Source organism: Amblyomma americanum, chromosome 4 (assembly GCF_052857255.1).
Source record: "Amblyomma americanum isolate KBUSLIRL-KWMA chromosome 4, ASM5285725v1, whole genome shotgun sequence".
Classification (NCBI taxonomy): Eukaryota; Metazoa; Arthropoda; class Arachnida; order Ixodida; family Ixodidae; genus Amblyomma; species Amblyomma americanum.
The window spans coordinates 42,422,327-42,494,415 of NC_135500.1; the positions used below are offsets into that span (position 1 = coordinate 42,422,327).

General features: G+C 46.6%; 1 protein-coding gene and 1 pseudogene across 1 annotated transcript; one reads left to right on the forward strand and one right to left on the reverse strand.

Moving 5' to 3' along the window:
- The first annotated feature begins 12,762 nt into the window (after positions 1-12,762).
- Positions 12,763-20,674, forward strand: LOC144129476 (uncharacterized; annotated as a pseudogene).
- Positions 20,675-52,613: 31,939 nt separating this feature from the next.
- Positions 52,614-59,275, reverse strand: LOC144127905 (very long chain fatty acid elongase 7-like). Its single transcript, XM_077660889.1, has one exon. It carries the CDS (start codon positions 59,208-59,210, stop codon positions 58,335-58,337), a length of 876 nt encoding a protein of 291 aa, XP_077517015.1. The 5' UTR covers positions 59,211-59,275; the 3' UTR covers positions 52,614-58,334.
- Between the last annotated feature and the right edge of the window lie 12,814 nt (positions 59,276-72,089).

The following is a 72,089-nucleotide window of genomic DNA, read 5'->3' on the forward strand; positions in this document are numbered from 1 at the left end:
TTTATTTTTGGATGTGTCCAAGGCTTTTGACACGGTTAATCATGTTGTGTTGTCAGATAAAATCCACGATTATGGGTTTAGGGGTCCTTTTCTGTCTCTTCTTGTTCACTATCTAATCGTTCACAACTCGTTGCAGTAGGTAAATTTAGATGTGGCCTGCTGCAAATTAAATCCGCCTTCCTCAAGGATCTATACTTGCACCTATTTTGTTTAATTTATATGTCAATGATTTGAGCTCTGTCTGTAAACTGTGCCGTGTTTTTCAATATGCTGATGATACACTCTTAGTTGCTAGACATAATGATATTAATACAGCTATCTCTCATCCAACACGACAGCGAGCTGGTTATGGAATGGTTCAGCAATAACTTAGTTAATGTTAACAATAAAAAACTCAATTATTATTTTTTCACAATTATTTAAAGAGAATTCCTAATGATGTGTCTATTCGTTTGCACAGACCAAATTGTGCCCCATGGAAACGCTCTTTAATTATACCTCTGTCAATGGTCAAATACTTAGGTGTATTCTTTGATTCCGACATGTCTTGGAATACCCATTTGTCTTTTGTCTGTTCTCGGCTTCGGAGAATTGCTTGTTTGATGCACTCTATTAAGACCCTTTGACCTATGTTTGTACGCAAGCAAATTGTATACGCCTTAGCCTACAGTGTGTTACGTTATGATATTCGCTGCTTTTATTTCTGTTCCGCTTTTTGGCGAAAGAAGATCAACAGCATTCTGAAATCTATCCTTATATCAGTTTTATATGGTAAGGCGCGAAATAAAGATAGTAGCGTTTTTGAACTATTACACATGCCTGACTTCTCTCACCTTTTTTCTGAGTCAGTAGTTTTTAAGCATATTTGGACAAGCGATTTTTGTACACCATATATTCCGGTCAAAGATCTGCGAACTCGTGATCGTTTTCTCGTGCCTAGATTGCGAACCCGGTACGGCCAGCGTCTGCGAAAACATTATGTTCCTTCTGTTCTCAACCGATTACCTAAAGAAATGTTTCCTGTTAACTTTAAAAAAGTAGTGAAAGCTTGCCTTGACAAATTACGTTCTTAGCTCCAGCATTCTGATTTGATACTATGATTTTACATTTTTCTTCGTTTTCTTTGTTTTCTCTCCGCTTTTGTGCATTTTTGCGTCCGCGCTTTTCGAATTCATTTTAGTTTTCTGAGCTCCCGTTTTTTTTTGTTTTTGTGCTCGGTGCATGAGTTTTGTGCCGTCTGCTGCCGGGCGCTGCCACTCAAGCCTTGTAAGGCTTTGGCAGACCCGCATTTGTATTGGAATGAGGAAAAAAATTATTATTATTATATTTTGGCGCCAAATCACGCCCAAATTGTCTTCCACGAACGAATTCATATTAGACGGCAAATATGTGTGCGATGAGGCTGCTGTTCTGCGTTCAACAATTTCTTTCAGTCAGTATTCACAGAGGACAACGGTTGTCTGGCCAACTTTTCTGCAGAACTCCCTGTCATATATCATGTTGTAATTTCAGAGACTGATGTTTTTAATTGGCTTTTGAACCTTGATGATAAAAAGTCGCCAGGTCCCGATACATACCAAACACATTTTTGAAGCGCTATGTGGAGTGGTGCGACAAATACTTGCCAGTAATATTAAATAGACCTTTACATGATGGTTCTTTACTGGATGTCAGGAGGACAGCCGCAATTAAGCCTCTACGCAAAACCGAAAAAAATGCACACATCGAGGATTAAAGACCTGTATCTCTAACGTCGGCATCATGTCAAAATTTCAGAGCATATAATTCATAAAGATATATTACGTTTTTTGGAACAGCACAAAGCACTTACCGATTTTCAGCATGGTTCCAGGCATGGATTTTCTACAAGCACGTAGTTGAGACTGTGCATGACTTTGCTCAGTCGATTAACCAGGGAAAGCAAACAGACGCAATATTCATGGATTTTCTCAAAGCGTTTGATTAGGTGTCGCATAACAAACTAATTCATAAATTAAGTTATTATATTAAAAACGACCGGATACTTACATGGATTACAGCTTACTTCTCGAACAGGAGTCAGTTCATCACTCTAAACAGTATTTCTTCTAGCAGTGTCCGGGTTATGTCTGGCGTCCGCCAGGGATCCGTTTTGGGAGCATTCTTATTTCTATTGTTCATTAATGACATTGTGGCAGATCTTTCAGTCCGCGTGAAGCTGTACGCGGATGACTGTATTTGGTAACGAGTGGTGTCTTCATTTGACGACCAGGTGCGTCTAAATAATGACCTCGCGAAGGTGGTTGCGTGGTGCAACAAATGACAGATGTGCATTAATTAAAAAAAAACCGTCTTCATGAATGTTACACACAGGAAAATACCTCTTCATTTTGTGTACGGTACTAACAACATATCAATTTAGAGGTGACAGAGTATAAATATTTGGACCTATGGATTACTAACAACCTTCCGTGGTGGAAACACATACACGCTGTCGTAGCGAATTCAATGCGGAAACTCTTCATTGAGGCGCTCACTGAAGTCATCCCCACCTAGTGTTCGTCTATTGGCGTGCAATTCCTTCATCCGTCTCTTACTAGAATATGCTGCAATCATCTGGGACCCTCTCACGTTAACAAACATTCAGAAATTAGATTAGATAGATTTGTTTTAACTCTAATGGCCGTGCATATGTGAGTTAGCTCGTGAGGCGAAGTGAAGCTCAATCGTGTTTGTCGATTAAAATTTTGGTACCACCTTATAAAAGGTCATTATAAAGTTAATACTTCTAATTATTTTGCTTACTCTTCAGGTTATAACACGAGACAAAGGCATGCACTAACAATAACACCTTTGAATGCGCGAAATAACTGCTTTAAATATGCTCTTTTTCCGACGAAAATTACTGAATGGAATAAACTTATAGCGACACAGTTAATCATATTTCTTTACTGATGTTTGAAAAGTACCTGCAAATGTTATGAATTTGAGTGCGTTTAAATGCTTGTATTTTTTTCTACCCTGAAAAGATCTGTCGTACATCGCAATATCTATAAAAAATAAAAATATATAAGTTTGCTGCTTTCACAAAGTCTTCTCCATCGGTTCAAGTAAAAAAAAAGGCGAGTGTCGTCTGCGTACATTATGTATTTGGCTGAGTCATCATTTTTTACAATGTTGTTACTGTAGATAATAAATAACAGAGGCCTTAAAATACTGACTTGAGGCACACCACATTTAGTCATCTCCGAGCTCGACAGTTCTTAGATTTATACAGGCAGACTAGAACAGATCCCTCAAATAGCTATTTATTAATTCGGCTCCAAAGCCACGAACACAGTAAAAGCACAGCTTTTCTCGGAGTGTACTATGGTTTAGCCTGTCAAAGGCCTTCGAAAAAAAGAAAAAAAGCTGTGGCGTATTCCAGGTAATATTGAATCGTATTGTTGATTAGTCACTCAATCAACTGCTTACGGTGGAAGTGAGAGCAATTGGTCTGAGGTTGAAAATGATAGAACGATCTTTTCCAGGCTTTGTTAAAGGGTTAACGAGTCTTAGCTTGAGCTGTTCCTGTTTTCGCACCGATGATGACGAATTTCTTGCATTGACTAGAGCCGGAGCGAACGGCATCTGGGAAGATATTGGCAAATATGCTAAGTGGCCTCTACAAAGCAGTGTAAAGCGTGGCTAGATCACCCATGCCGTCCCTTCATGTATAAATAGACCCCTAGTTTACCCTTTCCTTAACAACCCAATTCCCCAACAAACGACCTTGAGCATCCCTTTCTAAATAAACAGCTCATTCCTTCATTAAAAAAAAGGGCCTTCCCCGTTCGGCCCCAAATATTACATAGAAAAACCATCAAGGCTCTATTGTAGAAGTCTAAGTGCCAGAAAACTATCTTGAAAAACTGTAAAAAAATTTCTCTTTCATGGCCCAGAAGGAAAAGAAAAACGCCCAAAATTTCTAAGCGGGGTTTTCAGGACAGTGCCATCTCAATACGCACTCTGAAATTTTGTCTAAACGAACAGTTTGGGAGTCTGCTAGCATCTTGAGCCGTCTGCATTGTGACAAGTTCTTTGTAGCAACCAACCTTTTGCGTAAGTCGCTTGTCAGCTGCTCCGAATTTTTCCACCATCAGCGTTATGTGAATGAAATTGGTGGCAGTTCGTAACATGAATACGAAGCTGCGCAACAAGCTAGCGGAAGAGTGCGCGCAAAAAACTAGTGTGCCTAAACCCGAATTTCAATGTGGAAAAAGACGCACAAATATTTCTCTACTCAGCAGTTACAAGTCAAACTGGCGTGAATGATTAAGTAGATTAAATTGTACACAATATGTCACCATCTTATCCTCAAAAGCCCTTGAAGCATGTTTGTTCTGATGCAAAAAAAATTCTTTGCTTATTTATGAATTATAAAATTAATGTGCTTGATGAAGCAATCTGTTCTGGTGTTATTCGAAATTTTCGTATTTAAAAAAAAATACAAAGGAAATGCTTTTCTTCTTAGATTTCAAAATTTCTTGAAGTTTTACATTGCTACTGCCTTGTTATGAATTCCGGAATATATTTTTACCGCGATCAGATCCATTACATTATCGCCCAATAATAAAATGCCTGCAAACTAATTATGAAGCACATCATTTATTCTCAAGTTGCCGTATACCTCGATTGCAACGCATTCTTTGGCGCTTATCGACGTTGTTTCCGCTCTGGCCTTTCTTGTGAAAAGCAGCTTTTTGTAATTCAGAACTGATCTTCATTTGAACCTTGATGCATTGTTTCAAGCTGATGTGGTATTCTTAAACACTAATAAGGCATTTCATCGTGTTTCACATTTACGATTCACCTGTAAACTTTCTTCTCTCAGCCTAGGCCCATTAATTTTACTTTGGAATAAATGCTTCCTCACTGACCACTTTCAGTACAGCATTTGGGAGGTCGTCTTTCAGCCTCAACCAATGTACCTTCTTGCATTCCACGAGACTCATTTCTTTGCCCACTTCTTTTTCTCATCTATATTAACGACGTCCTCGGTAGTATGTAATGGACCAATCGGCTCTTCGCGGATGACTGTGTCATTTACCGCCGAATTGCATCTCAAACCGGCCTGAACAGGCTTCAGGACTTAATTTTAATAGATAACTGGTGTAATAAGTGGCTGATGCAGCTTAGTATAAATAAATGCAAGTTTATGCAAGTTTCCCACAAGCGCTCTAACATCACCCAGGCATACTTATTGAAATCTGTCAAAATTTCAAAAGTACAAACCTATCAGTACCCCGATGCCTTAATCGCAAGCAAATTAATAGGTCAGAACAGATCGTTACACTGGTCGCTGAAAGCTCTAAAACACCAGGTTTTAATGGAAGAAGATTATCGTTGTCCCGCCCTTCCGTCCATAAACTGGCATAATAAACTTTGGTACGATCTAAACTAGAATACGCATGCTTAATTTGGTGTCCGAATCTGACTTACCGCATCAATTTTTTAGAATCTGTACAGAACCACGGCGCTGGCTTCATACAACCTTTGTCCGTAAAGTTTCGAGACTGCTTTTTTTCCTCTCTAGATAAGCTTCCCCAAAACAAATGTTGGTGCGTACGTGTAGGGCAATCTTTTCGGGCTAAAATGAGCTTTTTATGGTAATTGCTGTGGCAGCCGCTAGATGGCACTACATGTAGAAAAACAAGTTCTCACTAGTAGTCTGCGCATTCTACTGTGAGCGAATGTGGAGAGATGGACGTCCACCTCGAACAGCGTGTGAACATTAAATTCTATGTGAGGCTTGGCAAGACAGCCACACAGACGTATGAGCTCCTTCGTGACGCCTACGGCAACGAGACCTTATCGCGGGAGCGAGTTTTCGAGTGGCACAAGAGGTTCGTTTCGGGGAGAACGTCGGTGGGAGGCGACAAAAAGCACGGGCACCCTTAAACCTCACGGAATGAAAACAACGTGGCTCGGATCAGGGAAATCCTACAGAAAGGCCACCTACAGAAAGGCCGCACCATTACAGTCCGCATGATATCAAATGCTCTCGACATTAAGAAGACAACATGCCACCAAAATTTGCGTGACAACCTGGGAAAACGAAAGCTGAACGCTAGACTAGTGCCGTACTCCCTCGCAGATGACCAGAAGGACACGCGGACATCAGTGAGCGCTGATTTTCTCTCCGGGGCAGAGAAGGGTGCTGCATTCGTGAACAGCATCATTGCTCAAGACGAAACATGGTGTTTTCAATACTATCCTCCAACAAAGAGGCATAGCAGCGAATAGCGGTCCACAAGCTCTCCGGCGTTGAGTAAGGTGCTGCGACAGAACGCCGAAACAACGATGATGCCGATAGATTTTTTCGATGCCAGAGGTGTCATACACCACGAGTTCATCCCACAAGGGCAGGCGGTGAATCAGCATGCTCTAACACATGCGTGATGCACTGCGACGCCGTCGCCCTGACTTATGGGCATCTAGACAATGGAGCCTTCTCCACGATAACGCAAGGCCGCATACTGCTCTCAGCGTGACAAAATTTCTCGGCAAGCACAGCATCACTGTACTTCCACGTCCGCCATACTCGCCTGACCTCTCCCCATGAGATTTTGTCCTGTTTCCTGGTGTGAAGCGAGCTCTAAAAGGTCGCTGGATAAGGAGCGTGGGGGCCATTGAAGGCGCCACGACAAAGGAGCTGACAGCCCCGCCAAAAGAAGCGTTTTCCAACTATTTTCAAAATCTCTAGAAGCATTGGAAGCTGTGTATAGACTGAAAGGGAGTCTATTTCGAAGGGGTGCTGCACAAATGATTTCAATGTGGAAAGCATCTCTTTAAATAAACTCACTGTCGGAACTTTATGGACAGAGGTTGTATTTTCAAAGTATGACTGCAAAATCAGTATCAGCAATAAGAAATCATCACTTTTTCTTCTCATATTGGTCTTTCACCACAAAATATCACGACTATGCCTCTTACACAACTTATTCTATAACCTCCAAAGTCTTCGTCACTCGCTTCGCCCACCAGCACGCTTATCATGACGTTTGTTCAAAAGCATGAGTGTACAGCGCCTGCGTGGATCAATGTCTGCTTTTATTAACCATTTCTACAAATAGCAATACATGAATGGAATGTATTACCAGATCCTACTATCATCGAACGTGATCCTATTAAATTTAAAGCGCTGTTACAATCTTCCTTTGTGCGTTAAAATTATCTTCACTTCCTTTCGGAAGGCATTCTTTGAATCCGTGCTAAGTGGACTTGAATTTATTCTAAATATTTATTGATAATGTACTTATTGTACTGCTTTTGTATTTAAACAGTTTTAGTGGAAACAGCTTAGCACAAGAAACGGGACGAGACAGGAACACACCACGAGCGTTACTAACAACTAGACTTTATTGCAACGAGGCAATTAATAGCAAGGATGTACACAAAAAAAATAGAAAATAAGGAGTCGCAGCCGCAGCGGTCAAAAGTTACCAGCCATCTAAGAAGGCCATCTCTTTCTTCAGCAAACTAATAGAAGGAGTACTAACACAATCTGCGCTTTTTTTGCTGATTGCGAAGGCGTCTAATCTCCCGCGTGAGCTGTGTTCTGTGCTTCGTCGTCAAGATTTTGCAGGGACTCAGGTCTGGCTCACAGGCGCCTTCTTCGCGATCACGGATAGCCGCACGAGATTGCGCTTGTGATTCGAACTTCTTGACAACCCAGCATGCTGTCTCTGGCGATCACTTTGCGTTCGTCCACACGTGCTGTACTTGCGACGACTTTGTCTCTTGCCACTCCTTAGGCAATCTTGACATTCGTGCGCTGCACTGCGTTTGGGTGCCAACGACTTCATCGAGGCGGCGTGCTCTCGCATGCGGTCATTAACACACCGGCCGGTTTGGCTCATGTGCGACCGGCTTCTTTGACTTTGTATTCCATATATTGTTCGATGTGCGTAGCCCCGCCTCCTCTTATGTAATACCCTGTAAAGGGTCCATAATGGTCGTTATGGGTATAATAAATGATGACGATGATGATATATTTATACGTTCCTGCTGCCGTCATTTATCCTGGAGGTAATTGTTCATGCTTTCTCCTACATTGTTTTCTCGGAATAGCAGTTCCCTAACGTGTTGCTGCAAGACTAATCATATTTTAAAGGAAATCAACTTATTACTACATTAAAATATGAAAATCTCAGCAGTACCTCAGCTACCTGCGTTGGATGCCCTTTTTTTTTTCTCACGCGCTATTTCGTTTCTAGCAACCTGTATTTTAATTCCTCATATTCCGGTCCGTCCGTTTAATAATAATAATAATAATAATAATAATAATAATAATAATAATAATAATAATAATAATAATAATAATAATAATAATAATAATAATAATAATAATAATAATAATAATATTAGTAGTAGTAACTTTATTTGCATCACAATCTTATGGTGCAAGAGGCCTGCACAAAAAGCTGTCATTAAGGCAGCTTGACAAGGCCGCAGGCCCCCACACAGGCAATTACATGTCGCAGTCAGCAATCACGACCAAATATATGAAACAAAGTGTGAAACAGCAAAAAAAAGTTATTACACTGAAAAAAAAAATTTTTTGACAAAAACTTGACTGTAACAAGAGGGCACACAATTTCAACAAATCTCATCACCGGAGATCTATAAAGACAACATAGCAAATGAAAGTGATGTTTTGAGATAGAATGTTGTGAGACTTTTTTGTTGTTTTGGTGGTTTGTTTTCGTTCCTAAAGCAGTGACGAAGTTTTTTGAAAGTAATAGTCCCGGGTTGGGGCATTATTTTCTTATGCAACGTATATAAAAGTCTTGGTAACCGGTTTTTTTAATATTTGTAAACCATATGTGGTCCTACATCTTTCAGCTTAGCATCTCTCAAAATTTGTAGTGCTGTATGTGTTAAGAATCGCTATAAAGTATTCGTTATAAAGAGAGCTTACGACTTCTGGATGGGAGTTATGGTCGTTCTGCTAGAAAAGTACTTTCTGCTAGAACTGTATGATACCCTCAGTGCCAAAACACATATTCAAAAAATTTATAACTGCTAGTGAATCTCTCGCGTATTCAGTGAGATTTTTCTGCACTGCAATTGTTCCATTCGGCAACTAAAAACTGCTGCTGTCGGCCGCTTGGGCCGCTACAACGCGAGAGCACATTCTGAACGATTGCAGGCCCGCGTTTGGCTGATCGAATTCATTGCATAGCTTCTTTCCACGTAGCCCGGATAGCTGAAGCACGGAACTTGTCGCTTCGACGGAGCGCGGAAGCTAATGCCAATAAGCGCATGAAGGTGGCGTGGGACATTACTGCGAGCCCACAACTGCTTGCTCGTTTCGTTATGCTGTGTATTACGGCGCTGCAGTCGACACGGCTACCTTCAGGGCAGGTTCCCTACACCTCCTGGGAGGAGCGACTACTGACAGAACGGCCACACGCTGCAGCAATGATTGATGGAGCGTACGGTGGGGATGGCCACGATATGTGGGGTCCCACACCAGAGGCATCGTCTGGAGGGTATATCGCTTGCTTTTCCGTCAGTAAAGATGTTCTTACCAACACCGCCGCGTGACTGCAGTGGCATCACTGAAGCACCCCGGGTACATATGCGAGAGCTGCCACTTCCCGACACAAGTGAGGGCTCACAGCTCAAGGCCTTGACGGGACACACCCAGCTGGATCAAAGGACCACGGAGATTGTGGACAGCGTCCGCTTTCGGCTCAACTCACTGGGCAACGTTTCAGCCAAAGAGTTTTCAGATAGAACATCTACCACGCTGACCACGGCACCGTTCATCCTGGTGTAGGCCCCACACCTGCGCACTCACCCCTGTAAAAAGGCAAAAAAAAAATCAAAAGGCGATGAATAACATCAAGAGAACCATGGATGATGGATGTCTACAGTTTCGTGAGCAGCGATACGTTGGGGAGTTTTTGTAGCGCTCCGAGGGCTAAACGGCATTTTGAAGAGGATCAGCAGCTTAAGTTTCCATGGTAAGGAAAACAAGAGGTGACGGAGTTGCAAACGAAGTCATAGGATGTTCATATCGCTTAAAGCTGAGGCGCTTTTCAACGGTTGTCTTCGCTATGCAGCGACGCTAACGACCAGCACGCAGTGAGACAAGTACGTTAGCGGTACCGGGCGTCAGTAGCTGCGACACCTAGAGCCTTGCGACTTGCGCCGCTTTGAGTTTAAATTACTGACGCGTTGTTTTCTTGGAACAGATGTTTGCGCATCAAGAGAAATCCTTGGCACTGTGTTTCGCTGGTGACCACATGATTTTACGTTGGCACTTCTGCAATATTTCCGTGCTGTACATTTGAGAGCTTTTCTACTGACCCGGAATGAACTGTAGCTTTTCTGCCGCATTATAAGTATTGCGCAGAATTCCAGGTTTATCGCTATTGCTGATAAACCGCTCGTTGCCGTCTGCCACGCACGAGCGACACGTCTGCCCAATGGATAAAGGAATGGATGTAGAATAAAGTGAATTCCTTTTGCAATAGCCTTCTTCGCAAAGTTCTAGCTATAGTCGAGTTAGTTGTTGAGCTCGCTGGTACTGTAGATTTAAGTTCATAGTTTTCCAGCGCATCGGCACAGGCCAGAGAAGGGCGGAACAAGGACAAGAACACTGCGTAACAACGAACACTTTTCTACGAACTCGTGTTTTTTGCACAATCGCATGTTTTGCGAAAGTTAGCTAACGTTATATCAGCAGGAACAATCTTCATTGTGACTAAAACATGCGCGTTTTTTGTTTGCTGTTCTTCTATACCCATTCTCCACTGCAAGGCGCAGTGTACGCCGCTGGTGGTAAAATAAATTAAAAATTAATGTAAATTGTTAATTTCTAACAAATAAGGATGTCTTCAAAGCAAAAAAAAAAAATGCCCTCCTTGCTGTTCCTGTCCTACCATACAACTTTCCTTCATTACGCGGCTGCGCCACTGAGAGGCTTTTCCGTGCTTTTGATACACATGCCACTTGTTTCACCTAAGCCATTCTGCGATTTTTAAAAATATACTTTTTGATTTAGAAGAGCACTTTTTTAGCCATAGGAGTGTCAGTGATGTAGCGCAACAGAGGACAGCTGAGAAGTTTTAAATAGTAGGCTGGTCAACTATTATTGGATAGTGAATTTTTAACTATTAATGTTAGTTTCCTTATTAATTGAGAGGAGTGTAGACCATCGCAATGACAGACATGGAAGTTTTTAGAGTTTCGAGAACTCAGGTAACCTCGGCGCTGAGACCCAACAAATTTCGGCTATATCGACGAGTTACGTGCACTGGAGGAGTAGCTTTCCCCGCAAGCTTTTCGAAAGCGCATGCATTTTGGCGGGATGTAGGCAAAACAATATGGGCCATAACGCCGAGGGTAACTGCGTTTTCGACATTCTAAAAACAGATATGAATATTACGTAGGTTGGTCTTGGATTGGGCATGTAATGCGACGACGGTCGTTTAGGGCAACGCAGAATATTCCAATAGAAGGCAAGCGTAGCGGGGGAGGCGAGGGGGGTGGAAGAAAGTTAGGTGGGCGAATGAGATTAAAAATTTTGCGGGGTAGGGTAGCCGGAGCTGGGACACCGCTAAGTTAGGTGGAGAGATATGAGAGGGTCCTTTGCCCTGCAGGAGAAGGCCGTTAGGCTGATGGTGATGATGGTATGCCTCTGAATAAATAAGCAGACAAACAGAATTAGTAAAACAGTTACGTAGACAATATTAGCTAACTGTCTTACTGTTCAGACCATATTTGCTGTGTTTTGAACCCCTACGCTGCTGAAAATGCTATGCTTCTCTGAGAAAAGCCGTCTTCTAACTGAAAAATGCTATTTTTAAAAACTGTAGAACATCTCAGGGGAAACAGCCTGTTTACTATTTCTACGTCAGCCTATGTTTCAGAAGACAAAGTTCTCTCATGTTTCTTTCGACAGCCTTTGGGCTTTGGGTTTAACTTGCATCGACCTTCATAATGTGCCCAGAGCCTTGCGGAAGTGACACCAGTCCTCCTTGAAGGAATTGCACAAAACTTTTGACTTACTTTTGAGCCGAGAATTGGGCCTATTTATACCATAGCCCAAGGTTTGAAACTCCCATTGACGCAGTAGTGGGCCCCGCAAGTTGGGTATCGTTTTGTCTACTGTTGATTTAAGTTTGAAGAGCGCAACGACAATGCTTTTCTAAACTGCCGCCTCATGCAGGCACACACAGGCACAGATATCTAATTGCATGTAAAGAAAATTCGTAGGGACCTATAAAACATTAACAATGGCTTAATCGGTGCAATTACGGGACACTAATGCCGCGGCCCTCGCTTGAACGAGCGCAGTTGACCGTAATACACAGGGGCCTTGCTGGTCTCGACTGTAGCTGCGGCTGAGCAGGAGGCTGGAGACTTCGCCGAGAAGCTAAATAAGCCACAGCCGCCTCGAGCTTGTCCTTATAGCTCTTTGTTTGCGGTTCTCTGTAGCCTGACTCAAAACAGGTCAACAACATTGCTGTGATGAGAATGTAGCAGCAGCAGCGGCCTTACGCAGCACGAGCGGAACCAGCCGCCGAAGATGATGACGCCGAAGTGCAGCCGAATTGAGCTCCCTCCTCGTGCCGGTGCCATGCGTCGTCCGGTTTTCTCAGGGCCACGGCATCATATGCTTTAACACTTGAGCCAATAAATCAACCATTGCCTTCACTGTACTAGCCTCATTCTGATTGGTTCGACAAACTGGTGAGCCGGGCGTCCGCTGGAACACCCGCTCCTACCATGGCCAACGCCGACGACAACGCCTCCACTATGACCGGTGACGGGCCCTCCAGCGCCGTCTCTGCGGTGTCTCTACGGCTAGCCCAGTTCTCGGTGGCCGATCCTCAAGCTCTGGCTCGCCCAAGTAAACAGCCAGTTCAATATTGGCCGCATAAATTCAAGACGCCGAAGTTTCATCACGTCGCTGCGTCGCTACCACCTGAGATTGCCGCGAATGTCCGAGATCTCATAACTCCGCCCGCCTCGACCCCGTTTGAGACGTTGCCTGCGGAGCTTATCAAGCGAACAGCCGCCTCAGAACATCGCCACCTGAAGAAGCTCATCACTTCCGAAGAAATGGGGGACCGCAAACCCGCACAGTTGCTGCGGCGGCTCCAGGAGCTTCTGGGCGACGAAGCTTTCCTACGTGACTTTTTCTTTCCGCGCTTGCCGTCATCGGTTCACTCGCAGAGGACTTGTCTCTGGAAAAGCTTGCTGACCTGGAGAACTCCGTCATTGACGTTTCCTAATCCGCAATTTCTCTCGGCGCAGTCTCGCAGCCTCCCACCTCGCCATCATCTCTTCACTCCCGCGTGGACCTTCAGAGCCTCAGTTACGAATTCCACGCCCAGATCCCATGCCTCTCGGGCCAGATCACCGCAATGTTGACTTCCCGCGCTCGCTCGCCTTCCCGTCCCCAAATGTCAACACACCGACGTAGCGCTACAGCACCTCTTCAAGCCAGCGAGTGTTGATATCACTGGACCTTCGATGTAGCAGCATGTCGCTGTACCACACCCTGTCGCTTCCAGGTAATTTCCCACGACACCACAAGAAGCGACAAGTGTTGTTACCCCGCAGACCAGCCGATTATGCTTCATTCGCGACCACATCTCGGAACTCCGTTTTCTTCTCGACACCGGAGCAGAGGTGAGCGTCGTCCCCTGCAGCATTACATCATGACTTTCTTGCCGCGCTGGCTCATTGCTACAAGCCGCACACCTCATTCCCATCACTATATACGTATGGAGAACATGCTCTTACACTAAATTTGGGTATCCGACGGGTGTTCCGAAGGATTTTACTGGTCGCGGACGTACGCTACCCAATCCTTGGAGCTGATGTTTCGCCACAACAATCTGCTGGTCAACATGCACAGCAAGTGTCTCGTGGACGCCACGACGAACTTCACTGCTCAGGGACTCCGTCTTCGAGAACTGCGGACCGATAAACCCAGCTCACACCAGTCGGCCCACGAGATTCTCCTGGCTGAGTACCGTTCTCTGCTCCGTCCCAACAACTTCTTACTATTCGTCAAGCACCAGGTCATGCATCAAATTTTGACCACTGGCCAGCCCACACACGCTGGAGCCCACCGCCTTGCTACAATTTGTTTACACATCGCCCGCAACGAGTTCGAACACATGCCGAAGCTCGGCATTATCCGACGTTCATCTAAACCATAGGCGTCCGCTCTACACACGGTACCGAAGAAATCCCCGGGGGACTGGCGGCCCTGTGGTGATTACCGCACCCTCAACAACGCCACCTTTCCGGATCTTTATCCCCTACCTGACATCGCGGATTTTACCGCAGCGCTGCATGGCGCCACAATTTTCTCTAAAATTATCTCGTCAAGACCTATCACCAAATCCCCGTAGAACCATCCAATGTACCCAAAATTGAAATCATTACACCATTCGGCCTCTTCGAATACATCTGCATGCCATTTGGCCTCCGTAACTCTGGACAAACATTTCAACGCTTCGTGGTCACAGTGACACGGGGTTTACCCTTCTGCATGGCCTACTTCGATGGCCTCCTCGTATTCAGCTGCGACACGCAGTACTTGCAAGGCCTCCGGCAGCTTTTCCAACGTTCCTCTGGTTATGGCCTAATCATCAAGAGAGCGAAATGTGAATTCAGCAAGTCGGAGCTCAACTTCCTTGGTCACCGTGTCAACCGCTCTGGCATCCGCCCCCCCCCCCCTCCCCCCTACGCCCCATCGAACGTCAAAGCCATTCAAGACTTTCCGCAGCGTGCCTCAGTCCACAAGCGCCGTGAATTTCTCGCCATGTAAATTTTTTCGCCGTTTCATCCTCCACTTTGCGGCACCCCTTAAACCATTGACAGACATGCTTGAATGGAAGAAAACAAACTCCGCAAAACTGACGTCGGTTTCAGCAGCTCTGGATTTATTCCAGGCCGTTAAAGCGAAACTATCCGACCTCACTCTCCTTGCCCATCCGCATCCAGATTCACCCTTACGACTCGTGACCGACGCCTCCAACTCCGGTGTTGTAGCCGTGCTACACCAGCTCTATATCTTTTTCTCCCGCAAGTGTTCCGCTGCCGAAAGCTGCTACAGTACTTTCGGCCGTGACTTTCTTGCCATGTACATGTCCATGAGGTATATCACGCACCTCCTAGAAGGTCTGCAGTTCTACATTCTCGCGGACCAGAAACAACCCACTTTTGCCATCAAATCGGGGGTCGGTAAATTGTCGTCCGTGAAATTCATCACTTTACGTACGTGGCGGAATTCACGACCGACATCAGACATGTGCAAGCCCTGGACAGCGCCCCGGCGGATGCAACGTAACCTGTTACAGCTTCCCTCGCCTCTGTTGCTCCGTCACCGAACCTCGACTTTGCCGCCCTCGCACAAGCGCAGCACCATGACGCGCAGGTTATGGACCTTCGCAAGGACCGTGACTGACTGGTTCTCCGCGAAATTTTCCCCTCTTCGTGCCCCGTCCCCATCATCTACGATACTTCGGCAGTCACCCCACGCCCTTTGGTCCCCTCTGCCTTTCGTGTTCTTGTCTTCGACGCCCTCCACGGCCTGTCCCATCTCGGAATTCGCGCCACGCACCATCTCCTCACAGAACATTGTCTGGAACAGCATCAACAAAGACGTGCGCGCCGGGGCCCGTGCCTGCCTGGCTTGACAGCAGTCTAAAACTCAGCGACGCCCGACATATCCCTTCGGCTCGTTCCGTCCGCCATTCGCACTTTTCGACAACATCCACATCTATATCTTGGGTCCCTGGCCACCTCCCGCTGGAAATTCCTATCTTCTTGCATCGATCGGTTTACTCGCTGGCTCGAAGCGTTCCCTCTGCCTGACGCTACCAGTGACACTATTGCCAGAACCTTCGTCACCGGCTTTGTCTCCCGGTACGGGGTTCCCTAGACCATCCCCACGGACCGTGGGGCCCTGTTAGAAGTACTGCTTACTATCTCATCGCACGGCACGATCGAACGGTTCCATCGTTTGCTCAAGACATCCCTTTAAGCCCAAGTCGACACGATCCACTGGACTGCCTCCGTTCCACTAGTTCGGCTCAGCCTCTCTGCCACACTGAAACAAGATCTTCGCTGCACTCCGGCAGAACGTGTATTCGACTCGCCCCTGCGTCCCCCTGGTCCATTTTTCGAATAGACCAGTTCGTCTACAAGTCCCGACCCTACCGATTACGTGACGCAGCTCAACCATTTTCGCCGTGATCTCAGAGAACCACATCTCCGACGCCAGTCTCGGCTATCTTCAGACGTTCAACTAGCGACTTGCACACACGTCTTTGATCACCTAGACTCTGTCCGCATGCCTCTACAGAGCCTTTACGACGGACCGTTCTGTGTACTCGAAAGAACATCTAAGTTCTTCATCGTCGACATTCATGGGCGCACGGAAACCATTTCGATCGAGCGCTTGAAGCCAGCCTTCACAGATGACGCTCCGGCCACTGAACCTACATGTGTGGTTTCTCTGCACCAACAGGCCGGCTGCCCTCCTCCGCCATCTTTCCCTGCCAATCCTCAGAAGCGCCAAGTATCGTTCCCGGCTCCCAGCTTTACCGGACTACTTCACTAGTGGAGGATGGCTACTGTAGCAGCAGCAGCGGCCTTACACAGCACGGTCGGCACCAGCCGCCGAAGATGATGGCGTCGAAGTGCAGCCGAATTGAGCTCCCTCGTCATGCCGGTGCCACGCGGTGTTCGGTTCTCTCTATGTAAATGCATGATATGCTCCAACACTTGAGCCAATAAATCAACCATTGCCTTCATCTCACCGGCCTCATACTGATTGGTGCGACAAGAGTTCGAGGTTACTTTAGCGGCGAAAGGAAGTTGCCGCTTGTATCAACGGAGTTTGTTTTAGGATGTTTTTGCAAGGATGCCTCATAAGACATATCTCTTTGATCTGCGGCCGATAAGATTGGCCAGAAATAATTCTTTCACGCGTGTGTGTTCATCGCATTCTTCGTCCCTCGTCTTCAATGCATTACAGCCTGTAAATATGAACCATCAAGCTCAAGTTGGGACGCTATAGAAATATGTCCTGAGACGTAAGGCACAAAACGATGCGACAGACTTGTGCACAAAGATCTGGATAAAAACATCTTTTCTCGCGTGACAACCATCGGCGTCATTTTAGAGTCCTCTTACATTTATTATTTATCTTTGATGGCGTGTAGTGCTACATATGCAAGCCTAGTAATCGGTATCAATAATAATTAGCAATAATAGCAATATATCAACAATAATAATAGAAGTAATAGTTATTTATTAAACTATTTTTAGGCCGACGATGCATTGTATGACTATTGAAACCGCGGTGTCGAAAATTGTGGTTATTACATTTCTTACAACTTTCTACTGACAGCTATACAACACAGGGTGCTATAATTTGATCCTGTTAAATGGCGATTCAAATGCTAGTATACTATGTGTAGCTATAACATGTAATAGGAAGTTTGATATAGAAGTATAAACTAAAGATGTTAAGATGTTTGGAGAAGAAGACGAGTATGACGATAAGCATGACATGTATTAACCCAGGCATAAAGAAGATGAAGTATTCGGTGAGGTGGGAAGAGATTATTGGTGGAGAAGAGAAGACTAAGACGACCAGGATGACGTGTACCAACGCCAAGGATACAAAAGCGCGAAGGATAGCGTGGCATGGGGGAGGGCGGGGAGCAGAGAAACGGACGTTCCGGTGGGTGACGAACACATCGAATGGAAGAGAGCAATGCCGGCTACTGATCAGGTGGTCTCGAATTCTACGGCGTCGCACCGTGGACTTCCAACCGTTCCTTCGCCCATTCCGGGGAGTCAATGGCTGACGCAACCACCTGTTACGGCCAGGGATGCCTCCAGCGCTGTTGCCACCCATCCGGGTGGTGCCCACGACGCCAACATTACCAGCAACACCTCCACGGGCACTTTCACCGGGACCTCGTACGACGCCGCCAACGACGCCGCCAGAGACGCCAGCCTGAGTACTTCGAACTCCACCTCGACGCCGGCTACCTGGATTCCACTGACTGGACCCATGCAACGCTTCATCAGCACCGAACCGTGAGCGCGAACGCCGAACGCTAGCAGGCTGAGCGTTCCCGGGTCGTGTGTATTGGTAGTACTTGTTTTCGGTGTTAGTTTTGTTAGTTTTAATGTTTGTGAGGGTATATTAAAATGTGCGTCTGTGTGGGTTCACTTGTCGCCTAGTCCATTCTCTGGGCCCGAGTCTTCTCCGGGGATTCCTGACAAAGTGGCGAAGCTCCCAAGATTCATTTCCTAGTTTCTTTCAGTCTTGTCTTCGATCTTTCCGATCTCTCGACGCCAGAAAGTATGGATTTGGCAAAAACTCTATAGAACTGGCTCTCAACCTAGTGTTAAGCATGGAAGAGGCGATGCGTCTCTATGACGAGGAGGCAAATAGGCAGAGGCGACAAATAGGCTAGGTGACAGGTGTGGGTACACCTGTCGCCTAGTCCATTCGCTCGGCCCGAGTGCTCTCCGGGGATCCGTGACAGTAGCACATACGGCTCTAACGCGACTGACGCTTGTCTTAGCTCGGCAAGGTTGCATGCATGCGCGGTACGCGTGATTATGCTCTTCGCAAGAATTACGACCTATGATGCGGGTGCGGGCTCAAGAAGACAATGGGAATTGTGCCAAAGGACTGTCATGCCGTAAGCAAGGAGTAGCGTACAGAGGACGAGAGTGCCCGAGCGCTTCAGTGCCGCCAGAGGGCATGCGGCAGCGAGGCGGTCGCTGTCGGCCTTCTGTCCTCGCTGATCGCTGCATAGCGTGTTCGAAGAGAGCGGGCAAGCTTCCGTGTGCCACGCCGTTTCCTTGTGCATGCAGGAAGGCGTCCCTCTTTGTCAAGCATGGACAATATCGGGATCCCCTGCGGCTACGCTGAAAGGGCTCCATCCGCTCGGTCTTGAGAATCTTCGTGATCCGATCTTGTTTTCGTGCTCTGGCTTCGAGACACGAGAAAGACCCACCTCCAGCGCACAACTGTAAACATGCGCACGAACTAAGCAAAGGTTGGGCCATAACCGGTGCGCCTCAAATCCTTACGTCGTGATCAAAATGTCGCACCGGCGTTGTAACAACTGGCCCAGAAATCTGATTGCATAGGTTTCTATGCGACCATCTGCATCCGAGGCAATCGGAACCTTAACGTCAGTTGCTGCTTTTACCGGTGTCCCTGACTAAAGATGTTAGGCGTTTGTAACCTCGGCGTGCGCGAGTATTTGCACACACGCACACACGGACTTCTTTCAGGCTCACTCTATTCATTTACCGCTGGTCGCTCTCGTGGGTGGTAATTTCATCTTTCTGCCTCTGAAGCGCCACAGCCGGTTTGAAAACTACCAAACACGGGAGTGGACACGGCGGCACTGCCGTGACAATGTCGCCTGACGTTCCGCTGTTCATGCAGGTTTTCTGCGCGTGCCTAAGCTTCCTTGCTGGAGACGCAACCGAATCATTCGACACCGGACGCACCAAGCTTCGCTACGATGCGTGCCTACCGCGACACTTCTGTGTGGGCGGTGTTTCCAGTCAGTCTGCAGAGGGCACCTGTGCCCAGGATCAACGACACGTGGACAGCATCTTCAGCTCACCATCCGGGGGCACGATGACGCCAGAACGCATGCCCAGAATGCATCGGCAGCTGCATGCTATAAAAGCGGGACTATCGCCTACCATCTCCAGTGGACACGGCGGCACTGCCGTTACAATGTCGCCTGACGTTCCGCTGTTCATGCAGGTTAGTGACAAAAAAAAAACATGGCTTCCATAGCGATTTTGTTGGTCTTGTAGTGCTGCCGTGTCCACGAGTTGTCGTTGACTGTATATGCGACTGTTTTTCCGTTGCGGGCCTGTTGCTGGGTCTCTCAGGCGATGTGGAGGAGAATCCAGTACGCATAACGGACAATATGTGCAAGGAATTGCTCCAGAATCAGAGGGAAATTTTGTCTAAGCTTACTGCGGTTCAAGTAAAGCAAGACTCGTTTGAAACAAGAATCCTAGACATGCAGAACAGGCTTCTTCTTATTGAAACTAAGATACAAAGCTTAGACGAGACCCGGAACAGGCTCGCTACTCTTGAAACAATTGTAGCTGAACGCACTGTTGATACTTCTAGTCTGGTCAAACATCTCGACGATTTGGATAATCGTTCGCGATGAAATAACCTTATTATTAGAGGTATAGCAGAAGATGAAAATGAAAACGAAGAAACCCTCGTAAACAAAGTAACCGATGAAATTTTAGCGCTATTCTAAACGCGAATGTAACTTCTATTGAAAGAATTCACAGATTAGGCAAGAAGCTTTCTGGTAAAACTCGACCAGTCATCCTGAGGGTGGCTCATCATAGGGATAAAATGAAAGTTATGCAGAATTGCACTAAACTAAAAGATACGGCTTAGAGTATCAGTGAGGATTTTTCTAAAAGAGTGCAGGGTATAAGGAAAAAACTATTGGAATCGCCAAGTCAGGAAAAGAAGGCAGGAAAGAAGGTAAAGCTTATTTTTGATAAATTGAAGGTCAATAACACGCTGTACAGCTGGAATGAAGAGCGCGAGGAAAGGTTCAAGCTGGGAAGTGATTCAGGTACAAGTGGTAAATGACAGGTGCAGGGTCAACATGTTTCCTTCAAAATTATCAACGTAAATGCGAGAAGCCTATTAAACAAAGCGCACTCGCTTGAAGCTTTAGTTATTGACCAGAAACCTGACATTGTCGTAATTACAGAAACTTGGTTGAACAAAACTATACCCGATAGTGAAATCGCACCACTTGGTTATGCGCTGGTTAGGAGGGATCGAGTTGGAAGAGGCGGAGGCGTGGCTCTTCTGGTCAAGAGTAACATCGTTTTTTTCTACTTTAGAAGTACCCGGTGATATTGAGGCTGTATGGATCAAAACAAAATTAAATATCCGCACTGCATTTATTGGTGGCGTATACAGGGCTCCAAACTCTCATGTAGAACATATCTTGCAATTAAGAGTATTTATGGATACGTATATGAAAGAGCAAGACAGCGTACTGTTACTAGGTGACTTTAAACTCCCAGCTATTGACTGGGATTCGTAAGTGGTCGGAGACACAGATGTTTGTTCTTCTGAGGTCTTTTTAGATTTAGTATTTTCGTACAATTTAACTCAGCTTGTTAACGAATCTACTAAGGTATGTGCAACTAGGTGATCAGTACTTGATCTTATTTTAATCTCTAGTGCTTTGACAACGTACGTGAATGCATGCCTTGTTCATGAAGTGTTATCCGACCATAAAATGGTTATCTTGTCCATGAACATGTTCTTGTACTACATGTACCAGGAATCAAGCATCCAATATCTGGATTTTCAAGCTGCTGATGATGTTAGTGTTTTGGATTACCTGGAAAGGTCTTTTGATAGCTTCATGTCTATTTATGAATCAAATGGTGGCACTGATGACCGGTGGGAATTTTTTTCGCAGATTACGATGCATTGTATTAGGCAATTGATTCCTATGAGTGTCAAGAAGGGCAAAAGAAAGAACCCATGGATTACGAGGGAGGTACTTCATGTCAAATGGAGGATTAAAAGGAAACAGAAAGCTTGTTCTCGGGACCCGAGTGCCCAGAACAGGACTTTACTTCACAACATGAGGCTAAATCGTCTTTTGAAGGAATCCAAGGAGAGGTTCTTTAATGTAACGCTGAAAATGTTTCCTCGTGAATCACCTAGCAAATTTTGAAGATATGTAAACCCCACAAATAAGCAACATAAATCTGATGTTGAATGAAGTACCCAAGTTCGTGCTGAACATTTCAATTCCTTTTTTTTTTTCCTCCGTGTTCACCAACGATGACGGCATACTCCCGTACTTTTATGAATACTCTGATCGCCCTCCAGTCTCTGACCTTCGGATCAACGAAGGAGTTCTGAACCTTCTTCGGCGCTTTAACACAATGAAATCCACCGGTCCCGACAACATCCCGAATGAGTTTCTATATAGGTATGCTCAGTGGGTGGTTAAATATCTTGCTATTATCTTTCAATCTTCGCTTACCCACGGAACATTTCCTACAGCCTGGAAACAAGCCAAAATAATTCCGGTTCACAAAAGTGGGAGCACATCTCACGCAGGTAACTACAGGCCCATTTCTCTTACAAGCACATGCTCTAAACTGCTTGAGCACATAGTGTGTAATCATCTATCCAATTATCTGGAAGCTTACAACTTACTATCACAAGTGCAACATGGTTTTCGTAAGAGGTTGTCTACAATAACACAGCTTGTTCAGACAGTTCAGGATCTCTCACAAACAATAAATATCCGAGGACAGATTGACATAATTTTCTTAGACATCGCCAAAGCGTTTGATAAAGTATCACATCTGAACCTCTTGCTAAAAATGAATGCAATATTTAGAAATCCCAATTTTACTAAATGCTTTACATCCTACCTTCAGTCTCGTAGCAGTATGTTGAAATAAATAAAATCAAATCCAGGTCTAAACTTGTTTGGTCTGGAGTACCTCAAGGCAGTGTTTTGGGGCCTCTGTTATTTCTAATCTTTAATAATGATTTGCCTTCTGATATAAACGTTACAATAACACTGTTCGCAGACGACCGCGTCATATATAATAGGGCTGACTCTTTAAGTGACCAGCTAGACCTTAGCAACAACTTACAAAAAATTCTAAACTGGTGCAATGAATGGCAAATATCACTGAACCCAGTAAAATCAGTCTGTATGACTATCACAGGGAAGAATGTTCCCCTGAGCTATAATTACAGTATCGGTTCACGCGAACTAAAAAGGGTGACAGAACATAAATATTTGGGATTAATATTCACTCCGGATTTGAGGTGGAACACGCACATCAATGCAGTATGTAGTATGCAGTATGTAGTAAGTTCTGTAGGGACTCCAGCGCAGACTGTACAATGCAACTCCTGAAGTTAAAACCATAGCCTATAAGATGCTAATAAGGCCAATTATTGAATATTCTAAAATAATATGGGACCCACACACTTCAACTAACAGACATAAATTGGACAGGATTCAACGACTGGCTTCAAGATTTATATTTAATAAATACCAGCGCGGGCAATCACCTACTGAACTATGCAGGCGTGCAAACCTTCCACCCTTAGAACTAAGGACAGAGTTTGACCGATTAAAATTTTTATTTCTAATTATTCATAACCAGGTTAAGATTAACTTACCTGAATTTTGTGTAATTTCCCCAGACCAACGCTCCAGGCACAGGCACAGTTTATACATACAGCCACCGGTTACACGGAATGATACTTTCAAATACAGTTTTTTTACCAAGGGCGATTAGAGAATGGAATGAACTACCAGATTCAGTTGCCATATCATCATCTGTCAGTGCATTTACAGCTGGGTTAGAGGGTCTAGTCTTCCCTGACATGATTGCGTCTATGTAGATTCTGTTTCAGATGAGTATAATACGAGCGTTTTTTTTCCCTCACTTGTTCACTGTGTGCCACTTTTTCCATTTACTACCTCTGCTATGCATTGTCGTTGTCTTTTTGTTGTTGACTTGGAGCGGGACTTTCCTTCTCTTTGTTGTATACTTTTTCTCCACTCCTGTAAAAGCGCTTCTTGGGCTGACAGTATCAATAAACAAACAAACAAACAAACAAACAAACAAACAAACCCAAAATAAAAAAAGTGCGTGTTTTATTCCAGGGTCAGCCTCTTGAGTCATATATTTTACGGCCTCTTTAGAATCGCTGCTTTGAAGTACCTGTTCCTGAGCGAGTTGGTTCATGGCTTTTATTCAGGACAAAATGTGCAAGAATAAAGCACACAAAACGGAGACGAGGTTGACAAGACAGTGCTAACTTCGGCAGTTTTTTTATTTCCTTCAAACTAACAGCTGATATACTCAGTGATAAATATAAATTCGAGGATACTCAAAAGGGGCTCTGAAACACCATGCGAGGAGAGCACATCAATTAGCTCAATCACTGCACTTTGTTGTCATTAAAACCTAAGCCAAATAATACACTTCTCCACACAGCAGAGGACCTACAATCACGCGTTAAAATTGGCGAGCCTTCCCGGCGACCATTTCATGATTGCGCCTTCCACCGTCACTCGCACCTGCGTATGCAAGTTGAGAGACAGCTATTGGTCAGATTCTTTCAGACGTCAGGCAGCTACCATGGACGCGGCCAATAAGCCGCGTAGCTCCGGTGGGTCGGGAAGCTCCGCTCACGGAGTTGGGTACGGCGCCGAAGCGCCTACCATCCAGCGTGCAAAACAATGTTGAGAGGAGAGAGAAAAGCGCGAAGACTCTGAAATTCAAATTGTGACTACAGATAACTCAGTCTCTACAAAACACATTTAAAAAATTCTTGCTTGACAATATTCGTGAAGCACCGTGCTTTAACATCACAGGCATAGCGCAACCTTACAGAGCCCCTTTCAGAGCCCCTTTATGCTGCGCCTTAAGGGTATGACGCGTTAGCGTTAATGAGTCCCTTCAGCGGCTTGGGGTCCTCTTTGATATCACTTGGCAAGCACAGAGACCGTTCTTTATTTTATTTTTTTACTGTTACTTTGATTTATCAGCAGAAGCGCCGAGTTTTCAATCTGCCGGGGGGGGGGGGGGAGGATGCCTGTGGGCCAGTTAGATCCTACTATATTTTTGCTTCGCCCTGCTCCTCCTCCGGGCATGCTCCTAGGCAAGAGTTATTTAATTTATTTTACTGTCAGGATACAGAGCACATTACAGAGGGAAACGGCAATTCACAGCAATACAGAAGATGAAAAAGGTAAGGGTGGCGAAGTACCGATCCTTGAGGAGCCCCAGAACCAAGCGGTGCAATAGAGGATTCGGCGTCATTATTACTCACAAATTCAACACGAGAAGGAAATCCACGGATACAGTTAAGAACTGCAGAGTCAATGTTCAGCACACTAAGTTTATGTAACAGCAGTGAGTTATTCACTTTATCGAATGCTGTAATAATAATAATAATTGGTTTTTGGGGAAAGGAAATGGCGCAGTATCTGTCTCATATATCTTTGGACACCTGAACCGCACCGTAAGGGAAGGAACAAAGGAGGGAGTGAAAGAAGAGAGGAACAAATAGGTCCGTAGTGGAGGGCTCCTGAATAATTTCGACCACCTGTGGATCTTTAACGTGCGCTGACTTCGCACAGCACACGGGTGCCTTAGCGTTTTTCCTCCACAAAAGAGCAGCCGCCGCGGTCGGATTCGAACCCGGGAACTCCGGATCAGTAGCCGAGCGCCCTAACCACTGAGCCACCGCGGCGGGTCGAATGCTGTAGCAAAGACAAGAAATATGCCGTTAGATGAAAAAGTGGAGTCCTAATAGAAGTTCAAGTAGTAAGTGAAGGGAAGTAGTTGAATGTCAGGAGAGAAAGAAACTTTGGAAAGCCACGCTCTGAAAAATAGTTATCTTCCAGATAATGAACATGATGTGTAAATATATGTATCACTATTTTGCATGATATTGTTCTCAAATTCGGGGCCAATGGTTAGATGGATTCTGTTTATCTCCGGCTTTATGTACTGGTAGGGCCACAGCAGTCTTCCAGTCCTCAGTAGTATACCATGATGACATGATTGTGAGAATATGCATTTCATGATGATGAACTATAGTCTAGCATTTGGTATGAATTTGCCATATATGCCTTCAGTTCTGCTGGAAGATGTCAGGTTCAAATTGATAATCGGTATGAAGCCTTCCATGTACAGTAACATAGAGGCGGTGGGGAGCATGTTCGCCGGTGGGTGCAATAACGACACTTTATTGGTGTTTAAAGGTTTCATTATATGCCAGAATCTTTTTGGATTAGTCCTCAGAATGTTCAAAAGGGTTACATTAAAGAAAGTGGATTTAGTAGACTGCAGTGCTCGTTAATATGCTGAAGCAGCTGTCTTGCATGCTGTCCGATGGGCCGGTTTTAATTAAAACCTGCAGGTTTTAGCAGTTCGAAAAAATCTTCTTTTTGTTAGAAAATTGATTTAAATATCTGTTTTACCACGAAGCATGGCTATCGGAGTGCACACGCCGAAGAGGGATAAGGCGATAAATCAGTTAACACTTTCTTTTGGTACATGCAATAGTTCGTTTCTAGTGAGCGCTCGAGTTGACCTTGTCAGAAAATGTCTGAAAAGGAGCCCACGTATTAAATGGCTACAAAATGAGCTTTGTTATAGTCGCTAATGGTCTCGGACCGTTTTGACTATAGCACATGCGATAAATCGAACGTGACATGTTAGATATCGTGATCGCTCAGGACGGGCATATGTATTACGTGTGACATGGTATCTTCAGATGATGTTAGTACAAGATGTAGACAGGCGGAGCGTCTATATACTAAAGGCCCCGCCTTCTAAAGAACGTGTCCGCGAGCCATGGTTTTGCTGGAAGAGTGACAAATTCAGTCTTCTAAAAACGCCGGTTTATTCCGGATACACAATAAGTACTTTGAACAGACACAACATTGCACGACAACATTACATTTTCATTTCATTTTCATTTCATTTCATTTTGCATTTATTTCAGTCATGTACAATGGCTGAGGAGAACGGAAAAAAAGCCGCGCACGCGGCTTGACAAAGCTCCCATCTCCCGTAGCGGCTTGGCACGGCGATGACAGGCAGCAGTAAAACAATAACAAGAGAATGCATGAAATAACAAATATGTAAAATATCTTCATAACAGACCACCAGAATAGTCTCGGTACTGTTACACACACGCAAATGATAGTTTAATCACAGCACATGGATACTTAGTTTATTTTACATTTGGATATGATTCATTGTTTTGTAAGAACATATTTCTCACAGCGTTATATGAAACGGAAAGAATGGATTGATTAGTGAAAGCATTTCTATTAAGGAAAGATGGCAACACATACCTGAGTGTTTGAAAACCGTAATTTGTGCGTGGACAAGGTACATACCAATATTCGTAGTGTCTTGTGTTGTGAACAGCGGTATTTTCCCGTAGATGCGCAAGGTCAGAAAAAAATGTGCTGTCACTATGTACCTGAGATTTGTACTGCTGAATTACACGGTACTGATGAATAACCCTTGCATCCATAATGCGGTATTTTGCAAATAGAGCACTCGTATGTGCTAAGTATGTGGCACCCGCAATTGCTCTGACTGCATTTTTTTGTAATGTCAAAACCTTTTGAATATTAGTTTGCGTCGTTGTACCCCAAACCAAATGACAATATTTAACATGAGAGTCAAAGAGGGCATGGTAAATAACAAGTTTTGTCCTAGTAGGTATCATGCACTTTAACCTTCTGAGTATGCCGACAACGCGAGCTAGCTTACTCTCTACTTGCTCGATGTGGTAGTCCCATAACATAAATTCATTGAAGTGAACGCCAAGTGTTTTTACAACATTAGTTATTTCTATTATATTACCACCCAATACTAAAGCTGTATGTACAGCCCATTTGACATTTTTAGCTCTAAAAAATATCGCCTTCGTTTTCCGTGTGTTTATTAGTAGGGAATTTTTTTCAGACCATGAGTTAAGTTTTCCCAACACGCTATTAGCCTTTTCTACTATATCATTCGCGTTGGTGCCGGTCAGAAATAAAGTAGTGTCGTCAGCGTAAATTACGTATTCTGTTTCGGAGTCAATCTGTACTAAATCATTAATATATACATTAAATAATAAGGGACCAAGGATACTACCTTGAGGTACACCATGCTTTATTTTATTGTAAGTAGAGCGATGATTATTTATAGAAACGTACTGATATCGGTCAGTTAAATAGCTGGTGATAAGAGATAGTGCTTTGTTCCGGACACCGTATGCAGAAAGTTTAAGAAGAAGAGTTTCGTGATGAATCCTATCGAAGGCTTTGGAGAAATCTATGTATATTCCAAGGGTTATTTGTTTATATTCAATGTTATTTAAGATTATTTCTTTTTGCTTCAAGAGAGCCATTTCAGTAGAGGACTTAGGTCTAAATCCAAACTGTCTTGGAGTTATCACGTTGTATTTTTCAAGAAAATTGGAAAGTCGTAAATGTATTGTTTTTTCCAAGCCCTTAGAAAAAATAGGCAATATAGACACTGGTCTATAATTACCAAGATCGTTTTTCGAACCACCTTTATAAAGAACAACTACTTTTGCTATTTTCATGTCCGAAGGGAAAATGCCGGTAGTCAAAGACAAGTTATAAATATAAGTTAAAATTGGGCAGATAATGTCCAAGACGTACATAACAGGTTTCATTTTCAGTCCAAAAGCATGTTCACTGTTTGTATTGTTCATGCCTTTATATATATTAAGCACCTCATTTTCGTCACAACATGTTATAAAAATACTGTTACTTGTATGATTCGTAATGTAATCCAATGCCATATTGTTGTGTTCACTATCAACAAGTCCACTGAAATAGCTATTAAACTTATTTGCGAGTGCGAGTCCACTATAACTAATGCCTTCCATTGTAATACTGTCAATTGTATTTGTAGAGTTAGGGTTCAAGACTCGATTCAACCTATTCCAAACTTTCTTTTGATCGGTCAGACCAGCGAACATGTTAAGGTGATATGCATTCCTCGCTTTTCTTAAAGTTAAGTTCAGTTTGTTTCGGTACCTCTTGAACGTTGCCCACGATTCTGGACTGCGACTTTGTAAGAATTTCTGATAGAGGGAATTTTTCCTGGCAATCATTCGAAGAATATGCGAGGTAATCCAGGGTTTACGAGCTCGTTTTGGTTTCTTTACATCTTTGTACGGAAAACTGTTAAGATATATACAAGCGAATATCTTCAGAAAACAACTAAACGCTATGTCAGCAGTCAATGCAGCAAAAACTGGTTCCCAGTTGACGTTCATTATTTTGCGTCGAAATGTTTCTAACGTGGTTGGGGTGATCTGCTGTATTTTTACATTTGTTTGTTTACAGGTTGATTTTAATACAGGCACACTATTACATACGATGTAAACAGGCAGGTGGTCACTAATAGCATAATTAATAACCCCGGTTGAGAGCACATTTGTTGCGTTATTTGTAATCAGCAAATCAAGAAGTGTTGCCGTAGTGGGTGTTATGCGTGTAGGTAATGCCACAACGTTTACAAGACAATATGATTCCATTAGTAATAATAGTCGTGACTTTCTGGGTGTATTTTCATGCATATCGACATTGAGATCACCACCTATATATACAGTGTAATTATATTCAGTGGCAAATTGAAAAACATGCTCCATATAGTGAAAAAAGTTCTCAACACAACCATTCGGGGGGCGATACACAACAGTGAAGAGGTTCTTATTGCTACAAACTGAGAGCACCTCATAATCAGGTGTAACCGAAGTAATCTCATCAACCCTTTCACACTGAACACTATCAAGCACAAACAAAGAAACGCCTCCACCTGTTCTGCTTGTTCTGTTTAGGAAGTAAGACTGATAGTTGAGCAGCTCAGGACAATCAACTTTGTCTTTGACCCATGTCTCAGTAAGCATTACCACAGAGAACATGAATTTAAACTGTTCAAGGAATGCACGTAAAATGTCATGTTTATCGCGAACAGACTGAATATTCAAACATAGCACTGAAAAATGGTTAGACTGACCCTGAACCTCATTATTAATATCATTCGGAGAGAGGTAAGTATCACCCATCTAGAAGGAACTAATTACAATCAAGAGCAGTGACTCACTGCAACAGCCTCCTCAAATCGTCATCGCATCGAATCACGTGTGCCAGTTCCCCGTGCGCCTTTCGTACAAGCACTTTGTTGTTCCGGTGCCAGGCATACTTGTAGGCATTCGCATCAGCCCATTTCTTTGCAGAATCGAGAAGCGTTCTGTTCAACCGAGTCAGGTTTTCTACGATTGAGACCTCAGAGCCAGACGTTCTAAGTGATTTGCCTTTCAAAAACCATTGATCTCTGAGCTTCTGGGAAGTGAAACGAACTAGCACACCTGGAACTTTGCCTTGTTTCGCGGGAAGCCTGTGTACGGCATCCACATCACCCTCGCACAGCTCAGGAAGCTCAATTGAGTGGGCCACATCATTCACTTTTTCAAGGAAATTCTCACCATCTGACTCCGAAATGCCATGGAATACCAAATTTTGCCGTCTACTCCTCCACTCCAAATCGTTCACAGTGACCTTCAGATGATTCACTTCCTCATTGTTACTACAACTTTCAAGGACAACAACTCGCTTTCGAAGTTCCTTAATCTCTGCCTCTTGTCTAGCCATTGTTTTTAACACTTCATCATATTTCTCTGACATCATATTGATCGACTTGTCAATATTGTCAACTTTTTCTGGAAGATGTTCAAGTTTCTCAAGTCTCGCAAGGATAGCACTGAGAATGACAGGTATATTCACTTCGTCTCCCTCCTTGCCGCCTCCCGCCCCTCTCAGGCGTGACGAATAGCATGTGCCACATTTCCAGACCTCGAAAAAAGCCTCAGCCTTTCCCTTCGCAGCAGCCTCAGACACCCCAGAACAATTTCCTAGGTGGAACAAGTTGCTACATTCAGAGCATTCCATTACACGGCCTTTGGCTGGAATTGCTTTCGAACATGCTGCACATATTTTATCACGGCCAGCCATGTCTTATCTAACACGGGCCAACAAGTGAAAAAGGCACAGCACAAAGCAAGACACTTTCGGCAGCGGTGGCAGCAGGGTAAGACCTAGACTGAAAATGTAAAGGCGAAAGCACCAACCTGCAACCAGTTGTACGGAGCAATTAGGCTGCGAACCGCTGTCTGCCACCACCGCAGCCGAAGTGACGAGCAGTGGGCGTGACAGGAGCGGCACAAATCATTCCGGTGATAGCAGCCTGGTGACGCTAGCAGCGGTAGTTGCTTGAGGAAACGAAATGCCGTGCATCCACAGCCGATCATTTCAAAGAAGGTTACTGCAGGTCCCACAGTCTTGGGAATTCCAGGCGAAGGAGAAATCCGTCGCGCAGTCTGCAACCTGCAACCTGCAACCAGTTGTACGGAGCAATTAGGCTGCGAACCGCTGTCTGCCACCACCGCAGAAACATGTCTTAAACTCTTCCTGTCTAAGGAACAATGGACCATACAAACATACTGTGTGCTTCGCCGTTCATGTCGTGAAGCGTGCGGCTGGAAACAGCACATCGCTCTCGGCTCCCCGCAGCCCGCGTGAATGTGCCAGTCTGTAGCAGAAGAAATGCTGCCCCCTGACCTCATCACTGGATTCTTCCCCCCCCCAGCCCCCCCCCCCCCCGATTTTTTTTCGGCTCTCACTCCTGTATCGTATCAGACGCGCATGCGCTCTATGCATGCGCCCTGGCCAGCATGCTATCTGTAACACGTGGCTGTTATCATGCAGCCGCCGGTACTCTATATATGTTGGGAAGCACTCCCGAAGAAACGCTCTTCTTCTGGTTGCTTTCACGCTGCGTGTTCATTGTTGGACGCCGGAACATGGTGTCAGAATTGGGGTCGCCCTCGTATACGCAGTAACACGCGGGTGGAAGGGGCGTCGCTGTGCACTGGCAAGATGAATTTAGTGAAGCCACCGCAGCCGCTGGTGCTGTTCGGTAGCACTGCGAAGAACTGGAGCCTCTTCAAGCAGCGGTTCGAGCTGTTCCTGCAGGCCACGGAGCCGCCGAAAGAACCACGGACGCAGGGAGCTAAGATCGCACTGCTGCTCACCGTGGCCGGAGAGGACGCCCTAGAGGTATTCAACAATTTTGTGTTCTCGGAGAACGAAAGCAAGGAAGATTGTGAAACAGTTACGAAGAAGTTTGAGGAGTACTGCAAGCAGCAGCAGAACGAAGTGTACGAAAGGTATGTCTTCCGCTCAAGAACGCAAGTTGAGGGCGAACCTTTCGAACATTTTTCACGGGACTTGAAGAGACTTGCACGAAGTTGCAATTTTGGAAGCCTAACTGACTCCATGGTCAGGGTCCAGATTGTCTTTGGAACAAAGAATGCGAAGTGGCGCGAAAAGATGCTGAAAGTTAAGGACCTTACGTTACTGAAGGCAGAGGACATTTGCAAAGCTGAAGAGGTATGCGCCGAGCAAAACAATGTATGGGCTCAAGCGGAGAAACAAGTAGCACAAATCAAAACGCGCCAGCAGGGCAAATGTCCAGCTTGTGAACAAACTGTGGAATGTTCGGAGCAAGACGAGGCCCATAGAGAAGACGAAGTGGCTCAGATCAAAGCACGCAGGCAGTTCAAGTGTTCTAAGTGTAACCGCTTCCACGAACGTGGCAGATGCCCAGCATTCGGCAAAACATATTTTCGGTGCCGTGGCGTTAACTACTTCTCGGCCTGTTGCAGAAAAAGTTCTCAAGTGAGCGCAGTACGTGACGAGCAGGAAGGATTCGAAATCCTCGACGTCAGCTTAGGCAACAGAGCCGATTGGGTCGGCCACGCGAGAGTGTCCTCCCAACTAGTGTCTCTGAAAGTAGACACAGGCTCGCAAGCGAATTTATTGCCTTACTCCGTTTTTCAAAGGCTCAAAGCGAAGTCTGCTTTAAGAGCAAGCCCCTCCGTCCTCCGCTCATACACCGGCGACATTATAAAGCACATCGGGGTCGCTACGGTACAAGTGACTGTGAACGACCGAAGTGGGCATTTCGACTTTTTCATTTTAAAGAAGAGCAGCCAAGCCATACTTGGGCTGTTTGCAAGCGAAGCATTAGGACTAGTGGTTCGTTCTGTCAACGCAGTGCACACAAATAGCACTGACCAACTGGTCAAGGAATTTCCAGAGCTCTTTCAGGGCATCGGCTGTCTAGCACGCCAGTACCACATGGTTCTGCGGGAGGATGCAACACCGGTAGTCCAGCCGGCGCGACGAGTGCCCTTGGCGTTGCTCGAGCCCCTGCGAGAAGAGCTGGATCGGATGGAACGTGCTGGAATCGTGGCCAAAGTCAGCGAACCGACGAACTGGGTGAGCCCGTTTGTTGCAGCACGCAAAAAGGATGGAAAACTGCGCATATGCATTGACCCGAGGCGAATTAACGAGTGCCTAAAGCGAGATCATTATCAAATGCCGAAACGAGAAGACATTGAGGCTGAGCTTGCCGGTGCAGCTTTTTTCTCTCGCATCGACGCGTACTCGGGCTTCCATCAAATCCCCTTAGATGAGGCTACGTCAAAGGTGTGCACAATTGGAACGCCCTTTGGACGCTACCGTTTCTTGAGGCTACCCTTCGGCATTGCTTCGGCGCCTGAAGTTTTCCAGAGAACTATGAATGAAATATTCGACCATGCTCCAGGGGTGCGAATTTATATCGATGACATACTGATATGAGGGAGCACAAGGGAAGAGCACGATACTCGCCTCCGCACAGTCTTGCAAATGGCTAAAAAGGCCGGCCTAACTCTCAACGCGGCGAAATGCAAATTCGGCGTGACCGAAATTGACTTCTTGGGTGATGTTATAAACAAAGACGGAATAAGGCCTAACCCCGCAATGACCGCACCATTAAGTGAAATGCCTCAGCCAAAGGACAAAGCCGGCGTTCACAGAATGCTCGGGGTCGTGAACTATTTTGGAAAATACATACCGCATCTGGCGGAAAGGACGACGCTTCTACGAAGCCTCATTAAAAAAGACAACGTTTTTGAATGGTCCGAAAACCACTCCAAAGAATGGCAAGCTGTCTGCGACACATTGAGCGGTCCACCTTTGCTAGCCATTCTCGATCCTGCTAGGGAGACGAAGGTCGTTGCAGATGCTTCCAAAAATGGGATTGGTTCTGCCCTTCTTCAGAATTATGGTGGTAGTTGGCGGCCGGTCGCCTATGCATCACGCACAATGTCTGAGGCTGAACAAAGATACGCGCAAATAGAGAAAGAAACGATTGCCATTACTTTCGGTTGTGAGAAATTTTTCCATTTCGTTTACGGCCGCAAGTTTGTAATTGAGACCGACCACAGACCACTGTTAGCAATTGCTTTGAAAGCCATTGGCGACATGCCACCAATGCCACCAAGACTGCAACGGTTCTCTCTGCGCTTGCTAAAATATGATTACGTTCTTCACTTTGTCCCAGGCAAACAACTGTTCCTGGCCGATATGCTATCAAGATCATCGTCGGCCATTCCAAGCGACAAAGATGACTTCACTGATGACGTTGACGTCCATGCAGTGAGCGTGGCTTCGGAGCTGGTAAGCAACAAAATGCTTGACCGACTGGTAGAAGCGACAGCCACTGACCCAGACTTGCAGACAGCGTTGCGGCAACTGAGGAATGGAGAAGAAATTGAAGGGTGGATGAAACCATTCGCTCCCGAGTTATCAGAAGTCAAGGGCATTCTTATGAAGGGGACCAAAGTCGTCATCCCAAAGTCTATGAGAGCTGAAATACTCGGCGCATTCATGAAGGTCACTTAGGCATAAATAAGTGCAAAGCGAGAGCTCGTCACTTGGTTTTCTGGCCTCGACTGAATGCAGACTTTGAAAACATGGTAAAGACTTGTTCTGTTTGCCAAAAATACGCCTACAAACAACAAACCGAACCAGTGGTGCTTAGGCCGATCCCAGACCATGCCTGGTACAGAGTAGGTGTTGACATTTTTATGTACGGCGGAAACTCCTACCTGTGCGTGTTTGACGCGTTTTCAAACTTTCCTGAAGTCGAAAAACTAATCGACACAACGACGTGCCACACTTAGCTCAATTTTTTCAAGGTATGGAATTCCTATGGAAGTCTGCACCGACAGCGGTCCTCAGTTTTCCTCTCATCAATTTGCTTTGTTCGCGTCCAGATACGAGTTCAAGCATGTGACGTCGAGTCCGAGATTCCCAAAGTCCAATGGCCTCGCCGAGAAAGGAGTCCAAATTGTGAAAAGAATAATGAAGAAGACTGGCGAGCTCAACGAGGACTTCTGGTTAGGTCTACTCTGCTATCGTTCGACTCCACTAGCCGAAGGCCGGTCCCCTGGAGAACTCCTCCAAGGCAGAAAGTTACGCACTCGGTTACCAGACTTCGTGTCATGCTCCAGTCACCCGACGTCTCGGCGCCAGCCACGCAGCCAAAGGCCATCCAAAGGGAAAAATCTGCCAGCACTCAAGAAAGACGAAGTTGTACGTGTACGAGGGGATGCATGGGACTCCAAGGCTCGAATCATGGGCCTGGTGGCACCAAGGTCTTATCGCGTCCTTACAGAGGACAACAAGGTGCTTCGACGCAACCGACATCTTCTAGCCACACGTGAGCCATTCCGGCGTGACTTAACGGAAGATGACTTTGACAGTGAAGACATTTCCCAGGAAAGCGCAGGAGCACAACAGTCTATAACACAGCCCACGCAAGCCCAGGAAAACGCTGGAGTATCGCAGCCTACAACCCAGCCCACCCAATATGTGCCAAGGCGGTCCACCCGACAAAAGCGACAGCCCAGTCGTCTTCACTACGACCAGGATTTCCGCCAAGTGTCCCGTATTGTGCTTGACGACTTTTAAATATTGCACTGAGGGAGATGTATCGTATCAGACGCGCATGCGCTCTATGCATGCGCCCTGGCCAGCATGCTATCTGTAACACGTGGCTGTTATCATGCAGCCGCCGGTACACTATATATGTTGGGAAGCACTCCCGAATAAACGCTCTTCTTCTGGTTGCTTTCACGCTGCGTGTTCATTGTTGGACGCCGGAACAACTCCTTCCGGAGACTGAGTGTTGGGGAGGACAGGCCCTCCATGCCACCCCCGCCCTGCAGTCGGCGCCTATGTTTATCAGAACACACACAAGACCTTTCTTTAGGCAAATCGAACGAACGTTCCTCAGTGGTCGAGGGGCAGCGCACGTGGTCGTCTCGCGACCCAAGGGGCACCGGTTCGTGTTCCGGTTCGACAATTTTTATTTTCAGTGCAATTGGTTTTGATTCTTCAAAGGAACTACGTAATGGTGATGGGACGATGTCACGATTTTGTAGATAAAAGACTTGAGTAGTAACGTCAACACATTCGTACTCTGTGATCGTTGCGGGGTGTTTGAAATTTGGTTGTGATATCGCGACCCTCTCGACAAATGCCGAATTTTCTCGCACTCCAACGCAACAATTACGACGGTTTCGCCGCTGAACCGGGCCCTTAATGCTCAAAAAAAAACGAAGTGCAAGTCAAGCCGGCGTGCCGGTCAAGCAAAGCCATCCAGAAATTGCTGTACCCGGGCTACCCGTGTTCTACCCGTGGGCGCGTCGTGCCCGTGCACTAGGCTATAAATCTGCAGTACTCAAAGTCCGTACTTCATTCATAGCTTTCTTTTTCCTTTCCCTTTAGCATTTCCTCTGCTCTTTCCGTCCCCCCCCCCCGTCCCCCTAGTCCAGGGCAGCGGAGCGGTACCTTCTCCGCAGCCGCAATAATTGGCTGGGCAGTATGTCCTGACGGAAAGCAGTTGACGAAAAAGACAATGTCGCCCAAACCTTCCTGAGCAAAGAGGGGCACCACTGAGTGCATCCACTCGTCACGTGTGGTGGAGGCTGGTTGGCGAAAGATGATTACATTGCTATCACTTCCTTGCCGCAGGGGAGGGTGAGACGTTGGAGAGATTTTCTGTTATCTATATCTCCAGACAGACTTCCGTGCTGCTCATAGAGCCATCTTCTATAAAAATACTTATGGTTTCTCTTGTTGACAACCTTCGCGAGCAAACGTGAAACTCCAGGATTTAAACAAACTTGCTGAGACAGAGTATCTGCATCGCAGAAAAGCCTTAATGTTGCTCGCATTAGCCGATAACCTTTCCAGGCTACCTTCAGCTACTAACCCCTCCGATGTGTTAAAGTTTCCGGGCTTTCCAATGGCGGCGTGTTTTTTTTTTCATAATCTCATCATGTCTGTTGTGTGAACTAAACTGCAAGATTGCATTTGCAACCAACAGAAGGAAATTTCTTGGGGGTCAGAAATCTATCTGTGAGGTGCACAACAGCTTCTCGGAGGATTTCTGAACGCGGTGCGTCGACAGTGGTGCGTCGGACAGCGGAGCCCTGCGCGTGCCAGCGCAGCGTTGCGTGTGTGCACGTGCAAATGATGTGTGCGAGGCGACGACGACATAGAGCGCGGCGAGCTCGAGGAGCGGAGAGCTAATATGTCAGAAAACCGAGGTGTGAAGGCAGACAGCGTAGTGGCAGTCAAGTGTTGAGGTGGCAGCCGTCGGAGTTTTTTTCTTTATTCTTTCTTTATTCTCAGAAACAGTACACAAACTGTTGGTTGGACCCATAGCCTTTACGGCTAGTGAGGGGTCCAAATACAACACAAGCACAATACTACCGCAGACCGTGTAAAATAAAAAACTTCAAGATTAACACACACAATTGATTCCTACATTTCCATGGAATTTAAATAGTGTTTTAAAGATGTTGAAAAGTTATTTTTTTCTTTAACTTCATTCGGGATTTCATTCCACACATGGGCTCCACTGTATTCTAGGAGTCTCCGGCCGTACATATTGTAACAAGGTGGTAAATTAAATAGATTGTTAGTTGCAGCTCTTGTTTGTTTCATTGGTAATCTAAATAAACTAAGGGGCAGGGGGTTGTTAGATTTTATTACATTGTTTACTATTTCAGCTATCTTCAGTTTATATGCCATTGATAGGGGTAAGATACGAAGCTGCTGAAAGAGTGGCCTGCTGGGGTGTGTATTATTTGAATAAGTTATCATACGAATAGCTCGTTTTTGAAGGCGAGAAACAGGATCTAGGTATGTTTTATATGTACCACCCCACGTTTCCAGGCAATAAGATAATTGACTGTGCACAAAGGCGAAATACAGAACGCGCAGAATTGGAAGATCAAAGCAGTCCCTGGCCTTTAGTAAAACATGACAACCATAGGCTAATTTGGAGCAAACATTATTAATTTGTTCTTTCCAGTGCATATCAGACGCGAACAGGACACCAAGACACTTGTATTGAGGCACCCTCAGCAGAGTCGTGTTGTCGATAGTTACAGATATACGTTCGTAGTTCATGTTCTTTCTGCGCGAGTGAAACACGGTGTACTTTATTTTCTCAGTATTAAGGGTCAACCGATTACTTTTAAACCACTGCGAAACTTCACCAAGCTCTTCATTAATTATACATTCAAGTGCCACTAAATTTTCCCCTGTAAAAAGCAGTGCAGTGTCATCAGCATATATTACAGCTTTCGAATATTTCAGCGTTGATGGAAGGTCATTAATATACAGGGAAAAGAATAGCGGCCCAAGCACGGAGCCCTGAGGCACACCTAGATTAATGCTTTGCGGTAGTGAGGCTAAATTGTTCATGACAACATATTGTTTCCGTCCTGTAAAATAGCTTTTAATTAGATCACGAATTTTCCCTCTTAAACCGTAGGTTTCCAATTTCTGTTGTAGTATTGTGTGATCAACCGTATCGAAAGCTTTTGATATGTCTAAATATACTACTATGGCCAGCTTGTTATTATGCAGTGCAGAATTTATAAGTTGTGAAAGAACAAGAACTGCGGATGACGTTTGGGGCCTGAAGCCATGCTGATTATGACATATAATGTTATATTTATTTAGAAAATTTTGTATACGTTTACAAAGAACCTTTTCAAAAACTGTATTAATTGCATTTAATACCGATATTGGTCTGTAGTTTCGCGGATCAGATCGCTCACCGCCTTTATAAATAGGTACAACCCTTGCAACCTTCAGCTCGTCAGGATATATTCCGTTTGCCAATGAATGGTTAAATATGTGTAGTAGATGGATCGCTAGTATATCAATGTTGTTTTTGATCAGTCTAACGGGTATTGCATCAGGTCCTGCCGCCTTGCCGGCTGAAAGGCTGCCGACTGCAGTGATTACTTCTTCTATGTCTATGTCAGGCAAAGCAAAACTGTTATTAACACGTTCCGGCATCTTCGCGGTAGGTGCGTCAGCATGAACTTGCGCGGCAACCGTAGGCCCAATAGAGGTAAAATAGGTATTGAATGATTCTACTGTGTCTTCGTCAACTGTCTCAGGGAGTGTTGCCGTACTGGATCGCAGGCCGATTGCGTTGTTCACTATATCCCAATTTTTTTTTGTATTTCCATGCGCCTGTTTCACCAGTGATGAATAATATTCTTTTTTTCTTTTTCTCATAAGAGATACAGACAAGTTCCTGCAGCGCTTATACTGGGTTAGGTAGTATTCGTTTGATCTCAACTGCTTCCATTTGCGATACCATTTGTCCTTATCTTTTAACACGGCTAATATTTCAGTATTCATCCAAGGACACGTTGGCTGGCTTTATTTATTAGTGTTCGGCAGAGAGCTCTGTTCAATGGCATTTTTAAGGATGTCTAAAAAGTTCTTACACTCAGTATTGACGTTTTCATCATATTCCGTAGTGAAGTCGGCTTGTTCTAATGTTTCACGCAGTGCTACATAGTTTATCTTACTACGAATTTTACACTGCGTCGACTGCGCTTGTAGAGGCAGGTCTTTTTCTATTACAAGAAAAATGGGTGAATGGTCGGCTACCACCTCAGCGCAGGTACCGGCAAGCACACCTGGGACAATATTACAGAGGGCGTGATCTATTAGAGTACTTGAAGTACTTGTTACGTGGGTAGGTTCTTTAATAAGGTTACGTAAGGCAAATGATTCGAGAAGGAAAGTGTAGCTGTTCTGTACTCCATGTGATAGATCTAAATTGAAATCGCCCATTATGACAATATTAGAGCGACGCCCATGAAAACAATTTGTTAGAATCATTTCAAACTTCTCAAGGAACTCCGTTATCGATGTGTTTGGTGTCCGATAAACCACACCAACCATCAAACCATCCTGAAGTTTTATGAACAGGGTTTCAATGCAGTCAAAACTAACAGACGCCACTCCCATTAGCTGGTAGGAGACACTATCTCTGACAAACATCCCTACCTCACCTCCCCTTGCTCGTGTATCCCGTGGCTGGGATAAAAATTTATAACCCGGGAAAGAGACTACTTCATCACGCTTAAGCCACGTTTCACTCACGGCTATTACATCAAAACAGGATTCATACCTTGCCATGTGTACAATCAAGTTATTTAGGTTACTTCGTATGCTGCGCACGTTACAGTGCAAAATTGAAAAGCTTTTATCACGCATCAAATCGTCAACTTGTTGAAACGTAAAAGCCATGTCAAAAGAAATAGGAAAAATGTCATGCTAAGATCTGAACGACAGAAAAAAAGAAAAGTCACACAACGTTGGCCAAGTCACCTTCACTTGTGATGTGCAGCACAGTAGAGTTGTCTGCCCTACGCATCAAATTTTTTCCTTGTGACAACCAAACAAACTTCCAGTTGTGGTCCTTAGCTGCTTTCTTTGCTTTAGATAGTAGTACTTTGTTTTCAACGCACAGGTGCTCATTAACAAACAAGGGTTCTTGTTCTTCAAAACCAAGCAGTATCGTGTTCAGTTTGGTCTTTTTAGCTGCATTGAGCACTTTATCTCGGATAGACCTTGTGACAAACTTGACCACCACGTTTGGCTTATCCTTATCTTTAGAGCGCACTCGATGCACTACATCAATGTCAGACTCGGCAAGTGCGACACCCAGGCAAGAAGCCACCTTCTGAACAGAGTTTACAAGGTCCTCATTCGGAGCAAGCGGAAGTCCCTTGATTTCAAGATTTATGTTCCTGGTGAACTGTTTTAGCTCTAACATCTCTTTTTTTGTCTCTTGCAGCTCATTTCTCAGAAGCTCATTTGTTTTCTGATAATGTTCATTTTGTTTTTTGACTTCCGCAAGCTCCCGACGAAAACCCTCCACATCTGCCTTGAAGTTTTCAAACCCCTCATTCATGAAGTCAATTGACTCTTTAATGCCAGAGAGCTCAGCGCGAATTTCAGTGCTTGAGCCGCCCATTTTTTCGACGCTGCTTTTCATGTCGGATGCAAATGCATCAAGTTTAGTTAGAAGTTCGGTAAGAATCTTCGCTACTTCCTTAATGCTCCCTGGAGGCTTATCCCCGAGAGCCCTGAAATCTTGTAGGGCATCCTTTGCACTGTCCATTTTCGCTCTGAGGAGCTCGGCGAAAGCACCCGACAAAGTTAGTCCTAGAGGCGACAAAAATTACACCACAACACACCTGGCAGCAGCAGCGACGGCAAGGTCATGATGCCGTTTACAATAAAGCATACGAACAAGCACCAACCTGAAAAAATTGAAGACAATATCTTGATATGCTGTGTGCGTGTCCGCTGCTGCTGCCAGAATGTGAAGATACGTGTTTCGCACGGCTGCAGGTAAGCGATGCAGGTCCGTGCTTCCGTCGACCTCCCTTGGATCACCGGCGCAAGCCTCCTGCGTTCCATTCAAGCGTGGAGAGGGCAGTCGTCGGACGTTGGGTGCGTGCTGCCGGGGACCTCCCTTGGATCCCCGACGCAAGCCACCTGTGTTCCATTCAAGCGTGGAGGTGGCAGCCGTCGGACGCTGGGTCTGTGCTGCCGGGGACCTCCCTTGGATCGCCGATTCAAGCCTCCTGCATTCCATTCAAGCGTTGAGGTGGCAGCCGTCGGACGTTGGGTCCGTGCTTCCATCGACCTCCCTTGGATCACCAGCGCAAGCCTCCTGCGTTCGATTCAAGCGTGGAGGTGGCAGCCGTCAGACGTTGGGTCCGTGCTGCCGGGGACCTGCCTTGGATGACTGACGCAAGCGTCCTGCGTTCCATTCAAGCGTGGAGGTGGCAGCCATCGGACGTTGGGTCCGTGCTGCCGTGGGCCTCCCTTGGATCACCGACGCTAGCCTCCTGCGCTCCTTTCAAAATTGGAGATGGCAGCCGATGGATGGAGGGTCCGTGCTGCCGAGAGGTCCCTTTGGATAGCCCGCATTAAGCCTACGGCGTTTCGGGACGCCGTCGACGGGATCTGGCTACTATTTTCCTGTGGCTACCCAGTTCCTTGGGCTGCTGACAGGAATCCACCGGCGTCTTCCTGTGTTCCTCTCCGCTCCTACAACCACCTAGCTCCATTCCGCCGCTGCCTTCCACGCAACGCCATCGACGCGTCGCACTATACATCCACCCGCGTCCGTCCTGTATTACGGCACCCCGCTTCAGCTGGGACGCTCAGTACCTGGTGAGCTCTTTCCTTTATTTTGTAGTGTAGTACGCGTGTTAAGTGTGTGTGTTTCGTGTTTTCGTTTCGTATCGGCTCTTTTCGTTTAAATTATAATTACGGTATCGTTTTGTTTTGTCTGATCTGTTTGTTGTGTTGTTAGAACCTACAAGTGATAGCGTTCCCGTTCGGTAGTCGGGGACGCGTTAATAATTCGCGACATTGGCGTCCGTGGACGAAGCAGTGGTTTTTTTTTCGCCCTTTCGAAGGTCCGTAAAAAGAAACGATGGCAATACTAAAGGTTTTGGCTCAATTAGGCAAAGAGTTGGGGTTCAGAGATGTCGAGCTGCGTTCGTGGGTGGCCGCTGAGCAAGAGAAGGAACGCGCTGAACGTGCACCCGAAAGCGAGCACGCCATGGCCCTAGCGGAAACCGAACGCGAGCATGCCAACGCGCAAGCAGAGGGTGAGGAGCGTAAAGCAGAAGCCCAACGGGAGCACGCCAAGGCGCAAGCAGAGGCTGAGGAGCGTAAAGCAGAAGCCGAAAGCGAGCACGCAAATTCGCTAGCAGAGGCTGAAGAGCGTATAGATTGCAGCTCCAATTAAGGCTCGCAGAAGCTGGTGGGGGTAATCGAGAACCAGCACCGGGGCCATAAGCGGAAGTTAGCCCACACAAGTTAATCCCGCCTTCCGACGATTGCAGGGATGACTTGAATGGATTAAGAATTAGAAATTGGCTTTTCGGAAAGGAAATGGCGCAGTATCTGTCTCACATATCGGCGGACACCTGAACCGCGCCGTAAGCGAAGGGATGAAGGAGGGACTGAGAGAAGAAAGGAAGAAAGAGGGACCGTAGTGGAGGGCTCCGGAATAATTTCGACCACCTGAGGATCTTTAACATGCGCTGACATCGCACTGCACATGGGCGCTTTTGCGTTTCACCTCCATCGAAACGCTGCCGCCGCCGCCGGGTTCCAAACCCGGAAACTCCGGATCAGTAGCCGAGCGCCCCAACCACTGAGCCACCGCGGCGGGTCAATTCATACATCAAATGTTTTGAGCGTATCGCAGAACAGCACAGCTGGCCCAAACAAAAATACGCTACAGCACTGAGTATGTCTTTGTCTGGGGAGGCTCTCTGTGTGTGCGGTCGATTGTCTCCCACAGAGTCAATGAATTATGATAAAGAAAAGCAAGCCCTGCTCCAACATTTTCGGTTCGCAACAAAGGGTTATCGCGAAAGGTTTCGTGAGAGTAAGCCGCTAGATAAAGAAACAGGCAAGCAAAACGCTGCACGCCTGCTCGGTCTTTTCGATCTATGAGTCGAGATGTCGGGAACGGCCCCACGTACAATGATCTACGTGACTTTATGCTGGCCGAACAGTTCAAGAAGAACTGCCATAGTCATCTGGCGATTTTCGTTCGAGAAAGAGAGTGCAAGACGCTGGACAAAATGGCTGAGGCAGCAGACAACTTTCTAGAGGCCCAGCGGCAAAAAAACTTGTCTTCGTTCAAAGAATCGTTCGAGGTGGGCATTCCGAAAGAGAAGGATATACCATCAAATAAACAGTCAGGAAGGTGCTTCATTTGTAGCCGACCTGGACATAAGGCCGCTGACTGTCGCTCTAAGCCAAAACAGCTTTATTGCGTTTATTGTCTAAAAACAGAGCATGGTGTAAGTTCCTGCTCAAGAAAGAATGAAAACGAGAAGCAATCGGCCTGCTGTGTTCAACCAAAGTGTGTTGCGCCTGAAACGGTGTCCACAACAGCAGATAGGCTTGAACAAGCTGAGGATAAGGTAGTGATCGGACTTGTCCGGTAATAGGCTGCAGACGCACGGCATATGCCTGTTCTAGAGGGAGAGCTCCGAGGCTTACTCTTACGTGTTATACGGGACACGGGGACCAATACGGTGGTTGTGCGAAGGGCCCAAGTTCCTGACACTGCTCTCACCAGATCGAGGTCTACGGTGTTCCTTGAAGACGGCAGTAGTCTGGAAGTTCCCGAGGCAGAAGTCCATGTCGCTTCAACTTATTTCACTGGCACGGTCCTGGTGAAATGCATGGAGACACCATTGTGCGATGTCATAATAGGAAATATACCAGAATCTTGTGAGCCGTCAAATCCAGATATTAATTGCAAGAAATCGGAGGGCGCTGCTAAATTATGTCCTGGCATAGACAATGACGAGGTTTCCAGTGAAAATGGCGAAGGCAGGGGCTCGGAAGTGGTGCTGGCTGCAAAGGAAGTTTCCGGACGAAGTAGGGAAAATTCTGCTTCAATCGTCGGTCCAATGTTATGCACCAAGGAGATGCTACAAAAAAAAAGCAAGGACAGGATGGGTCATTGAAGGCATGTTGGGTGAAAGTAGGAACGCGGTTCCATGGCAAGCACGGCACTTCGCACTCGGATTCTGTCGAAAAAGGTTTGCTGTACCGCCTCTATCATCTCGCCTCTGGCAGAGAGGTTTAACAGATAGTACTTGCCAAGTCTTGCAGATCGCAGGTGTTAAAGCTTGCCCACTATAGCCTGTTGGCGGGGCATCAGGGCATTAAGAAGACCATAGATCGAGTTCTGGAAGAATTCTACTGGCCAGGAGTGCAAGAGGAGAATAAAAAGTATGTCAGTTCATGCGATGCCGGCCAAAAGGACGTGGTCGAAATGTAAAGTAGGGAAAGCTCCGTTGGGGCGCATGCCTTTCTTTCGACACTACACTTGATCGGGTCGCTGTCAATATTATCGGTCCGTCGTCGCCCACATCGGCGAAAGCGAATGAATATATTCTCACTCTCGTCGATTTTGGTACGCGGTATCCCGATGCCGTGGCTCTGCCAAAGATAGATTCAGCAACCGTGGGATAAGGTTTGGTGAAGATATTTTCACGAATAGGTTTTCCGAGAGAGATCCTTTGTGACCAGGGCTCCTGTTTCACTTCACAAATGATTAGAGAGTTCAGTGACCTCTAGGCGGTGAAACATCTCAGCACGACCGCTTGTTATCGAATGTGCAATATGATGGGGGAGAAATTTGATGGCATATCAAGCAGACGCTGCGTAAACTAAATCAGGGGCAGCCCAAAATATAGGATAATTATATCGCTCCGCTTCTGTTTGCAAACAGAGAGGTGCCGCAGGCGACTCTGGGGTTTTGTACGTTTGGGTTGATATTTGGAAGACATGTGAGAGGACTGCTCGCAGTGTTCAGATAGCTCTGGACAAGGGAAGAGCTGGAAAAAGACACGAAGACGACATATGGTTACGTTCACGATATGAGAACGTCTCAAGCAAACTGTGAGAGCGGCACATCAAAATTTATTGCATGCCCAACAGTCTCAGGAGAGATACTATGACAGGAAAAGCAAGAAGCGGCATTTAAGAGTTGGAGATCGTGCTTTCATTCGTTTGCCGAATAGCCAGAATAAACTCTTGATGCAGTGGAAAGGTGCGTTCGTGGTTTCTGGCAAAAAGACCGACGTGGATTATTGGACCAACCTGGACGACATTAAGAAGCTATTCCACATCAATATGCACAAACGGTGCGAAAAGCGTGCGTCCCGAGAAACCGTGCAGGCGTCGTGTTTCGTCGTAATTGAAGAAGGTGACTCTGAAGAACACCTGCCTACCCTTAGCACGGACAAACGTAAATGAATTTAAGCCGTACAGGTCTCCACGAAGCTCAATGACGGCACACAGCAGGATACTCGGAGCTTAATTGACACGTATGCAGATATCTTTTCTGAGATTCTCGGGAAGACTAATCTAGTGGAGCGTCAACTCCGGCTCTCGTATTCTGAAGTCGTGAATACCCCGCAATACCCGTTTCCTTTTGCCATGAAGGACGAGGTCGAAAAGGAGACAGACGAGATGATCAAATTAGGGCTCATTGAGCGTTCAAAATCTCCACGCAACTCCCCTCTCGTTCCGATTGAAAAGAAAGACAGCACCTATCGGGCTTTCATCGACTTTTGACGCATCAATGGTGTTCTTGTGTCTTATGCAGAGCCCATTCTAAGAACAGACGTAATAGTTACCGAGGTTGGAACCAAGGTGTACTTTTCGAAATTTGAGCTTCCTAAAGGCTACTGGCAAGTACCCTTGAAGAAAGCTTCGAGACCAAAAACACCGTTTTCTACCCAATTCGGTCACTATCAGTGCGCCTATATGCCCTTCTGCATTAAGACAGCATCGACTATCTTTACGCGCCTGATGCATATTCTATTACAAGGCATAGACAATGTCTTTCATTACATCGACAATGTTCTCGTAGCGACCTCTACCTGAGAAGAACATATTTGGACTTTAAGCTGGCTATTTAGCAGGGTGCGTGAGGCCGGCGTAAGTGAAATCGGAGTCACTAACATCTATTTTCTTGGACACTAGCTTGGAGAAGGGACCATCCGACTATTGGAAACGGTGACGGAAAAGCTTGCCAACGTGCAGCTTCCAAAGACCAAGAAGCAAGTACGTTCCTTAGTGCTTGCCGGATACTATTGCGATTTCGCCCCTGGCTATGCCGACAAAGTCCAACAGCTCGTGGAGTTAACAGACAAAAATGAACACAACCTTTATTCTTGGACAACACAGCGGCAAGCCGCTTTTGAGTGAGCTCAAGAACGCACTAACTTTCCGGCCCAATTCTCCAACTCTCAGGAAGCAGTTCGTCCTTCGCACAGATGCTTCCGAGGTCAGTGTGGGCGCAGTTCTCCTGCAGGAGCATGATGGAGTCCTCCACCCGGTATCGTAAGCGAGCCGACAGTTGTTACCTCGCAAATCTCGCTACTCACCAATTGAACGCGAGTGTTTGGCGATAGTCTGGGCTGTTGAGAATTTCCACATCTTCTTGTACTGGACGTTCTTCATCATTCAGACTGACCACCAACCCTTGCAATATTTAACAAAGGCAAAGCACTTGAACAAGAGGGTACTGCGTTGACGCTTAACATTACAAGAGTCTACCTTTCGTGTCGAGTACATAAAGGCCTTCGAAAACTTAGGCTCCGATCATATGAGTCGTTTGTAAATTGCCGGAGGATGATGCCCAATGTGCAGTGCTACTATCCCGTGTGTTTGCAATTGTTACCTGTGAAAACGTAGTTTAGGAGGTTATACGAGTTGTTGTTTAATTCTCTTCGTTTTCCGGTTATGAGTTTTTCGGTGTGCAAAATTTTAACCTTTATGGTACAGACTTGTGCATAGTGTTTGCGCAATGATTTTTAAGATTTCTATATTTTCCTTTATGCCAGATGTATAATGTTTGGGCCCGTGCTCTCTCTGTGTGCGCCACTATGAACCTCCATGTGTCACTCTGTAAACTGCCGTCGGTGACTTCAACGGCGTCTAACTTTTCCGTTTACCGTTTGAACATTAGTGCTGTGTGCAGCGACGGCAGTTGTTTCTATATGAAAAAAAAATTTAGAAACGGTGGGGGGGGCATAAGTGAGGTGCACAACAGATCCTAGAAGGATTTGTGACCGCGGCGCGTCGACAGTGGTGCGTCGGACACCGGAGCAGTGCGCGTGCCAGCCCAGCGTTGCGCGTGTGCACGTGCGAATGGTGTGTTCACGTGAGGCGACGACGACAAAGAGCGCGGCGAGCACGAGGAGCGGAGAGCTGACTGGTCAGAAAACTGAGGTGTTCGGGTGTGTTTTATTCTCAGGAGCTCCTGCCTATAAACTTCGCCCTCTTGTGCTTTTGGAGCGTGAGGCGTTGCGCCTTTGTCTGGGGCTTCCAAAATATGTCGCTAATGCTGTTCTGCACCTTGAGGCGCGAATGCCTTCGTTATCAGCTAGGTTTCGCCTTTTAACAGTTCAAACATTTTTAAAATTGTGCGACTCCCCTCTTCACGCTTCCAGTATAATATTTCTTAGTCAACCTTCCGCCTTTTTTAGTGCTGCCTGGTCTCGATTTCATACTCCGCAGATATGTTACGTGCAGTCCCTCCTTGATCGCATAAATATTCATTTCACTGATGTCCGCCAAATATATAACAACTCCTCATCTGTCCAGATTGAATTCGATGACATTTGCCCATTGAATGCAAAGCTGCAGCCCTTCCCGCTTCTTCAGGGTCTATTGCAGGACCACCTAAGGTCCTTTCCCTCTCATGTTCTTATTGCTACCGATGCCTCGCAGGATCGCGAAAAGGCAGGTGTGGGAATTTTTTCACCTTCACTGGATTGGTCTTTTTCTCTCCGTCTTCCTGACTTCACTCCAATTTTTCTGGCTGAATTATTAGCAGTAATCTTAGCCTTACGAAAATTAGAATCTACCGTTTCCCAGGTCGTGGTTATGACAGACTCTCTGTCCATTTGCTCTTCCTTATCCTCGCCCACTGACTCTCGGCCATTACGCCTCTTTAAGTTCCTGATTCCGCTGCATCTAAATTCGGTAAGGTTGCTTTGGGTACCAGGTCACATGGGCTTTCACTTAAATGAGGTTGCAGATTCCTTAGCAAGAGCCTCTCTCAGTGGCCCAATTGTTGCTGTCCTACCATCGTGTGCATATACAGCTGCGGTGAGGTTTCGCAGCTACACAATATTTCAGGAATTTGCTGCCTCGGCTCTTACATCGTCTCCCGACTATCAGCATCTTCTGCATCCTTGGAGTAGCAAAGACTGGCGCTCACGCAGACTAGAGGTCTCTTTCACGCGCTTGCGTTGCCGGGTTCCCCTTCTAAATTTCTACCTTCACAGATCTGGCCTGGCAGCTTCCCCACTGTGCCCTTTTTGTGCCGAACCTGAGACAATAGATCACTTCCTGCTGTTCTGCCGCCGCTTTTCTCATTTGAGGAAGCGTCTTTTGCAAATTCCATTTCATCAACTGGGCTTGCCTGTGTCTTCCGCGGTTGTTCTTTCCATTGGCGCTTCTTTGCTTGGACGAAGCGACAGGAGTGTGCGCTCTGCTGTGCAAAATTTTCTTCAAGAAACGCAGCGACTCCCATTCTAATTTCTTTTCCCTGATCTCTGTCAGTAAGACATTGCAACATTACAGGCATTGTGTACTATTATGCACATTAAGCAATTGTCCCGTCTTCGATCTCCAAGTTAACTGGACCCCTTTCCTTCCCTCTTCCAATCTATCAGACTACATACTATTTCCACTGCTTTTCCCGTCAAAAATTTCCTGTATCCAGTAATTAACCGCCTGTGTCTTGGCCACTCCCCCGTAGTGGGTATGTGCCAGCAACGTCTGAGGCCTTCCTTCCTTCCTTCCTTCCTTCCTTCCAAAACTGAGGTGCGCAGAGAGACAGCGCAGCGGAGATCAGGTCATAAAAACGTTGAGGTGGCAGCCGTCGGACGTTGGGTCCGTGCTGGCGGGGGCCTGCCTTGGATAACCGACGCAAGCCTCCTGCGTTACTTTCAAGTTTGGACGTGGCGGCCGATGCACTGTGGGTCCGCGCTGCCGAGAGGCTTCTTTGGATAGCCTGCATTTAGCCTACGGCGTTTCGGGACGCCTTCAACGGGATCTGGCTACGATTTTCCTGCTGCTGCTAAGTTCCTGGGGCTGCTGACGGGAATCCACCGGCGTCTTCCTGTGTTCCTCTCCGCTCCTACTGCCACCTGGCTCCCTTCCGCCGCTGCCTTTGACGCAACGCCAGCGACGCGTCGCACTATGCATCAACCCGCGTCCGCCCTGTCTGTAATGCACCCCGCTTCACCTGGGACACTCAGTACCAGGTGAACTCCTTCCTTTATTCTGTAGTGTTGTATGCGTGTTGAGTGTGTGTTTTTCGTGTTGTCGTTTTGTATCGGCTTTTTTCCTTTAAATTATAATTACAGCTACGTTTTGTTTTGTCTGATCTATTGTTGTATTGTTCGAAATTGCACGCGACAGCGTTCCCCTTCGGCAGTCGGGGACGCGTTACCCATTCGCGACACTAGTGTAGGATGAAGGTTGTTTACCTTTTTTTTTCAAAGCAAAACTTATTCTTATTGTTTCTCTGGCCTCATTGCAGGAAAGACATACAACATGAGAGAAAGAGAGATAAAGTGGAAGAAGGAAGGTGAGGATTCACCAAACTCTGGCTAATCCCTCACCGTGGGTATGTGCTACCGCTTTTGAAACAACAACAACAAGAACCAGAAGGGTGTTCCGGTTGGCTACCCTGCACTGGGGAGGAGGGATGAGGGGATTGAAAAAAGGAATGGAGAAGCGGTGAGGAGCACAGTCATAGTTCATCATTCAAGCCAGTCGCTCTCACGAATGGTGTAGTAGGCCTTGAGAGCAGTCGACTGCTACAGCAACAGTCCTATCTTATCCTCTGTTAATAGGCGATGATCCAGGGGCTCCAGAACACAACCCATCGGGTGTCTCGATCGCAAAAGGCTGTCAGCAATCGCAGCGGTTCATGTGGAGGTACTTTACTGCTGAACTCAATTGCTGCCCGAAGGGCTGCAGTGCAGCTAAGCCAAAAGAACTGGCTGAGCCACAAGAAACCACCACGTACTTGCTGTGCGTTGTGTGCGGCTGGCGTGCGCAGGCTGGAAAGCAGAGCGCGCATGACATTCATGAAGGACATGAGCAGTTCAATTACTTGATGATCTTGGCCACAGCCCAGATCGTGGCTATTGTCTGGAGTCGTCGTAGGCGTTGGATACTGCATTATAGGCATCGTAACTGACCCAGTGGCCGCGCAAGGCTTCGGTAGGGGTAGTCAAATGATATCAGAAGCATTAGGGCAGGTGTTATCAGACTCCGGGCTCCCTTGATTTAGTGTGGTTGCTGGAAGAGGTGGACACGCTGCAGTGGCGTTTTGTGCCTTCTTATCAGAGGTAGTTACTTTCTTTGAAGACCTTCGGCGACGCGAACGGCAACGGCGCACCTTTGCAGCGGCCCTGTGGCTCGGAGTAAAATGCCCCTTCTACTTCTCCACAAACGATCAAGCCGATGGGCAGGTGAACCGCGCAGATAACGCATTACAGCTATTATCTTGGAAAGGGGCCTCAACAGTCAATCTATTTAGCAGAGCTAAATAATTTTGAGTAACAAGTGGCTGTCCAGTTACCTTCTTGCTTTCTACAGTGTGAAAGAGTATTCCTGGCTTGTGTGCCTTGCGCGTGAATAAAATGGTTTAGGAATCAACTTTGTAGTCAGTGCTAGCACTCAATGCCGCTGCTTTGCTTGTCGCCCTGGCTCCCGCAAGGGCCTGGTTCTTCTCAAGAGCAGCGCGAGCCTTCCTAACTTAACGCGTGAAAACAAGCAAGTTCAATGTGGTGTGCGAAAAAAATTATCCACTCAGACATCTAAAAATTCATGTCTACTACTGCTAATCACATTGTGTCTAATATAGATTCCTTTTTAATGACAAAGAAGACAAGATATGTATTGGTCACGAAGAAAAAAGAAACATTAATCGGTAAAATTTAAGAGTAGCACAAAATTCACAGGTATAGTAAATATTTTGGTCAGAAAATTGTCAAACAAAAAATCTACAATATGCGTTTTGTGCGGTACTCTGTCAGAAAGGAGTATTCAATGTTACAGAACTCTTCATGAGAAACTTTCAAATCAGTAAAAAAAAAAAAAACAACCACTTGCTCATTCAAAGCGTTCAGAATACTTTGCAGTGCAGAGCCAATTACGACCGCGGGTTGTCTTAGAAAAAACACGATCCGTTACACTGCTGGTGACATAGAATCATTCATAATATTCCTGGTACTTTTACTGAGGCTCGAAAAGCAGTGATTTCCCTCGGCAACAGCGAAATCGAACGTTATAAAAACGGGCACGTGTCGATAGTCCGGGCTAGACGAAACAGTCATCTCTGTCCGAACTAAATCAGAGGAATGGCTGTCATTTTTGCACACAAAACTGTCTCTTGCATCCTCAAAGTCAAGTCTGGGTGTTGCGGATTCGTGGAATACCGCCGTTGCTGAGCAGGGTCGGCAAGAGACGAGGACGCTCGCTTGGGCGCCATGCCTGCCGTGATCGCTCCGCGTTGGCAGGTTTCGTGGAAAGTTCAGAAACACTCTATTATATTGCTGACGAATGTATCCTAAACTGTACTTATGTTTGGGATACACCAGTACAGTTATTTTTCAGCATAATGGTCCGCGTTAGTCGTCCACAAGCGGCCTAGATCGTGTAGAGGGGGCATCATTCAAATTTAACGGTTCGAATATGTGCACTAAAAAAAAAGAGTTAAGGACGCCGGTGGAACGTGCCACAAAGTGCCCGTCTTTTATCCCTCTAAAGCAGCCGAAAACGGCTTGTTCTGATGGAAAACATCACACAGCCAACCGGCGCTTATATGTAACTCTTAGCTGCAGAGCGAGTTGGGTCCGCGCCGGTCCATTCGGACCATCTTTGTTTCTATGCTTTTCTTTGGTTGTTTTGCGCAAACATTTCTCTTAGCACTTGCGTGCTAGGAAACACAAGTGGAGGAAAAAAACAGTTGTGTCATGTGGGACATGCGGTGCAAAAAAAAAAATCTGCATCTTCCACGTTTCTTGAGCCCTATTTGGTCGAAGTCGAATTGCTTTATTTAGACATAACTTTTGCCTACGAGACCGACATAAATGCAATGATTGCCTGACTCAGTGACGGTCCTCATCCCCTCTCCCCACACACACTGCTCAGAAGCAGTGTGCCGACATGTTACCAGTCACATCCCGCAATGAGCACTTTTCAACAATAATCATCGCCGTAAAAGAAAATTACAATACATAATAAGATAACCAGCGAAGCTGAAACAAACACGCATCCGTAAAAAAAGTTACACATTTATACTACAAGATACGGAAACACAAGATGATAACACTTTCATTAAATGCTGAATTAAAAATGCAATAATAACGCGACAACTTTGTTATCACAACGTGCCAAGGAGTGCTTCTAAATTGCTCTTGACTTCGCGTAACCACGTCTCGCACAGGAAGGAGCATTGCAGTTACTTAACCACGCTCTCGACACAGCTCAGCTCCCTTGTTACGCAAGGACACGCCCGCCCGACGCAGTGAAAGAGGTTCTGCGTGTCCCCCGCGGAGCACTCGTCTCGCTACGCCACGCAGACTTGGGGGCCGCCCTGCGCAACAGCCGAGGCGTGTGTTTCACGGTCGGCGGAAACTGCTTTCCTCCGCTTTGTCCCTCGACACTTCCCTCTGGCTGGGCGCTTCGGTCCTGCGTTTGTGTGCGTGCTGCATCTCTTCTTTCTTTTCTTCTTCTATAGCTTCCGTTCTAGCGGTCACTTCCGAGCGTTGTGCTTGAGCTGGTCTGCAGAATTCTATCCATTTGTTTCTCATGATGACACCGAGGCTAAATGCGGGTTGTAATAAACTGCAGGCCTCTTGCGCGAGTTCCAACTACACTGATGGCCACGTTATAGCGAGCGAAAGGTGCGAAAATGCAAAGATGCGTGTGAATTTGTGTATAAACTTTAGGGACGCAAAGGAAGCACTAAAGGCAAAATAACGTAGTGCGGATGATAAAATGCAGTGTTCCCTTTTCTTCTTTTCTTCTGATATCAAGTAATATTTATTTGTCATTTTTTGCTGCGTGTGGCGTATGTTTTTTTTTTGTTATTGCGCGAGCGTTTCTTGTGTAAGGGGAATTCTAGAAAGATGCTTGCCATCAGCGTAAGTCGGGCAGCGCCCACCGCGACGTTGGTCGTCTCTTGCTCATTCAGAAGATAGTTGTGTATGCGGCATTGTACGAGGACTGTCAGCCAGTCGGTGCGGTTGGCCTTGGATGATAACTGGCATGCACTAGGCATGTATTCAGAAGTATCTAAGTGCACCGACTTGCAGATTTCTCCACGCTGCAACCGCTTGACGTAGAAGAGCAACAGCCGGCATTTAAGCAATGAAGGCTGAGCTGGAACCCAAACCTGGCACGGATGCGCTGTCGCAGTGCCGGATATAAAGTGGGGAATCACGTCTTTTTTTTACCTATACCTGGCGATGGCTATGCAGGAAGTGTGTCCTGTGCCTACGAATAGCAAGGAGGGAGCGAATAGTCCGTCGAGTATTGTCCTAATACACCAGGATCGAACTTAATTCATGTCAATTTTGTTACATGATATGGTGGCTTTAGTTTAGCACAATGCTGAATGAGCTGATTATCTTTAAACTCCACTTGTTGAAAAAAAAAGGACGCCGCGGGGCTTAGCACGCTGCTACGCTCCGCGGCTGACGCTTCAGCTTTGACTATTATACGCGACAGAAGAAGAGCTGTTGGAACAGGAAGGGGCGGCACTAGGCAGCAGTGTCAGGTGCTTTGTTCTTGCGGAAAAATTTGGGGGTTGTAAAAGGCAGGTCACCTGTCATTGGAAGTTGGAGGCTTCGAAATTATTTGGCTATGTCTTTTTATCACCGAGGTTTACAGCAAGGTCTTAACATAGGCTTCCTTGCACCCAGATACTTGCATGGCGAAATGTGCGAACTCCAGAAAAGTTATTCACCAACGTCAACAAGTACGAATAGAAACAACAGGAGCCCCAGATTATGGTGCGATGCCAATTTGAATATGCGCCTGGCATCGAGCTACCGACCCCTAAAAAGGTGTTCTGTGCGCGAGAAGATGATTGCTTAGGTGTCTTTTTCTTCGCGCCAAAACCCTGCAGTCATTAGAAAAGGGCACCATATCTAAGCTCCTGTGGAAGGTGTCATAAACCGAAAGAAATATGGCACCATATCATTGAGTGAATTCAACGGCAGTTCTTTATTGCAGTCGGTTGTTGTTCGTCAAGCACAGCAAAAAAAAAGATATTTTGCTGAAGACACCAGCTGAAGGGAATAAATTTACACTTAGTAATTCGCAATTGTACTCTCATGACTAGCCAACACCCGTTGCATATGATTAGCACCACATATTCTTTTCCATACTTTTCATCGCTTAATGAGCACCAAAAGAATTCTCTCCCATAGAAGAAACACGCAACCGTAACAGCCACCGAGAACCCATTAATTACAGGACGTCCCACAGCTTCAGTTCCATTCGTTGGTGTGCCCAGTGGTCCAGCTGAACGCACGTTTTGAATGTTACGTGAGCCAGGAGCATGCGATCAGAGAAAGGACATTCTTTGTTGTGTTTTTGTCTCCTACGCGGATTGTTTTCCCTCTGCCGCGAACATTGCAGCAATCCGAAATATTACGGGATGGAATATATAAAACGATTTTCGAATTTGTGATGGGCAAGGAACCAAATGCAGCGCGCGTCGGAATGAACTTTCCTCCGCATAACTGCTTCTATTTAAGTTGCCTGCGACGAGGCTGCTTGCACAGGAGATGCTATCTCAAGGACGTGTTGAGGAATGTCCTCGCAGTGCACGGAAGTAATACTTGCCTTTCATCACATAGGGACGTGCCTTGTGCTAACAGTTAATTATTTATTTTCAGTGTAATTAGCCTGCTTCATTGAGAAAGAGAGCAGAAAACAGTGCTTTGTGAGCTAGAAAAGACAACACAGTTGCAACGTAGCCACGGGCCACCACAAAACTTTGGCGACGTCAAGCCCTCTTTGCTTGCTCAACGCTGAAGCTGGGGCGCACCGCCAGCAGCCAGTGATTACACAGAATCCATAATCATTTTGGTGCCGCCACAATCAATATATCAAGTCGGAACCGAGAGCCAAGAAAAATAATTCATTTAAAACTCAAAATTTCTGAGTACTGACCACACGTGAGCAAGTTATAAGTGGCCGAACAACCAAATTTTACTGCGGAATGAAGTCGTCCTCACTCTCCCTTTCATAGTCTGCCCACATTACCAAGCCAGATGTCTTGAGGCATGTGCACTGCAACGGACACTGTTTATACCTAGTTGTTTAAGTTGACGGTTTTATGCGATCCAAAGTGAGATCAGCTAGGTCGACGCTCACCTGTCCTAACACTGATAACTCACTTGCCTGCTGAATGTATAACTACTGAAAGAGAGAACTTCTTTGACAGGTTCTTCTGCCGTTACAAGTATATTGATGCAAGACACTCTATCAGTATTCAAGCCTGGCATTCCACCAATGAAACTGTTGGTCACGCTTGCCCAGAACGACGATCGCATACGTTGGAAGCCATACTGGGGACAATGCGATTAGAAGGTCGCTACCGGAAAAAAAAAACGCCTGATGGCTGTCGGCAGCAATATGGCAGCCTTTGCCATTACCCTTCCTTCATGAGGACGCACACTCTGTTCTGGACAAGCGGGATCTGCAGAGTACAGAGACAGCTACTGCGAATCACTGGTGGGCATTCTGCAAGCACACTGGGGCGTCGCGGGAATGGTCACACTAAAGAAAGCGAAAATGAAAAAAACAAATGCAATCTATGCAGAATTGTCGTGCATTGTGATTCCTATTCGTACTATGAAAATCTATCAAAAGGTACCAGGCCTATACGTTGATTATATATCTGGTAGCCATTAGTCAGGTAATTTGTAAATTACAGAACAAAAGGCACAGGAAACGTTGCATCTCCATGAAATGTGCATTGAATATAAGGTTATTTCGATAGACTTTACGAGAATTGCTTAAAAAAGGCGACAAAATTTTGCAGCTCTGTCCGACCTCGAAGCATCTCCTTCGTTAACCATGCAGACCTGAGGACTGTTGTGTTATAGCTGGCTCTAAGCATGATGCACGTGTCTCCACAAATTAAAAACAGAACGAAAATTTCCGCCTCAAGTTGTCTACTTCACTGCCTCTCTAACCACTGCATTCTTGGAACACGCTACGTTTTAAACAGGCGTTGATATACTTTGCAAGTCTTGCCTAAAATAATGGTCCAAACTCGCTGTTCCCCACGTTTGGCCGGCAAATTGTTCGACGCAGTTGAGACTACGAAGTCGCCTTGCAGAGGCCGCTGCTGCCGGAGAAAGCAAGGCAATCGGCCTCAGCACCGTCCCTTGCCCGCTTCGCAAGCCGACAAAGCGAAAGCGGTGAAGCGACGTGCTACGCAGCGGCCCGGCTTCATAGGGAAGCGCACGAAGCCTGTGCGGCCTGCTTTCGCGCGCGCCCACCGCTGAGCAGACTGACCGTTATAGCTGGCATGCCTGGCCTCCAGGAAAACGAAGAAAGCAGCGGCCTACACACGGCCGCGGGGCACGGAACACGCAGCTGCACTTATCCACGATTCCGCGAACGACGCCCAACCCTGCCAAGCTTCGGTAGCCCCCTTCTTCTTCTTCTTTCGGGACGATCAGTGCGGCGCGCAGTCGCAATGAATCAGCGGAAAACTACCACGACCCCCATGCGAACAGACGCCTTCTTCACTTTGTCCGTGAAAAATTCTGCACACAGGACGGGGCTTGCTGCTGCGGTGCACCGCTGTTCTGCTTCCTTCGTTGTCGGCGCTTGTTCCTGGCTTGCTTTGTGGCATCCATCTTAGAGCATGGGACAAAGACGTGTCTGGGGGGACGGGTATTATGCGCAGTTCCCCGCTACCGGTTGCTTTTGGGCTCCGACAAAGGGAAGGAGAAACACCGTAGCGGCTCTAAAGATGGCGTTCTGCAAAACGCCTAAACAGAGGACGCTGAAAGGTATGCAGTTAGAGGGGCTTGTTACTTCAGTTTTCTATTTCTTGCTTGCTTCGATTCCCTTTTTGTCAGGCAGTCCCACAGACTCCCTCACCAACATGTGGTGTAATCATCTTGATACTTGAGAAAATGCGCACACTGATGACGTACATGTTTGACGTAAGTGATGTCACTGCAGCTGCTCAGAACGCTTGTAGCAGCAGCAGACAAGTTGCATTTCACTGGAAACGTGCCCACTAGTAACAGAAGTATTAACTTCTAGCCATTCATCAGAGCAGTTGATAGTAAGTAACCTTCAGTTTTTACGATTTCATTTCCAAGACTGTTTCGGTGAAAGCTTCTTTCAAATGCGGCGTTGAGGGCGAACGCATACCGGGGCAAATAACTTGTCTTCAAGAAAGCCTATTCCATGCATCCAGACCAGTGCCCTCGCTGTATTCCAATTTCGAACAGACAGCACACGGCAGCCCAACACAATTTTCCTGCTTGACTGGTGATAAAGGCGTAAATAGCACAGCTCATGCTGCCGAGGCTCCTGTCTTTGGCGCGGTCGTGTAGAGGCTGAGAAGGCGCACTGCATTCCGCTGTGCAGCACCGATTAGTTTCAAATGGCCCGCCCCTGAGTTGAACGTGAGGTTGGTTCGCAAACCGAGGGACGGCGTTATTGGAGTGGCCTTTTGCGTGGCGCATTAGTGCCTCTAAAGACAGTGCATGATGTCAAAACGGTGACATTCCAAACAGCACTCGATGTTTGACAACACACTTAGCTGCAAAGTCGCTGCGCCGCCGCTTACTCCTCTTTGAGCATGCAGGCATCACTGGTCATTTCTTTAGTCTCTTGACCAGCTACGGCGCCCTTGCGCGGTCGCCTCTTGTACGCCAGCACATAGAAGTTTATGAAGAGCGCCAGTCCCAGCAGACCCTGCGGAAGCCCCAGGTAGATGAAGAATCGAGGGTATCCGCAGTCGTAGAATAGCGGAATGAGTCCGTGCACGATGATGATGAGGTGCTGGGCGATTTGCGCCCGAGTCAGGTACTTCTTCCACCAGAGGTACTTGCGGTACTCTGGACCGCACGCCGCCAGGAAGTAGTAGAAGTACATGATTGTGTGGATGCTGATGTTGAACAAAAGCCCGAACAGCGACTGGCCGTCTCCGCCCAGGGTGTACCAAAGCCAGCCGTTGGACACCACTAGGGCGTGGTGCAGCGTGTGCTGGAGAGTGATCTGCCGGTACTTCTTGCGCAGAACGAAGAAGAACGTGTCCATAAAGTCAGCGACGCGCACGAAGAAATAGAAGTAGCCCCACCAGAGGATATTGATTGCGTTTTGTTTGGTCGAGTAGGTCATCCCTTCGCAGAACAAACTGTAGTTCGCCAGGTACGAGTTTTTCAAGAAGTGGTAACCAAAGACGACGTTGGCTACAATCATAGCCAAGTTGTACACCTTGATGACGCCGCGTAGGTCATACGGTTTGCGGTTAGCCATGAATCGCGGCCCGGCACGATACACGATGTACAGGTATCCTCCCACGAGCAGCGTGACGAAGAAGGGGTTTCCCAGCAGGAACCAGTCACGAGTCCGCGGGTCCGAGCGCGGGTAGAGTGGGCGGCTGAGCCAGCTGAACTCGCCATAGTCGCTGGTGGAGATCTTCTCGAAGCCCGACATCGGGCAGTCTGTGCTGAGCGGTTACCCGCACCGGCAATCGAGCAACGCCTGCTTGGCGGAGCAGCCGTTCGCTTCCTAAGGCCGCTCTGCGCGTGAGCTCACTTTTAAATAAGCACTGGGAAGGGGAGACCGAGTTGTAGCCGACGCAAGGGAAAGTGAAAAGGCGAGGGCAAAGGAAATAGCTCCTTCTTTTCGACACTAAGCCGGAGACGGTTGCTTTCTCGCGGAAAACACAACGGAATTGTGGGCGAGGGCTGACGGCGGTGAGGGTGTTGCGCACCCAATAGACGATAAAGAGAGAAGTGGGTCACCCGCGGAGGAACCGTTGCGGCCCTTTTTATAGGAGGCCACTCTCTCTTCCTCCACGGCTCACGACGCGGATAGCGATACTCCGTGCCTGCGGAGGCAATAGGCGGCTTCGTTTGCGAGCTGCGGAGCCCTGTGTATCATTTTCTGTTTGCGTCTCTCCCCACCTCGTCCGCTCCGCAGTGCCGCGGCGAGCACGAGCGCGCTCGCCGCGTTGTTCGCGCCCCGCCGGTTTGGGCAGTGATTGCCGCGGTGGCTGCACGTAGGAGCCTGAGAGTGCGCGCGCGCTTCGTTGATAGCATCACGAGGAACGTGCCGGCGACGTCTGCAGCCTTTGTTTTTGTGGCGAGCTGCGGATGGATAGATATGCAGGGCCGGGGCGAATATGAAAAAAAAACGATGATAAAATGAATGCAAGTTACTGCTTTTCTGCGCGGGAAGGAGCGCGGCCCATGGTTTCTGTGTTTTTTAAAAAAGACGACTGCAACGCCCATCTCACCCAGAGAGGAAGGTGGCTCCTCGTTGCTTCTAGCAAACGGCCCTATACTATTGAGTTCACGTGTGCGTTGCGGCTTAGCTAGTTTGCGCAACAGCTATAGTTGGCGCATACCGTCCGATAGTAAAGAGAATGAATGCGATGACGGCACCGACAACTCTCGAGAAACTTCACTACCAATATTGAGAAAACTACGACTACTTATACTGTGAAAACAAGCTCTTCCCCATCATCATTTAAAACTGCAGTCAAACGACACTTGTTTGAAACCGTAATGCATTAATGATGTAAGCCCCCTTCTTCTTTTTACTGAAGTGCGTTCATACCTTTTATAAGTAACCGAGATTTTTATTAAAATGATGGTTCTAACAAAGCAAATTTGTTGATATTAGCTGTTTTACGCGTTTTATCGCCATCTCAAATTTATAAGGTGTATGCGTCCTTCTGTGGCTTCTTAATCCATGCTTACTTATTTCTATTATCATCTGCCGCGGAGTAGCTGATATCACTTGCGTTTTTGCTGATTAGGAGGCACCAGTTGTTTCTTTTTCTTCAGGACCTCCTCATGTCTCATTACGACCGTATCCCCATTTCTACATTACATGTCTGCAATAAATATCAAACAGCAAGGACCGGTCAGCGCCTGGCTATGAATTATACACCACGCTTCAATACCAGATAGTATGGACACACAAACGGGCACAGTGCTATAATAACAACAGCAAAGTGAATATACATTTTCCTACGAATTGCGCAAATTTAATTCGGAGAAACTAAAAGAATAATTGGAACGCGCATCTGCTAGTTATTACAACCAACGAGCGCTCGCCACCATGATGCATCCTGTCGGCTTCAAACATAACATGCATTGTTGAAAACGCGCTTCAAGACCACGCTTCTCCATTCTCTAAGGCGACTTTGGCAACGGAGTATGCAGGGAAGAGACGTCAGCAGCAAGCGGCGAAAAGCTAACGTGGCGCACTGAAAGCCATGTGCGCGTTAAGCTTAACACCACTGGTGCAAAGCCTAAATGCGGCCACATTGGAAGAAGCCCTTGCGGCAGAGGCAGCGGCTGCATTAACGTTTTCTTGAGAGAGCTCGTGAGGAGGCACGGGGCATTTTGTGGTATATCTTGGGATAAAATAAAAGCGAAAAAAATAGCCCGTTGGCCCTGCGCATCCCCCTCATCAACAATAACTCCTTGTCTGACTCCTGAAGGTAGCATCACGCCGAAATGGTCGGTTGGCGTCGGGCTACCAAATAAAAGGAAGTTCTTGAATAGGGAGACCCTATATAAAGACGGAACGGGAGATGGTGGGGGTATGTTGTCCTGTGCATGCGCACTGGTGCCATGCTATTCTCCTAGCCATCGAACCGATAGGATCTGTTTATTCTAAAGGTCTCTAAAGTACCCGGACGTTTACACCCGTGGTAAGTGTCCAAGTGGTTGAGCATCCGCCTCGCATGCGGGAGGTGCGGGGTTCGATCCCCAGTGCCGCCGGGTACCCACCGGTGATCCAATGGGTACAAGGTTTCCCCTGGTCTGGTGCTCGGCTTATTTAGGGTGAAATTCTGGGGAATGGGTCTTTGACCCCACCTTGAGAAGTTGAAAAAAAAAGGGCCACAAATGGGCTTCTACCGCACGAGGCGGATTTAGGGTTTAGCAACAGCTGGGCAAGTTGGAAGTGCTGTGGTCAGTAAGAGTGCATAGCAACTCTAGGCAGGTGTGCCGGTTGTCTATTGCGGTTATTCCGCTTCACTGCACCAGCGCTGACATTGCTGGAGTAGATGTGAACAGTGAGCAGCCATGGCATTCTGTGTGGGGGCGCGGCGGTGACATTGTTAGAGTATACCTGTGGAGCACACAATCAGAGAAAATGGGGAGGGGGGTTGCGGAGTGTGCGGAGGCAACCGGCGAGAAGGACAAAATTTCACCGAACGATCCCTATACAGGTATCGCTGTAATAATAAAGAAGGACGCTAGAAAGGAACAATGAGTACGTTGGGGAAACCTAAAAGAATTAAAAATAATAAGCCCCTCTGCCAGTACCACGAAATGTGTAGCAGGCTTATTCCAATTCCAAAATAAAGGAAAACGCCTGAATGCGATGATAATTTTACCACCCGTAGGTGGGGAAAAAGGAAAATAAGAACGGGGGAAAGCTACATAGCGACCAAAAGCCGGGGGAGTGGGCCCGTGGCGACTCCCCTGATCTCCCCTGGGACGTAGCGGAGAGGATGGGTGAAATGGGTTATGGTTATTGGGATTGAAATGGGGACAGCAAGTATTTTGCTCGGATCCTTCATATATCTCGACTCCATTACTGGCCTGCCTGGCCAGGACAGGGAGGGCGTCAAGATTGCCCAATGTTGCGGCCCCGCTCACAGGATGTCCGACCACCCACAAACGCAACGGGCTCCGACCGCCGGAGAGAGGGAAACCTAACCCGGGGTCAGCTACCTGGTGCCCGTCCACGAATTTCAGGGTTTGTTTCCCACCTGCCAGCTCCTAACCGTATAGTGCTTTTCGTGCTTTTTAAGGCACCGGAAGTATGTCTGGTGTGATCCGGCCAATAGATGAGTAAGACTCGCGCGGAATGAGAGTAAACCACTTACTGCCCTTGTTTAATGCTCTGAAGACGAGGTTTGGGCTGAAAACTCTGTGGCCGGCACTTAACCGCCTAAAGGGCGTGGGTTGAAGTGAGGAAGAACTATGTTTTCTTGTACTTGCTGCTCTCATGCTTCGGGAGTTCAGAATTAAGATGGAATACATCTTAGATAACATCTCGGGCGTTCTTTCTACCTCCATGGATTTTACTGAAATTTTCTTGGCAAGTTTCCCACAACCTTGTGATTTTTTGTGCGGGGTTTACTATCTGCGTCCTCATTCATAGCGATTTCTACGGGCAACCTTGCGTTTGGCACCTCATAGTTTACGCGCTCGTCGATATTCGTTCCGCATTTGCTGAATCACTAAAGTTCGAGCCTTTTTTTGTCATTTCAGGCAAATATTGATTCAAGCTTGCCACTCAGAGTCGTCAGTTTAGCCAATCAGCGCGCGCACATTAGGTTTTGTGACAGTATTTGTAAAGTCATACTTTGGTTCTCCGTGACGTCCTGGTTCGGTCGAAACACAATATTGGTTACGGTTTCCAGTTTTAAATTCTTCTATAATACTTCTGCTCTGTATTTTGAAAAACTTTTTTGTGTCCGATAAAGGAGGCTTGAATAAATGCGGTGTCATCATTAACTCAAAATGTTAAAAAGCACACGAGTGTGGAGGAAGCGCTCCACGTGCTTACAAGCAGAATTTCCTTTCAGCGCTGTATTTTAGTCGCTGTAGCATGGCCGGTATGTCTATGTCGAATGAGTGTGTCGGTCACGCAAACTCTCGATAATTACGTGGCCGCGTTGCCCTCGCCAACGATACAATGTGAATTACGCAGCTGAAACTGGTCAAACAAGCAATTAAAATAACTGCGCTTTATGTGTAAGGTCTCGTTCATAAGTAACGGAAACAGCTTTGCAAAAGTCAGTAAAATAGAAAACTCAGACGTATAGGGATTGCCGAACGTGTAAATTATGGCGAAGCTAAGCTACTAATATCGCAGTTCAAGTTCATTTGTTTTTTTTTTGTTTTTTTTTGAGTGCCTGGAAATGTTCGTGCCAGCGTGCTTGACTGTGTAACCCGCTAACCAAGAAACAAGACAATGCATAAGTAATGGCTCTCTGTGACGGTGTCAAAATAATGACTCCCCGATGCTATGCTCATGCATCGTCTGTAAAAAAATTTCCAAATAAAAATTACTCATGTTTAATTACACCACAGCCTATTCAAGTAGCGCTACGTCACAGAAAAATTTAAGGTTGCCTTCTCGGGATGTTTAGTGATCTCAGCACAGGCTTTCTGCATCTTATACAGCTGACACATTGCTTTGATAAATGTGTTGGTAATGCGGTTAGGTGCGACACAATGACTTGACAACTCGGTGAACCCAACCTCGGGCGACAACGTTCCGCGAACACGAACAAAAGCTACTGACACTTGTGGAGCTGGAATCACGCGTGATACTCTGCAAAAATTCCATAATTAAGCAGATGCTTTATCTGAATAGTACAGTTATCGCTGCAGTATGGCCCATACACGCCGTTGTTGAGCGCTGTTTTCAATGTTTGACTACGTTTTGGCGTAAACACCACTGAACTAGCGTTAACTGGCGCATTAAATCGTACGATTCATCATCATTATTACCAGCAGCACGAGCAGTCTGGCTACGCCCACTGCAGCGCAAAGACCTCTCCCATGTCTCTCCAATTAACCCTGTCCTTTGCGATCGTTGAAAGAAAACCCTTATGACGCGGCCAATCTTTCAGTTCGCCCATGTTCAAGGCATCCACATTCTAGAAAAGCTTTTAATCTTTTTTCCCCACTAGATATGTAGGCATCTAAATGCCAAGACCTCAATATTTTTCTGCATTGTTCCTTCTGTAATTTTCTTGTCCCCTGTTTCGTGCTATTAATTATTTCGCCAGTTATTTTTTCTCTTACCTACTTTTCTTTCTGTAGTTTTCAGCGAAAACTCCCCGATCTCTCTGCAGAAGTTGTGGGCAGAAGACGTCGTGCAGTTTCTGCTGAAACGAAGATTTTCAGCACTCTTCGCCTTCTGTATTTTTCGCCTCCGACCGCCAGCCCCATGCCAAGATGGCGAGTTAAATGCGCTGGCTTATATTTACGCTTTCTCATTAAAAGCTCTCACTCGCGCATGCGAGCTCTATTTCACTGAACATTGAGAAATTATTCTCGATTTTTTCAGGAGGCACCAAAGATGCTACCGACCCAGAGCCGAAAATGGACCAACTCTGCACAGACCGCGTCAGCATGTCAATGTCTGGCAATCTTGTACTGCTACGGCCAGTGTGAGGTAAATTGAGACTCGCAGTTAAGGGGCAGTTAAGGGGAGCGTTTCCAGTTCTACGGCGTCGGCGTAACAAAACGCCCCACTGATTGGACTGCGTGCCGTGGAGTGACGCATCACGTCGCCGCAACTCACCACGTTGATAAGTACACTCAAGTGATTTCACGCGTGACGTCACTGGAATACGCAATGGCAACGCACCGCGCTAAGTAGTCTGAACACACTGCTGTCAGGAATGAGAGTCGAAGAAAAGGCTGCGGGTTATTCCCCTACCCGAGAGGACTGGGAGGCGGTTCTGCTCGAATGCCTAGACCTAGCGGCCCAGCAAGCCCTGGTTCAGCGAGCTCGAGTGGCGGTGCAGATCAATGGGTTCCCTGAATAAAAGACTCCACCTAGTATTGCAAGGGGAGCGGCCCACTATAGTCTGCTTGCCTGTCAATCTCCCTGTAAATACTATTAAATGTTTTTCATCACCACCAGTTGGGCAGATGTATGGAAATAAAAAACTGATATTACGTCCTCCGATCAAATTATGCGGACGTAGTACTATATCGCTAAGGTTTCATCTGTCGCACAGTGAGGACAACATTGTTGACGCTTGCTTTTGACGAATGCTGTCTAAAGTCTTGTTTGGTTCGATAAATGGTGATCCAGCACGCCAGGACTTAAGTCGCTTCCTCTTGAATGTGCACAAGTGGCAACGCCCTTCCAGTCTGAGTTCCCTGAGTATAATCATAACGAATTCAAAGGTATTCGTGAGTGAAGGGTATATGCCAAGAGAAGTGGTGAGTTTGGCAAGCAAATTGTAGCGCGAGATGATGTACTTTGCGCATTTTTTGGCACGCCCCAAGCTGGAAATCTTATTCCGGCGGAATCTAAAGTGACTGCCTTAAACAAACTTGAAAAACATGGCGGAAACACCTAAGCCTCCATAGGTGTGAGATGGCCCAAGGCCGCCTGCTCACTTTGTGTACGCAGTCGCCGCACGCTGCGGCGTGACGTAACCGGATGCAACGAAGCTGGCAATTCTACCTCTGCACGGCTCTACGCAGCCGCCGACGCGACGCCGCCGCACCGCTTCTGATCTGCGCCTTAAATTGTGAAGGCAGTCGCCGCCGTACTGCGACCCGCGCTCCGCCTTAAGGATCTGACGCGATCCAGGCTATAGCAAGGAACCTGGCGCAACCAATCACTAATTTAACCGCCTCCTGCCAAGTTGCTTGAGGGCGTCATCGTTTATGGGTACCATGAAGTGTTATCGCGCACACACACACGCGCGCGCACGCACGCAACCAGATAGACATACACAGGGCGGTGACAGGAACCATCGCTCCAAATAGGCTGAAATAATAAATATTAGAGACGTTATTTATTGTGCTCTTTCTGTGCAACCGCTTTTAGTGACATCGCGCAAAGCAAGTGAATCAGAAACGGCAAAAAAGTCGAGTTCAGGAAATTGAACATGGGTGGCGCTTCGCTGGCACCCCTAACCTGGGCTAGCAGCCATGCAGAAATTTCGATACAGCACTGCGCTGTCTCAGCTGATGTGGCCGCTTACGTGCGCTCTGGAACAAGATGCGAGCCGCAATTTATTTTATCGCCTGGGCCAGTGCCATGCTGAAGCCTGCGATGTGCACCTCGACGGAGCTCGACGACCTTATTTCATGAGAGGTAACAGCGGTCCCTAAACATTTTCCACCACTCCTCGCTAAGGAGTACGGTAGTCTGTGTCCATGCACTGGGAGTGTTTTCTCTGAAGTGGTGTCATTCACAGGTAAATTCTTCACAAGCAGAAATCCATTGCGCCACGTAACGGTATGTATGCTAAGAACCGTGGAATATTCACCAGCTGTTCGACGCCAGTACTCAGTCATAGCTGCGTTTTGCGCCTGTAGGCAGACTTTTCATGTGACAACACACAAATTTCAGGAGATGAGAATTTCTTTCTTCAAATGCATTCTTTAGCCAGCCTGCGCTTGCTTCGGGAAAGAATTCCGCTGCAAAAACGATTGCAGCACTTTACTGAGTTCGCCATTGCGTTTGCATCTTTTTTGCGTGCGTGAACCGTTTCAACGTAAACTTCTTGGGTGGAAGACCGCCTAATTGGACCACGCGATATTAAAGAACAATATAGAACTAATGAAGGGAGTACAAAGAAAAGTAGAACGTTGTTTCAGGACCGACTCAGTCCCTTCTTCAAGGACGACTAATGAAGTGGTCAGCAGGCAACAGACCTCGCTTCCTCGAAGAGGTAGTTTAGAACGATTTCGGGCTGGGCGAGTTGGTGTATGGCTATTGTTAAGAACCAGTTGCACACACAGAAAAAACGAACACAGGATAACGATGAAAACGGCAAGAGCGCTATCAACTCTAATTTTATTCATTTTAATGCTACTTATAAAAGCAGTGCACACACGTTCCCCCTATTTGCGCTATATTGGGCACATGTTCCCTCTGCCTATATAAGGAGCATTGCAACGAATAAAACCAGTTGATACTATGCACTCTTTCTTTCTTCACCGTTTTTCCGTGCTCGTCTTTTATGTGTGCGCCACTCGACCTTAACAATATCCTCTGCGAGGTCACGCTGGTACTTTTATTTTTGAAACCTTGGTCAGCGCCGCCTTCTATGCACCCATTACTTTAGTAGATCGGAGGAATTATAGCGAAAACTTGGAGCTCATAGCGTATTCTGGCTGCATACTGTTCATGCGTACTCGCCGCCGCGGTGGCTTAGTGGTTGTGGTGCTCGGAGGGTGACCCAAAAGACGCGGGTTTGATCACGGCCGCGGCGGTAGAATTTCGATGGAGGCGAAATTCTAGAGGCCCGTGTGCTGTGCGATGTCCGTGATGTTAAAGTACCCCAGGTGGTCGAAATTTACGGCGCCCCTTACTGCAGCGTCCCCATAGTAGCTTTGGGACGTTACACCCCTATAAACCAAACCATCTTCCTGCACACTGTTCGTGCTGCATACTTCGCTGCATACTGTTTGACCGAACAGTATGCAGCTCTTCGTGCTGGCCACGTAAGCTCAGTTGGCCTGTACAGTCGTCCGCATACCTATCCAGAGTTCTTGAAAGGAGCACTGGGGAGTACATCTGGGTCATTCACGAGGGGCCTGGGGCTCTGAACCTGACCTTGTGGCGTATGCACACTCCCAGGAATCGTGTTTAACTCCTCATATATTGAAAAGCCGCATCATGCTCTCCATGGCAACGGGAACTGCAATAAATGCAAAAGAAAGCTCGCCGTTCGAGCGCTCCAGACAAGTGTGTGGGCGACTGCACATTGGCCGCTGTGCGGGCCTGGTCGAATGGCGCCAGGCCCCGATTCCGCGGCGCCAGTCTTACCTACTACGATTGCCTATTGCGAAAACAGTGCAGCTTTCCTTCAATTGGCGTTGCTGCGTTTACCACAACGCATTCAAGCACGCGACTCGATCGCTGTACTGAGAGATTCCCATGCACTGCGCATTGCTCCTGAAGTGTTTTGAAGGTGGCGTGCAGTACTGCAGCAGACGGACTCACTGACGAACTATTTCTCTTTGCTTATTTAAACGGATGCAATAATAACAAACAAAACTCAGCAAGCAAGCCCCGCCAAGGAAAGTATGGAGACAGGGGCAGCCGTTGCTACAAGGAAGGCCTCCATATGTATTGTTCATTGTGCTCGTTACGTTCGCGCAGCTTTTTATTTGCTGTAGACAAGAAACGTGCATACCGACACGGGGCTCCACTTGGACAAAGAACATGCAACGACGGTTTAAGACCTCTCGCGTTCTGCGTGTCCTCTGTGAGGGGAAGAAGGCAAACGCAGCATCGTTGTGCCTTCAAGCGTTGGCTAACAGCGGATCATGTCTCTGGTAGGGCTAATCAGTTCTGGTGCAAAGTCAACTTCTGATGGCGCTGCGATGTCTGGCTACATTGGGTAAGATGGCGAAAGAGTAGAGCTCGTCACTTATGAATGCATTGTCGTCCCTTCCTTGCGCCGAAATTCGTGTGGTTTTGGCGGGTTCATGCAATTGACGCGGAAAACTTAGTTTTAATTGCCACGCTTTTAGGGCGCCAGAGGCTATCAAACTTAAGTTGTGGCGCCGGTGTGGCTGGCGATCCTCAGAACTGGCAAGCTGAAGAACGTCTATACGGTATCCACGGTGGAGGAAGCGAAGTGTTTGTGCGTTGCCGATGTTTGTGACGAGAGGAAGCCTGCTGACACGTATTTATACATTACAACACCTAAAGACCTTGGGACCTTGCTGTTGTCCAGCTTGAAAGCAGCGCCGCGCAAGCGGAGGTGCCTCCTGCCGCATTTGTTGTTGCTAAATATTTTAGCAGCGGTCAGGAATAGAACCAGCTGTCTAGTTGGCGGCTTGTTGTGATCTCATTTGAAAATATGTAGCAACCTGTTGCGAAAAAGGACAACCATATAAGTCGAGATGTGAATGCGTACAACGCGATCACCTAAAAAATAAATATCACTTCCAAGAGATTCGGCATTGAGTGTGTATTGAGCGGCTTAAGTCACAATGCATTTTCGCCGAAATAGTTCGACAAAGTTTTTACGTGATCGATCTTGCCGGTCGCCTCTCTATGTGTCCTTATATAGTTTGTGCGTGCTAATGCTAACGCCGAGGTGGCAGCCTTTCAAAGATAAGCTGAGAAAGCCGAGGCCTATCAGTTTGTATCGTGTATGTGGGCACGTCCCGGGACAACGCGAACCTCATAGGCGATACTCACAAGAAGTCCGCGTGTCGCGTAGCATTTAGGTGCGAAAGCGCTCATACGATCGTCAAAGCCGAGCAAAAATTTTGCTTGCGCATCTTGCTTGCTCATCTTGCATAATGTTTGTGCATCTTGATTCTTGCTTGTGCATGGCTCGTTTTCATAGCAACTGTGATGCCAAGCGGCAAGAGCTTGGCCCAGACCATCCCCGAGATTTAACCATGGCAGATTTGGCCTAAAATCGATGTCCAACAATTATTGCGCGTGCACGGCCCCATGGAGACCTCTAAATTTGGCCCGGGTCATTTTTAAAATTTAACCTTGTGTTATCTGGACTAAAATAAAAGCCCAGTTATAACTTACCATGCCCTACAAAATGACGAACTCCAAATTTGGCCGGGGTCATTTTCGAAGTTTGGCCCGGGCAACCCTCAAAATTCAACCTTGGTCGATTTAGACTATACTCGAAAGCAGACAGGATCATCATTGTCATCATTATCATCATCATGAGTCTGACTACACCCACTGCAGGGCAAAAGCCTCTCCCATGTCTCCCCAATTAACCCTTGAGTGGATGAAGCGCACAAAAGACACGGCACCTAGGCAAAAACGGACACGACACAGGCGCTACTTGCAACTGTTTATTGGGTACACGCACGGCTTATTTATAGCCAAGAGGTAGGGGCGATGGAAAAAGACACAAGCAAAGGGTAAAAGATACTGGCGATGGTATGGATACTGCATTGTAGGGAACAAAAGTGACTCAAATCTTTCTAAACTTATCTAAAAATATACTCTCATTCTTATATATGACTAGCGATGGGGTGCTGATGCAGTAACTCCCGCCTTTTTTAATCCCGTGGGCTTCTAGCAGTTCTCGGGCAGTGTTATCTTTACTTCTGCAAAGGATTTGAGTTTCCAGGAGCTTTGGTTGACAATTGTTCTTCTCTTCTTTGCCGCAGTCCTTGAAGTGATGCGGCAAATGTGACCCGGTACCAACTCTTAGTGATCGTTTGTGCTCGGTTAAGCGTTCATTAATACACCGGCCTGTCTGGCCGATGTACACCTTTCCACAGGTCAGCGGGATGCTATAAACCACCCCCACAGCGCCTTTCAAAAACGGGTTTACATGCTTAATTTCACATTCTGTTGATTTGGCATCATCATTCCCAATCTTTCGACACAGCGATGCAAGTTTTCTGGGTGCAGAGAAGACCACTGGTACTTTGTATTTTGCAGCACCACCGGTTTGATTTTCTTTTCAGATACTTCACCATCTTCGCTCTTTCTTTCTCTCTTTTTTTTACTTTTTTCAGTACTGCTTCCGTGACAGAACTAATCACCAGGGAAGGAAAGCCTGCCTGTCTAAGCTTTTGTATCTGTATATCAAAGCTTTCCTGTACTTTACGACAGCACGATTTAACCCTGTCCTGTTTGATTAACCCTGTTTGATTAACCCTGTCCTTCGCCACCGTATCCCCGCCAACTTCTTAATCTCATCTGCCCACCTAACTTTCTGCCGCCCCTTCTACGCTTGCCTTCTTTTAGAATACACTCCGTTATAATTAAAACCAACGGTTATCTTGCCTTCGCACCACATGCCCTGCTCAAGCCCATTTCTTCCTCTTGATTTCGACTAGGATGTCATTAACACCCGTTAGATCCCTCACGAACTTTGCCCGCTTCTGGTCTCTTAATGTTGCACCTATCACTTTTCTTTCCATAACTCACTGCGTTGTCCCTAAATTAAGCTGAACCCTTTTCGTTAGCCTCCACGTACCTGCCCCGTAGGTGACTACTGGTAAGATACAGCTGTTGCATAATTTTCTCTTGAGGGATATTTGCTGAGGCTTTCTTCACCCAAAATTTTATTTTATACCAATTCTGCGAATCCTAGTGCTCCTCCACTTACGGCTAACACATTTCATTGTCCAGATCGTTTCTTTTTTTTTTGCAAAGATGCAGATGAAAAGGCCTATAATCGATTCTCATCTATTTCGCTGGAACTCCCAGCACACAAGAGCTCATGCAGAAGGCTGGAAGGCGTCTTAATGCACCTGTGTGAAATATATGACACACAGATTGTTACGAGACAAATCGATTCTGCGACACGCATTATTTTATAGAGTGGCCCACATATCAAAATGGCTCCCTCATGGCAAGTATTGCATGCACATCTGCAGCCTGTGCAAATATTTTGATGTAAAATTCAGGTTATACATTTCTCCATCACACGTGTAGGGTAGCCTACTGAACATCAGCTCCTTAGCCTGCCTGCCTTTCCGTCCTTCTTTTTCTCTCTCTCTCTACTCAAATACTGAGAAGCAAATTTATATGCAACCTAGCCATGGTTCCTTGAACCACGAAAGAAAACAGGTATGTGTTTCATACAAAAATGGCAAGAGATAAAGCCAAGGAATTGAGGCATGCACGACTAGT

Coding starts and splice junctions, on each gene's coding strand:
- LOC144127905 (XM_077660889.1), bottom strand. CDS start 59,210: ATGTCGGGCTTCGAGAAGATCTCCACCAGCGACTATGGCGAGTTCAGC.